At 38.5% G+C, this 72,089-nt stretch overlaps 4 protein-coding genes across 6 annotated transcripts in view; all 4 read right to left on the bottom strand.

Moving 5' to 3' along the window:
• Positions 1-26,927: 26,927 nt before the first annotated feature.
• On the bottom strand, positions 26,928-28,969 carry LOC121986696 (lysine histidine transporter-like 8). Its single transcript, XM_042540647.1, has 5 exons — positions 28,955-28,969; positions 28,073-28,186; positions 27,759-27,956; positions 27,474-27,605; positions 26,928-27,382 (listed from the first exon to the last, which is right to left on the bottom strand). The coding sequence occupies exons 1-5, from the start codon at positions 28,967-28,969 to the stop codon at positions 27,047-27,049; spliced, it is 795 nt and encodes a 264-aa protein (XP_042396581.1). The 3' UTR covers positions 26,928-27,046.
• A 32,808-nt stretch (positions 28,970-61,777) lies between these two features.
• Positions 61,778-62,839, bottom strand: LOC121986695 (vegetative cell wall protein gp1-like). The gene has a single exon (XM_042540646.1). It carries the CDS (start codon positions 62,837-62,839, stop codon positions 61,778-61,780), a length of 1,062 nt encoding a protein of 353 aa, XP_042396580.1.
• LOC121984477 (ethylene-responsive transcription factor LEP-like) lies at positions 61,815-65,211 on the bottom strand. The gene has a single exon (XM_042537413.1). The coding sequence runs from the start codon at positions 64,737-64,739 to the stop codon at positions 63,885-63,887; it is 855 nt and encodes a 284-aa protein (XP_042393347.1). The 5' UTR covers positions 64,740-65,211; the 3' UTR covers positions 61,815-63,884.
• Positions 65,212-70,891: 5,680 nt separating this feature from the next.
• Positions 70,892-72,089, bottom strand: part of LOC121984476 — a 3,935-nt gene continuing 2,737 nt past the window's right edge. For 2 of the 3 annotated variants that reach the window (XR_006112915.1, XM_042537412.1), the window contains one exon: positions 71,466-72,089. This exon is cut by the window's right edge. Coding sequence is in view for 1 of the 3 variants with exons in the window: in XM_042537411.1 (XP_042393345.1) it covers positions 71,121-71,543 (423 nt within the window). In the remaining 2 variants the exon portion in view is untranslated. The other variant, XM_042537411.1, reaches the window with a different exon arrangement.

Here is a 72,089-nt window from a genome sequence, read left to right as displayed (position 1 = left end):
TCCATCAGTCTGTGGATGGAAAGCTGTGCTGAACTTGAGTTTGGTGCCTAGTGCATTCTGAACGCACTCCCAAAAGTGTGGGGTGAAGCGCCCATCTCTATCAGAAATGATAGATTTAGGGACTCCATGAAGTCTGACTACCTCTTTAACATATAGCTGGGCCAACTGCTCTATGGAGTGGGACACCTTGATGGCTAGGAAGTGAGCAGACTTGGTCAATCGTGTTGGTGCAACCTTAGGTCAAGGTTGACCTGGTTGACCTGACTCGAGTTGACCTGACTCGAGTTGTATTTTGATGTTTGACTTAGGAAGATTGTCGGTGCAACCTTAGGTCAAGGTTGACCTAGTTGAGTTGTATGTTGATGTTTGACACTCGTGGAAGAGTTGTATTCTTGATATGGGACAAGAATAGATGTTTGGGAGATTATTGGGGCAACCGTAGGTCAAGGTTGACCTGGTTGACCTGATTCGGGAAAAAGTCCAAGTATGGAGACTTGGCAACGGAAAAGTCCAAGCAGGGAGCTTGGCACTAGAAAAGTCCAAGTATGGAGACTTGGCACTGGAAAAGTCCAAGCAGGGAGCTTGGCAGAAAAGTCCAAGTATGGAGACTTGCACTGAAAAGTCCAAGTATGGAGACTTGGCATTGGAAAAGTCCAAGTATGGAGACTTGCACGGAAAAGTCCTAACGGGATGTTAGGCGTGTGGAAGGTCCCAGTGAGTGAAGCACGAGGGAAAGTCCTAACTGGATGTTAGGCGGTTGGAAAGTCCCGTGAGTGAAGCCGGGCAAGGAGAAAGTCCTAATCGGGATGTTAGGCAGTGAAAACCCTAGTGAGTGAAGTTAGGTGAAAGTCCGGTGAGTGAAGCTGGGCAGGAAAATCCGGATGGATCAAGGGTGATCGGACATCCGGTGATGGGAAGTCCAAGTAGGTCATAGGAGTGACCGGATACTTGCACGAAGAGGAAAGTCCAAGTGGGTCAAAGGGATTGACCGGACACTTGGTGGGGAGTCTTAGCAGGTCAAGGGAGTGACCGGATGCTAAGCATGATGTACCAATAGGTCAAGGTTGACCGGATATTGGTTTGAAAGGTTTGGGACTTGGTTTGGGCAAAAACCAAGCTCTGGATCGGCCTGTAGACCTCAAAACTCGATCGCGAAGCCCGACCGATCGATAACAAACGAAAGCGCAGAGAAAGAGTTGACGAAGGGCCATGGGACCGATCAAGCTGGCCTGATCGGTCTCCACGGCCGATCGAGACGCAATTAGAGAGGTGGGATCGGGACCGATCCAGATGGTGACTGATCGGTCCAGGCGGAGATCGAACGGGTAAAGTTGGGCACTTTTGGAGCAATCGATCGGTCTAGGGACCGATCAGCCCAATGGCGATCGGTCCCCGGCACGATCGAAGGAGTTCTGACCGATCGTGTGGAGCTCGATCGGTCCACGATCGACCGCTGAGTCACAAGCCCGCTCTTCGCCTCAGCTTTCTTTGCATGCGGGTGTTCGCAGGTTATAAAAGGAGATCAAGGCTTTGGTGCAACTACTTCTTCTTCCTTCTTTCTTCTCTTCTGCTGAAGATTTGTGGGCTGCGATAAGAGCTCTGTTGAGTTCCTCCCGAAAGCTTCGCGTGAGCTTCCCCGACTGGAACAGCTGCTGCTGTTAGGGTTTTTGAAGCTGCTGCTTCATCCGGACTCCAGTCGACGAGAAAGTAAGATTGGTAGAGTGCTTCTGTATTCTTATTGTATTTCTTGCTTATTCTTTGTACTTGTACTCCTGTTTGCTGTTGCAAACAAGTGTGGCGAGGTTTCTCCACCCAGAAGGAGTTTTTATTAGCCGATTTTCCGGGGACTCATCCACCGACGGATTGATTGGGTTCGTCCACCTTACGGACACGTCGAGGAGTAGGAGCATCATCTCCGAACCTCGTACATCGCTGTGTTAAGGTTTGATATTCTTCCTTTCGTTTCTAGTTTATTTTTCCGCTGCGCTAACGAATTGTAGGAGGAAACGAGTGATTTGGGGCGGCTATTCACACCCCCCCTCTCTAGCCGAGTACGAACGATCCTAACAAGTGGTATCAGAGCGAGGCCGCTCTTCGACGGATCAACACCCGGGGGAGCATGGGCTAGAGATGTATCTCTATGGAGAAGATGTCACGATTCAACCCTTCTACGAGTCTCACGACAACTTCACATATTGGAAGGTAAGGATGATGTATTTTCTTAGAACTAATATGTTACATTGGTTTTGTGTACAAGAAGGGTTTTCCCCTCCGATGGATGAGGAAGGAAAACCTATCAAGAAGAAGGAGTGGACGAAAGAGCAAATCCGACAATCCGAAATCAATGACGAGGTAACAAAAATTATTGAATTTGCTTTGCCTAATAATGTTTTGTGCAAGATAGATAGGTACAACAACGCCAAGGAATTGTGGAACAATTTGGCAAAATTCCATGAAAAGGAGCCTAGTGAGCCAAGTAGCTCACATCATGAAGGAAGCGAATTGGAAGTTGAGGGCTACTCAACATCCAAGGAAGAAGAGGAGGAGAGCTCTTGTTCAAGATCGAAGCAAGAAGAGGCATCTACCTCCAGAAGGGATGAAGAAGAAAGCTCATCTCCATCCACAAACCTAGGTAACTCAAACACTTTAATTTCGAGCAAATTACATATATTATGCTTTGAGTGTAGGGAGTATGGACATTACAAGAGCAAATGTCCAAAGAGAGTTAGGAAGACTCCACCGGCGCCTAAGGTCAAGGAAGCCGGAGGCCCGATACGCAAAGGCAAGGAGCACGTGGTGTGCTTCCAATGCAAGCGAAGGGGACATTATAGGAGCCAATGTCCAAGGGGGAGGCAACCTCACAAGGACAAGAAACCAAGCACATCAATAGGGGGGGCTAAGGCAAACCCTAAGGTAATCTCTAAGGTTCATTATTGCAATTCTAATAAAACTCATGCTAGTAGTTTTGTTGCAATTGTTAATAATGATAAGCATGTTAACTTTAGGAACCAATACATGTGCTTAGGAGCTAAACATGTTAGCCTATGTAAGGATAACACTAGAAATACCAACCCTAGGATTAACGCTTCTAAAGTTAAGGAAAACCTAGGTAGAAATCCCAAGAAGACTAGACACATGCCTAGGAATATCTCAAGAGAAAATGACAAATTAACACTTGAGGTATTAGAGAGGGAAAATCAAGTCTTGAGGTCAAGACTTGATAATTTAGAAAAGGCTCTTAAAAACATGGAGAAGTCATCTCTAGGGTTTAAGAGTCAAAAACCCAAGTCCAAGGACAAGAAAGGTTTGGGTCACAAACCTAAGTCCCAAGTGGTCAAGCCCACTTATCATAGTGTTCCATTCGATTATGGAACAAAACCTAGGGCTAGGAAGACCACCACCAAGGTCACAAGGGGAGTCACCCCTAGAGTTGATCTTGATGAGTCCCAAATGACCAAGGCTTCAAAGCCTAAGAGGGTCATTAGGAGGGTTGCTAGGGAAGTCATCCCTAGTGAATATTTAGTGAACCCAATGAGCTCACATAGATATTGGGTTCCTAGGAGCATCTTCTCTATCCCATAGATGGGTTAAAGAGTGTCAACTCCAATTAGAAGGGTAGTTAACCCAACTTTGAGGAAATTGATACTCAAGGAGCATTTTCAAGGTTTTGATAACCTTTGAAAATGAAAAAGAATTATTATTTACTCCTTGAAGAGTAAATTGTGCCATATTTGAAAAATATCGATTTTAATCTTATTTGGCACAATTTAAGAAAACCTAGAGAAATACCATAATTGGGATTTTGGTTTTCTCTTAGGGATATATGGGCAATCTAGGGTTAGATTTTAAGTTAGCTAAGGCTAAGGATACTTAGATAGGGAATTTAGGTATTTTATTTGTGCTAACTTGCCATGATTGGTTGCCATATGCCATGCCATGACATCATATTTAGTTTATTATCATTTGAAATGTCATGATAATGCTTAGGCTAGTTTATATGTCATGCTTTATTTAAGTTTTCAAACTTTATGCCATGACATCATGACATTGGCACATGTTTTTACTTATGATATCATTATATGCCATGTCATCATCTCTTGCATTATAATCAATGAAATTGATTTAAGGACAAACATATAATTTGATATTGAGATCAAATTGGTGTTTAGAAAATGCATGAGAACTTAGCCTAAGTTGACCTTAACCCATATCTCACATCAAATTGACTTGAATGTGGTTTGATACACCTTAGATGTGTGTGAGATATTAGGATCATGAGTTAGGATCAATGTGCATTGTCCTTGTGCCTAGATGACCCTAATTAAAGAAATTAAAGATCATAGGGAAAGCTTGTGTACAAGTCATGTACATCTAGCCCTAAGATTATGGTCCCAAATTCAAATGGTTTTAAAAGCATTTTAAAATTGATTTGAAAAACCTTGATGAAGCTTTCCTAGTGATAGCATTCATCATTGAACATTGTGATACAAAGTTGAGTTAAACTTGAACTATTTCAAAGTTTTTGAACTTTGTATCAAGATTGAAAAATGGAAGTTATTTTCATAGAAAACTATTTTTCCATGATAGTATATGTTATGAGGAATGTATCCTCAAAATTTCACAATTTTTGAATTTTCTGGAATTTTCTAGTTTCTGATCTGGAAGGAAATTTCAATGCTCATACTGAGTCTCCGATGCAGGATCTGGGAGGATCCGTCGAGATGAGCATCGATTCAGGAACCGATCCGGTGAGCATGGACCGGTCGCGACGATCGATCGCGAAGCTTGGTAGCGATGACGGTGAAGGCTTGACGACGGTGGGGTCGATCGTCAGGGGCCGATTCTCTTCGATGCTCGCTGCCGATCCAGCTTGCGAACCGGTTGGTTTGAAATTTCAACCGAAGTTGGGTTTTGTGGATTTCTAAAGGTTTGGAACTCACAAAGACATTGTTGGTGCAAAGAGGGAGTTGACCTTTAGGGGAGTTTTACCTAATTGTCAGGGAGTTTTACTCCTTAAGACTTTTGAGGATTAGTGATATGGGATTATCACTAAGTTGATTGTTTAGTTTAGTATCAGGAAAAAGAGTTTCAATGAAAGGTATGGGACTTTCATTGGAAGAAACTCTTGACCTTGATACCCTCCTTTTCTTTTTATGTATGTCAAGGGAGAGTGTTCATTGGAGAATTATTGGAGAAACCCAAGAAGTCGTTAACCTAAGCTAGGGAAGAATGTCAAGGAATGTTCGAGGAAGAACATTGGAATTCTTTTGATGTGTGTCAGAGAATTATTGGAGAACCCAAGTTAGGGTTGGTCTAACCTAAGGGGAGAATGTCTAGAGAATGTTCAAGGAGAAGGACATTGGAAGAAGATGATTGGAAAACCTAAGTTAGGTTATCGGTTAACCTAACTTGATTATGGGTTTTGTCAAACATCGAGATTGTGACTTTACCGACCGTGTCCTACGACTCGAGACACTCGCAGCTTAGCGACCTTGTTGTCGACCTGGCTTAAGTCCTTGTAGCTGAGTTGCATGTTGATGTTTGACACTCGGAAGAGTTGTATTCTTGATATGGACAAGAATAGATGTTTGGGAGATTATTGGAGACCGTAGGTCAAGGTTGACTGGTTGACTGATTCGGAAAAAGTCCAAGTATGGAGACTTGAAACGGAACAGGGAGCTTGGCACTAGAAAAGTCCAAGTATGGAGACTTGTCAAGCTGGGCACCGGGAAAAGTCCAAGTATGGAGACTTGGCATGGAAAAGTCCAAGTATGGAGACTTGGCACGGAAAAGTCCTAACGGGATGTTAGGCAAGGTGGAAAGTCCTGAGTGAAGCAAAAAAGTCCTAATCGATGTTAGGCGGAAAACCTAGTGAGTGAAGCTAGGTGAAAGTCCCGGTGAGTGAAGGGAAAATCCGGATGGATCAAGGGTGATCGGACATCCGGTGATGGGAAGTCCAAGTAGGTCAGATACTTGGCACGAAGAGGAAAGTCCAAGTGGGTCAAAGGATTGACCGGACACTTGGTGGGGAGTCTTAGCAGGTCAAGGGAGTGACCGGATGCTAAGCATGATGTACCAATAGGTCAAGGTTGACCGGATATTGGTTTGAAAGGTTTGGGACTTGGTTTGGGCAAAAACCAAGCTCTAGATCGGTCTGCAGACCGATCCAGCGATACGTTTGTGTATCCGATCGATCGGTGACCGATCGGCCCGATCCAGCTATGGCCTGATCGGTCCACAGACCGATCAGGAAACGAACAGAAAGTTGGGCACTTTCTGTGGAGCAATCTGATCGGTCTAGGGACCGATCAGCCCAGGGCCTGATCGGTCCCCAGACCGATCAGAAGGGTCCTGGACCGATCAGGGTGGAGCCTGATCGGTCCACGATTCGACCGTTGAGTCACAACGGGTCGCTCCGTCTTCTCCGCTGGCTTCTGTCTTCGCTGTGCAGGTTCGCAGGTTATAAAAGGAGATCAAGGCTTTGGTGCAACTACTTCTTCTTCCTTCTTTCTTCTCTTCTGCTGAAGATTTGTGGGCTACGATAAGAGCTCTGTTGAGTTCCTCCTGTTAGGGTTTTTGAAGCTGCTGCTTCATCCGGACTCCAGTCGACGAGAAAGCAAGATTGGTAGAGTGCTTGTGTATTCTTATTGTATTTCTTGCTTATTCTTTGTACTTGTACTCCTGTTTGCTGTTGCAAACAAGTGTGGCGAGGTTTCTCCACCCAGAAGGAGTTTTTATTAGCCGGTTTTCCGGGGACTCATCCACCGACGGATTGATTGGGTTCGTCCACCTTACGGACACGCCGAGGAGTAGGAGCATCATCTCCGAACCTCGTACATCGCTGTGTTAAGGTTTGATATTCTTCCTTTCGTTTCTAGTTTATTTTTCCGCTGTACTAACGAATTGTAGGAAGAAACGAGTGATTTGGGGCGGCTATTCACACCCCCCCTCTCTAGCCGAGTACGAACGATCCTAACAAATCGGTCTACTATTACCCATATCGCATCATATCCATTGGTGGTTCTTGGAAGACCTGTTATAAAGTCCATGGATATGTCTTCCCATTTCCATTCTGGTATTGGAAGAGGCTAAAGAACTCCTCCTGGTCTCTGGTGTTCTGCTTTGACTCTCTGGCATGTCAAGCAGGTATTGACATACTTAGGTACATCTCTTTTGAGTCCTGACCACCAAAACCTCTGTTTCACATCTTGGTACATCTTGGAAGAACCAGGATGCATGGAGTATGGTGTGCTGTGAGCTTCTTCTAAGATCTTCTTCCTCAGTTCTTCATCATTGGGCACGCAAATGCGTCTCCCCTGATAAAGAATCCCGCTGTCTGTTACTCGAAACTCTGCTTTATCTTCTTTCTGTAACCCTTACTTGATTTTCTGCTTTGCTTTCTCTGTACCTCCTCAAGCAATGTGGACTCTAAGGTCAATGCAGAGAGTTGCCCTACAATAATTTCAAGTCCAAAATCCGACAACTCCTTCTGCAGTGGCAGGGCTAATGATGACAAAGACATCAGGGATGCACTGGATTTTCTGCTGAGTGCATCTGCCACTTTGTTAGCTTTGCCTGGGTGGTAGAGGATTTCACAGTCGTAATCTTTGACCAACTCCAGCCACCTGCGCTGTCTCATGTTTAAGTCCTTCTGAGTGAAGAAGTACTTAAGACTCTGATGATCTGTGAAGATTCTACACTGAACTCCATACAAATAATGTCGCCAGAGTTTAAGTGCAAAAACCACAGCTGCCAGCTCAAGATCATGAGTAGGGTAGTTCTTCTCATAATCTTTGAGTTGTCTGGAAGCATAAGCTATGACTTTTCCTTCTTGCATGAGTACAGCTCCTAAGCCCATCTTGGAAGCATCACTGTAGATGTCGAAACTCTTGTCGCTCTGTGGAACAGTCAGAATGGGAGCACTGATCAATCTCTTCTTTAGCTCTTGGAAACTCTGCTCACATTTATCTGACCATTCGAATCTCTTGTTCTTTCTGGTGAGGGCTGTTAGTGGAGAGGCTATCCGGCTAAACCAAGGAAGCTTCTGATCTCCCTGGCGTTCTTGGGCCTGCTCCAGTTGTTGACTGCTTCTATTTTGGCTGGATCCACTTGGATGTCTTCTTTAGAAATTATGTGACCTAGAAATGCCACTTGATCTAACCAGAACTCGCACTTTGAGAATTTAGCATAAAGTTATTTCTACTCAAGTGCGTGTCATGCTCCTCTGGGGTCCTTGAATAGACCAGAATGTCGTCGATGAATACAATGACAAATTTGTCAAGATATTCTCTGAACACTCTGTTCATTAAGTCTATGAAGGCCGCAGGTGCATTAGTCACTCCAAAAGGCATGACTACAAACTCGTAGTGCTCATATCTGGTCCTGAACGCTCGTTCTGTTGATGGTACCCAGAGCGTAGATCTATCTTTGAGAACACTGTTGCTCCTCTTTACTGATCAAATAAGTCATCGATCCTGGGAAGGGGATACTTATCCTTAACTACTACTTTGCTCAGCGTTCTGAAATCTATGCACATTAGCACGGATCCGTCTTTCTTCTTAACGAACAACTCTGGAGCTCCCCGGGGTGAATGACTAGGGCGAACGACTAGGGCGAATGAAACCTTTGTCAAGTAACTCCTTCAGCTCTGCTGAAGACATGCGATACGGAGCTTTTGAAATTGGACCAGTTCCAGGAACCAATTCAATCTCAAATCCACTCATTTATTGGGAGGTAGTCCAGGTAGATCTGCTGGGAATACCTCGGGATATTCACAGACCACCCGAACCCCCTCTTTCTTACCTTCTTTCTGTTCTTCTACACTTACTTGACTGGGGTTCCGGGCTCCCTACTGTCTTGTCTTCTATCTTGGCTGGCTTGAACTCTATAAACTCCTCATAGTGCTTGTTGGTGATCCATTGACGGAAGACTTCTTCGTAAAACTCTGTCTCGAAGTCAACCCAGCTCATCTGGTTGACTGCTCTCTTACTCTTAACTCGCTCCCACCACCTACAAGCATCTCCAGATAGGCAAAAAGAGGCACACTTACCCTTCTCGACTTCTGGTCAGTCAAGAAGCTCCATAGTGCTCTCTAGTGTTTTAAACCAGGCCTGGGCATCTCAGGGCTCAGTCGTGCCTGAGAAGCTCCCTGGTTTCAGCTTCAGCCACTGTATAAGATAAGCTTCTGGTCTCTGGGGTGCTGTGACGGCTCCCTGGGTAGCTGGTGGAGTCTCAATCACCACTGGAGCCTCTGCAGTGATAGCTGGAGGAGGGGGAGGAGCTGCTGGCTGGTTTGCCATCAGATTGGCAATCACTTGCTGCTGTTCTGCTACTTGTCTCTGGAGTTAGGCAACAACTTCAGAGAGATTGGGGCTCAGTTGATCTAAGCTCTTCATTCTCCTGATCTTGGTTCTCAGTACGAACAGTACGGGGACATCCTTTTTCTTAACATCTAATTATGCAAAGAAAAAGACTTGGTATCCTCTCTCTAACCCTTCTAATCATACATAAATATGAATAAAGAAAAGGGAAACTAAATCTTCTATCTTACTTTAGTACTCAAAAAAAAAACAAGAACTTTATATTGCAGTTAATAATAAGGAAAGCAGAATAAAGAAAGAATTTAAATACTTTCTTACTTGGAGACGACAGTGCTTGGTGATGTGTGTGTGTCGGAAAATGGAACACCGCTCACCAACCAGCAGTAACGACCACCCTTCTTACTACTACTACTAAAGATGACCGTTACTTAACTACTAACTCTACTTAACCGGTATGATTAAATATCACATGGAAACCCTACCGAAAAATTTCGGCAGAGTCTCCCCTGACTATATACGCAGCCTCAGACGGTTGGAACATATTTTCCACAACCACACAGTAATAAAAATCACAATAAAAACAAAGAAACTACTCTAGCAATAGCAATGACTACAACACTCCACAAATAATAAAAGAGACTAGCTAGACATGCGGAAATAAACTCAACTACAATCCCAAATGTAATACAACATTAACAGAGGACTAAAAGAAAGTCTAGACAATTTTGCCAGCTACTTCTGGATCTCTCCACAGTCATCACCACCACCATCCTGTCGCCTTCCTTTCATATCTTAGCTTTTCCTTTATCTGCGGTAGGAGGAAAAAAAAACAAAAGATCTATAAGCGAAAACGCTTAGTAAGTACTAATCTATCTCACAAAAACATCAAAGTGCATAAAAAAAAATGCAACAATACTAAAACTGAAATGCTAAAAGCAAAGCTGCATGTACTCATGGTATACAGAAATAAAACTGAATACTAAATATGCTCACTAACTGACAGGAAAGTAATGAAACAACTACTGTAAGCTTAGAATTAAAGAACTAAACTTTTATTGATTTTAAGCATAAAACTTGTTTCATTTTCTTATATCTTTATACCAGAAATTAATCTTTTAATTTCTCTTTTACCTTCTTCTTCTTTTCTTCTTGCTTTACTTATACTAGAAATTAATCTTTTAATTTCTCTTTCACTTTCTTCTTCTTGTTCTTCTTTTCCTTTCTTTTCTTCTTTGGGCCCAGGCTTAGTACCATCTTTGTTTTGCGCGCTCTCTAATAGTGACTGGGGTAGCGAGCCTCCAGCCCTATGAGGATAAAGACCTCGGTCTTACCAGGGCCAAGACCTCGGAATTGGTCACCTGGATTTGTTTAACGACAACCTCGGAAGTCGGGTACTAGCCTCTTTAATTTACTTGTTATCTCTTTTTAACTAGACTTTAGTCTTTTTCTTTACTCATGCTTCTTATAATCCTTTATTAGAGCCTATTAGAATCCTGTAGATATTTCTAACAAGTATAGGATTACAACTAATCAAGCATGCTATATAAAAATAACACAAGGGAAGCAGATCTGAACTCACTAAGCATGTTATAAAATAAAGTAAAAGAAAGCTAATTTGAATTTCCTAAACATGCTGTAATAAAAGCAAAAGAAGCAAATCTGAACTTACTAATCATGCTATAAAATAGAGCAAAAGAAAGCTAATTCAAACTTGCTAATCATGCTGTAAAATAGAGCAAAAGAAAGCTAATTCAAACTTGCTAATCGTGCTGTAAAATAGAGCAAAAGAAAGCTAATTCAAACTTGCTAATCATGCTGTAAAATAGAGCAAAAGAGAGCTAATTTGAACTTACTAAACATGCTGTAAAATAAACAACTGAATGCTACTTTAAACTTCCTAAACATGCTATAAATAAAGCAAAAGAATACAACTTCAGGCTTCTTTAACGTGCTATAAAATAGGCAACAGAATGCTACTTCAAACTTTCTAAACATGCTATAAATAAAGCAAAAGAATACAACTTCAGGCTTCTTTAACGTGCTATAAAATAGGCAACAGAATGCTACTTCAAACTTTCTAAACATGCTATAAATAAAGCAAAAGAATGCAACTTCAGGCTCCTTTAATATGCTGTCCAAAACTAATCCCTAAACAACCTTAACTCTGTACAATATGATCTTAAAGCAAGGAGATTCAAGCATAAAACACAACTCAAAGAATTCAACATCAAGCCAAAAGAATGTATCCTTAGATGAACTCACGGCAGCAACATGAGGTAACCATAACAATCTGTACGGTATGATCCAAAACAGGCAGACAAAGAACCAACTGGACTCAACGCGCATGGCAAAATCCCTAGCAACAATTAAGGATAGAATGCATAACACAACAACCCTAGCATACAATTCTACATGCTTAACTTAAATCATTCATCTTCTTCAATTAATCAAGAAAACTAAAGAAATCAAAATCTTTCAACGTGCTTTGAATTCAAAATGAACAAAGAACACAATTTCTTGACCTTAACATGCTGCTCATGAAAAGGAAAGGGCACCTTGTGCAGCCCAAATACTAAGTCTAGGGTTCATGCTGCTAGGCCCCGGAAGCAAGAAAATCAAACGAAAACAACCCAAAACAACTCCTACCGTAGGTGAGTAGTACCACCCCTTGTTCTTGCACTTAACCGAGGAGAGGAGGTTCTAGGGTTGGATAGATGGATGCCTGATCTCTCCTCGACAAGAGGATCACCACAGTGAAGAATCCCTTGGACACCCTCACCGCCACGGAGATGATGCCCTGCCCTAGTCTCCGCATCGGCGCTTGTGAAGAGGAGGAGGGATGCGAGGTTAGTTGGGAGAAGGAAATAACCCATCTTATCTTATAATACTTAGGGCATTTGTTATTAACTACAACTTATATACATCTCGCCCGACTTGATTAACAAACGAAGTAAGCTTGGTTGGTGCCGCGTCTAGTTAGGTCGGGTTCGGCCGGAGGTCTTGGATTCGAGTCTCACCTTCAACGATTTTTGGTCAAAACTTTTTCCTTTTTGTAAACCTACTAAACGACCTCCAAAAATTACGTAAAAATACTCTAAAAATTCCTAAAAATCTCTAGAATATTTTAAAAGTATTTCCAAATATTTTTATGGACTTTTAGAACTTGAAATGGGGAAAATTGGGTCGTTACAGATAATGTGTGCAGAAATTGAGGGATTAAGGGAAACTTCCGAGATATGTTTTCTTCCTGTTATTTCTGCCGTAGCATTCTATAGCATTCTTAGAGAATTCTATATGAGATTCGCTTACTTCTTTTTAATGTGGCAGTAGCTTACTTTAAGAATTGATTGCTGGAAGTTTAAGAGTAATTCCCAAGAGTTCGGTTGAAGTTTTAGAGCTGTGCTTGCTTACTTCATGTAGAATAAATTATGAACGGATTTGGAAGTTGGTAACCCGTTTCTTTTGAGGTGTTTTGTTGGTTGCAGCAGAATTCGGATTTGATGCTTCATCTTTGGTTGCTAATGCTCTCCAAATTATGCTAGCATAAATTAGATAATTTGTAGCAAAATCAACAGCCTATATGTAGCATTCTAATTTTAGTTTCCCTTGGCCACCTTAGGCGCATGAGCAGATTTTTATGAAGTTTATTGTACAGATTTCATGTGCAGATGTCATTTACCCTTTAGCTGAACGTAAGCATCCCAGTATTTAGTTCCTTGCAGTTTTGTAATCTTCCTGCACTACCGTAAGCATGAATAGCATTTTCCCTTGCTACTCAAAGGGCAAGAACAACCTTTTATTTAGTTAGAATGGGTTTAGCATTTTCCTTGCTACTCAAAAAGGCAAGAACAACCTTTATTTAAAGTATGTAGTGTTAGTTTCTTGGTTTTCTTGATCATGAACAGCTATTAAGCTTATCTTGTAGTTTGATTGGCTTTGCTTTATTTTTATGGCATGCTCAGTTAGTTGCAATTCTCTACTTGTTAGATATACTTACAGTGTTCTAGTAAGCTCTATTAGGGGATTATGAGAAGTTATTGTTAGGATCCTTCGTACTCGGCTAGAGAGGGGGGGTGTGAATAGCCGCCCCAAATCGCTCGTTTCTTCCTACAATTCGTTAGCGCAGCGGAAAATACAAATAGAAACGAAAGGAAGAATACCAAACCTTAACACAAGGATGTAACGAGGTTCGGAGATGAAACTCCTACTCCTCGGCGTGTCCGTAAGGTGGACGAAGCCTATCAATCCGTCGGTGGATGAGTCCCCGGAAAACCGGCTAATACCATATACTCCTTGTGGGTGGAGAAACTCACACAATATTCAACACAAGAAAGGAATACAACAAGAAATACAAGAAGACAAGAACAATGAATGTAAAAACATGTGTTTTGCCTTTGTCGACCCGATTGTTGAAGCAAGAAATGTAATTCACAAAGCAGATATCCCAATGAGAAGTCAAGTTTACAAGAAGTCAAGCACTGCACAAAGAACTCAGAAAGGTAATATAGTTTAGGAAGAAGACCGCAAGAAGCAGCACCGCCCTTATACCGCGAAGACAATACAAACTAGCCGCTGCGTCGAACGGTTAGAACCGACCGGTCTCCGCACCATCGCCTGGCGTACGGCTGTGCCATACCTCGACGTCCCCTGCACCGATCGTGTCGCTGATCGAAGCCCCCGGATCGGGTCTGCGGACCGATCAGTAACATCCTCGATCGGTTCGTTGCACCAATCGTGTGGAAGAAGCCTATGCTGCGCTCGCCCCCGATCGTCCACGCACCTATCGTGGAACTCTCCGACGGCCCACGGACCGAACAGTCACGCCATCGAGTCTTCCTTCCCGATCGGCCCCAGACCCCATCGATAACTATCGCAGCATATCGAGTCGTCAACGACGGGTCACCGCATCGATCGGCGAGCTATGGGTCATCGATCACCGTACTCGGATCCAAACTGTACCCTAAACCCAAGGCTTCCACACCAACATCCGGGTCAACCTTGACCCTGTTGGTACATCATGCCTAGCATCGCCACTCGACCGCTGACTCAGGGCATCCGGGTCAACCCTTTGACCCACTTAGATTTTCAACACCGTAAGTCCGATCATCCCATTCGGATTTTCCCTTGCCCGGTTTCACTCCACCAGACTTTCCAACCGCTAACATCCAGATTTCCACCGCCTAACATCCCGCCTAGGATTCTCACCGTTGCCACCATCGCACCTTTCACACATCGACATCCCGCCAGATTCTTCACCGCCTGCTTCACTCACCTGTCATTCCAACCGCCTAACATCCCTGCTTTTTCCTCTTACAAGCTCCTGCTAAGCCTTCCCAGATTTCAAGTTCTGATACTTGACTTTTCAAGCCAAGCTCTCGCGGACTTTTCCAAGCCAAGTTCCATACTTGATTCTTTCTAGTGCCAAGCTCCCTTGCTGATTCTTTCATTGCCAAGTCTCCATACTTGGACTTTTTCTCGAATCAGGTCAACCAGTCAACCTTGACCGGTTGCACCAATAATCTCCCAAACATCTATTCTTGTCCCATATCAAGAATACAACTCTTCCACGAGTGTCAAACATCAAAATACAACTCAACTAGGTCAACCTTGACCTAAGGTTGCACCAACAATCTTCCTAAGTCAAACATCAAAATATAACTCTCGTCTCGAGTCAAGTCAGTCAATGGTCAGTGCCACCCTACCATTATGATTATGAGTAGAGAAAAGACCAAGATCTAGTTAGAAAAGATAACAAGTAATTTAAAGTAAGAGGCTAGTACCCGACTTCCAAGGTTGTCGTTAAACAAATCCAGGTGACCAATTACAAGGTCTTGGCCCTGGTAAGACCAAGGTCTTTACCCTCATAGGACTGGAGGCTCGCTACCTCAGTCTCTATTAGAGAGCGCGCATTTGGTACTATGCTTGGGCCCAAGAAAGAGAAGAAGAAAGTTAAATATTAACTTCAAGTATAAGGCTATAAGTAAATGAAACAAGTATCACCTATGTCTAGAACTAGCAAAGTTTAGCTCTTATAATTCTAAGCATACAATATTGGTTTTCATTTGCTTTCCTTGTGAGTTTATTGAGCATGATTAGCTTTATTTCCAGTATGTAGATTTATTCTTGTATATCATGAGTATGCAGATTATTTTAGTGCTTTGCTATTAGATGAGCATGTGTAACTTTTCTTTTTAGCATTTCAGTTTTAGCATCCTTTGTATCTTATGCACTTTCGAGTTTTTGTGAGATAGTTTAGTACTTACTAAGCGTTTCGCTTATAGATTTATTTTCCTCTTACTGCAGATAAAGGAAAAGCTAAAGTATAAAGAGGAAGGCGACAAGGAGGATGTGTGATGGATGGTGTGTGATGTTGAACTATGGAAGCCTCGGGACTTGGCTAAGAAGTTGTTTAGAGTCCTTCTTTAATATTATTAGAGAAGTTGAGATTATTAAAGAGTTGTTTCCTTTTTCTTATGTTGCTAATTGAGTCTATTCCGCATTGTTAGTTTGGTTGTTTCCCACTGTTGGAGCTTTATTCATTTGCTATTGCTAAAATAGTTTTTTTTTAAGTTGTTGTGTCTTATTACTACGTGGTTGTGAAGTATATATACCAGCCGCATGTGGTTGATGGTTTATTTTGCATGTATTGATGATTATTGTCACCGGTACAGGGGAGACTCTGCCGAAATTTTTCGGTAGGAACTTCTCTGGGGTCGTGATAAATTTAAGTGTTGCTAATAATATCATAAGTAACACTAGTAAGTAGAGTAATAGTTAAGTAACGACCACCTTTAGAGAGTAGCTAGGAAAGTGGGTCGTTACATATAAGGCTTCATATGGTTCTCAACATATATAAATATGTCTGTGAAGTATTTACTGCAGCTCGAGTGCAAGTTTCTTTTGACTTGAGGTATTTAAGTCACCCTGGTCATGGAGACTTATACTTTGACATCTTAAGTAAAGCATCTCCTTGGAGATGTGAACCTGAGATAATTGAGTATAAGTTGAAATGCCGAATGTGTTTGGATAGTCCACAGATGATTCATCACTCCTTGAGATGAGACATATACCCTATGATCATTTGTTAGGATTATTATTTAAAGTCTTTGCAAAGTATCATATGTTAAGAATATGAGACTCTTAGATATATATAGAAGTAATTTGATTTCATAGGACGAGGAACTATTACTTAGGCTAGGTATAACGTAGTCAGTTTAGTGGGGATGAACACATAGACCATGCCTTGAACTAAGTGGATATAAAACGAGTGAAAGGAACAAGACACAATTGACTGTAGCTGCTGAAGAATTCAGAACTAGTTCTGGAATCAACTATGAATTTTCGATTATTTAGAGATCATGATGTACTACTAGGTGTAACTCATAAACAATTCATAATTAAATAGTTAATCATGGACGACCTTAATAAGCAGGGAACTTATTGAGTCACACGTACTATGAGAATTTTAAGAATTTGATTTTCAAATTAAGAAATAAGATGTTTGGTTGGATCAATCAAAAGCCAAATATGAAAGATATTTTGTCGGAACAGAAGCACGGATAAGTCACATCTCATATGGAAGAGTTTGACCTTATTTGATTTAGTAATGAACCAAATTGGTTTGGTTTAAACTAAGTTGGTTTGTTTGTGAACCAAACTAAGAGGCTATTTGGTCAAATTTTGGTTAAGAAATTTGTGCAGAGTTTGGACTTTTTAATCCAACTCATCAAGAGAACCTATATATTGATATAGAAAGAAGAAAATTAATAACCCAATTTCATTATTCATTGGTTTAGGTTTTTAGAAAACCTAGCCTCTCTCTCTCTCCTCTTTTTGTCGCCGCCCACCTCAAGCCAAGAGGAAAAAATTCTTCTTCCTCAAGTTTTCATTTCTTCTTCCTTCTCTTGGATCACATCACCTCCACACTTAGCTAGTACCAATTGGAGGCGAACCTCCACTACAAAAAAACTACTATTTAGGGACGAAATTTGGGATGAATTTGATAAAAAAAATTCATCGCAAAATATTTTGCGACGAATTTTGGGATGAAATTATATTCGTCCTAAAAATGGCGTTGCAAAATGTTGGCGACGAATACATAATTTTCGTTGGAAATTTTTGCGATAAATTTAAATTTTCGTCGCAGAATTCGTTGCAAATCTGCAACGAACATTTATTAGTTGCAAATTTCATAATTTTATATCTGCGACAAACATATATTTTTGTCCCAAATTTGCAATGAAATTTTTTTGTGGCAAAAAATGTTGCATAATTACAAATAACTGGAGGTAAAAAAATCCTATTTTTGTCGAAAATTTGCGACAAAAACATATTTCCGTTGCAAATCTGCAACAAATCCATATTCGTTGCAAATTTGCAACGAATCCAGATTCATCGCAAATCTGCAATGAATTTGGGTTCGTCTCAAATTTGCGACGAATCTGGATTCGTCCCAAAAATGTCACTTTAACCACGTCGAGTATGGAAAAAACTTTACAAATTTGCGATGAATTTTGGGACGAATCTAGATTTGTCCGAAAAGTTGTTCCTAATTTTCGACGAAAAACTTAATTTTGTCCCAAATCTGCGACGAATCTTGATTCATCGCAAAAGTTGTTTCAATAATTTGCGACGAAAAACTAATTTTTGTCCCAAATCTACGATGAAGTTTGGGACAAATTCATATTTGTCGTAAATTTGCAACGAATCATTTGTCACAAATTTACGATAAATTTACGACAAAAATAGATTTGTCGCAAAATTTATCCCAAAAACAAAAAAAAATCCAAAATCTTTCTTGATTTTTCTATTATCCTGTTTACATATTACACTTATAACATCTTCAACAAATTATATCCAATACATCCATATCCAACATCCAAACAAATCATCCCAAAACTAAACCCAAAAGGTCACAATTGACTGGAGATTGGGCAAGGAAGCCCTAGACTTGGGTTAAGCAAGTTAGGATTAGGCAATCGATTAGCTGATTGATTGAGTGCATCTCTACGCGACGCGCCCGTGGTGAATCGATCGGATGATCGATTCACCTTAAAGTCAATCGATTAGGCAATTGAATGAAGGGGGATTTTGCGAAGCATAGTGTTCTCTCAATTGGAAAAGTGCTCAAACAATTGGGAGATGTTTGCAAAGTGAACAGTGGACTTCTAAATCGATCAGGTGATTGATTGGAGCCGAGTAATCGATTGGGCAATTAATTGAGAGGAGTTTTCGGGAGAGCACAAAGGCATTCTTGATCGATTGGGTAATTGATCAAGAAACTCTTAATCGATCAGGTAATCAATTAGGAGATGTGAAAAAAGTTGTTGCGAGGTTTGGACGGTTGAATGCGCTCGGATCTAACGTGACAATCAATTAGAGGTAAGATCAATCGATTCCACGGGATATAAAGGTGACGATGAAGATTCAAACGTATCTCTCCTTTTCCGATTCTTTCCGTCGGTCTTTGAAGGTTCTTGGAGCAAAGTGCTGCTGTATTTCCAAGCATCAAGAGACGATCCACAACAACAAGAGATCATGAGCAAAGGTCCTTAATTGTTGTATCTATTTCCTCGTTCTTGTTGTATTTCTTATTGTATCTCGTATTCGCTTGTGTATTTGCTTATAAGAGGCTTCTCCGTCTCTTAGAAGGAGGATTTCATAGTGTACTGTGAGCAATGAGAGTGGACCTTTGGATTAGTCACCTCAATTGAGCTAGATACCAAGTAAAATCAAGGGTGTTTGCATTTGCTTTGAGTTTCCGCTACAACAAATTATCAATGAAGCGATTGGAGCTAATCACTCCCCCTTCCATCTAGCTCGCCAGAGTGTCTTGACACCCTCCCCATACCTACAATGTGACTACTGGATATAGTGTAAGTATGACGATAAGACAAGTTAGTTGCAGTAAGATAATGCTTCATTAAATGTGGAGTGTGGGGGACGATGAGGGGCATCATAAAATGGGTCATTCTTTGCTGGTAAAGGTACTCACGCACACATACTGAGGCCTTCTTCTACCTTTTTATATTTAGAGCTACCGTTTTGCCACCACCATTTTCTGACTTAATCGTTGGAGTAGCTACACCGGAGATCCTCTCCCTAGTCTGCTTACTGACGATTTCACTCCTCCTTTTGCTATTTTTCATAGGCGATTCCCGAAGTTATTTAGCTAGGCGATTCCCGAGTTCTTCAACTAGGTCAACTTCCACATCATATCACCACCAATCCGCTCTCCATTCCTTCCTAGCGGGATCAACAACGATCAAGATGACATAAAGGTGAATACGCTCGCCCCCAGCATCGCTGTCAACCTGTCTCAGGGTCAACATAACGATCAAGGTTCAGTTTGTCATCGCCATGATAAATGAAATAAAATCAATGTCGCTTTTGGTTCTGGAGACAAAATATAGGTGTACAAACTAATTAGGTTTCCATCATTTTAGTGTTCTACTGCATGTATGAAAAGCCTAGGAAGTGTGATGAGTCTCTCAATTTCACAAGCTGAATAAGAAATCAACTGCGTGTGAGAAAAACAACCCTTAGCAATAAAAAATAATTATGTTATCACTAATTTCTAATGTCATGACCTTTTCAGAATTGGGCATTGCAATAAGATATATTTGATTCTAGACTTGTGGCATAACATCAAATTTTTATTATTATTTGAATATGCATTTCTTTTAGATTGCCATGATTATAAATATCTATCCACTAGTAGAATTTTGGCTTTTTTACTTCATATATTCACCGAAGTCATAGATAGATAATTATCGAAGTAGACGCACGTGAAGTAATAGGGTACTATTTTACTTCATCCTATTACCGAAGTCGTATCCAGGAAAAAAGTGAAGTCTTTGATCGGTTCAAGGAGGCAAAATCGGTTCAAAGTTGGACCGATGCTGAAGTAAAAAAACATCTTTTACTTCGTTTGTTTTGTAAAGTGTCGAAGTAAAAAATGATATATAACTGCATGATTTAAATGGATTGCCGAAGTAAAATAATATCTTTTACTTCATCGGTTGTGTAATGTGCTGAAGTAATAGATGATATGTAACGTCACGGTTTATATTGATTGGCGAAGTAAATATAATCTATAACTTCACCATATTTTTTATTAATCGAAGTAGTTGATATTATGTTACTTCATAATTTATATTTATTAACAAAGTAATTGATTGTCAAGACTTTATTGTTTTGTATTATACTGAAATAATTGATAAGATACAACTTCACAATTATTAAACTGTGGTGAAGTAATGTAACGACCACCCTTCTTACTACTACTACTACTCTCTAAGAGTGACCGTTACTTATCTACTAACTCTACTTAACCGGTTTATTAAAAATCTCTAGGAAAACCCTACCGAAAAATTTCGGCAGAATCTCCCCTTTAGCGGCTGGAACATATAATCACTCAACCACGCAGTATAATAACTCAATAAGAAGAATGAAACTACTCTAACAATAGTAAACAGATAATACTCCAACAATAAAACATAACAAAGTGCGGAATAGACTCAATTACAATCTCAACTTCATCATAGCATTAAGGAGAAAAGAAAAGGAAACTCTAATCAGGTAAGTTTTAACAACTCCATAGCAAACTCTTGATCTCTCCATAGTCCAGCCATCACACACCTTCATCACCACCACCTTGTCGCCTTCCTTTCATACCTTAGCTTTTCCTTTATCTGCAGTAGGAGGAAATGCAGTCTATAAGCATAAAGCTTAGTGAGCGCTATCTACTCACAAAAACTCGATATGCATGTATACAAATAAAAACATGCTAAAACTGAATGCTAACATGTAAAGCTACTCATGCTCATAAATAGCAAAGAAATCAACTAACAGAAAAGCTAACATGTATAACTACTCATGCTCATAAATAGCAAAGACAGCATACTAACTGATCTACTAAACATGTATAGCTAATCATGCTCATAAACTAATAAAGAAAGCAAACTAACTGAAATGCTAACATATAAAGCTAAACATGCTCATCAACTAGCAAATAAATAACATGTAAGAAACTAAACATGTAAAAGCTGCTAGTATAAAAGAAAGCTAAACTTGCTGGTCTTTAAAACAAAGTGAAACTTACTTCATTTACTCTAAATTTATTCTTTTATTTCACTTGTTTAAAATTTATACTTTAATACTTGAAAATAATAATCAACTTCTCTTGGGCCCGGCATTGTACCACTTTGCGCGCATTCTTAATAAGAATCGAGGTAGCTAATCCGATACTTCTAGGCCTTGTGCCTAGGGGCAACTTGGAGCCCATCCCTTGGACCTTGTGTCCGGTACATGCCCTTTAAAAGTAAAATACTTATTATCTTATTTACTTCTTCTTTAAATGCTTTAGCATTTTAATAAGCACCTCGTGTGCCAAAATCCCTAAAGTCTTGACTTTGGGATCTACTTAAGGCCTTGGCCTTTTCCTTTCCTTTCTTTATCTTTCTTATACTTTTCTTTATCTTTCTTATACTTTTCTTAAACCCAAAATACTGTTAGGGTATCTTTCGTATGCATCTATAAATGAAACTAACTATGTAACACATAATCATGCATAGAATACAAAAGAAATCTATACATACAATACTTATCAAAAATCTGCACTAATGCTTAACAAAAATCTGCATACTAGCTTGATAAAAATCTGCATAATAGCTTAACAGAAATCTGCATACTAGCTTAACAAAATCTGCACTTGCTTAACAGAAATTCTGCAAAGAAACTTAACAAAAGAAAACATATTCTGGCTAGTACAGATTTTCATCGTCTCTCAAACTTCCTTTCCATAATATGACTAATACACAGCTTATCTGGAATTCACTCAATAAAGATATTATAACTCATATTCCATTTAAAATTCTAGAATCAGCTAAGCACAGATGTTATCCATATACTTGAATGGAAGTAGCATAGCTAAACCTCAAGCTCAGATTCAACATAAGCAATTTATCTAAATCTCATGCTCAGATTTAATGTAAGCAAATTATTTAAACCTCATGCTCAGATTTAACATAAGCAAATTATCTAAACCTCATGTTCAGATTAAAGAACCTCAAATCTGTATATTCTAAAGACTTAATCAAACTTCACTATAATCTTTTAAAACTGCACTATGAGGAGATCTAAACTTCCAAATTGATTTCAATTATCTCAGTTTCCCCACTCATCTAATATCAAAAATCTGCACTATACTAGACTTAACAAAAATCAGCATATTAAACTTATAAAATCTGCACTTGTGATTTTAATCAAATCTGCATTATACACTGAACTAAATCTGCATTATACACTTAACAAAAATCTACTCTAAGATCTCAACCGAATCAAGCACAGAAACCTTGAGTTACTTCAAGAACATCACAGAATAAAATCAAATCTCATATCTAGCAACAGGATACTAATTCTTGCTACTACATAATTTAAAGCAAGGAAAACAAAAACGCATGCTTCTAAAACTTCAACAAAACAGAACCCTAACCAAAAAGGGAACAACATGGCAAGGCTACACGGAAAATCCACAATCGTGGCAAGAAACCAAACCAATCGAAAATCAATCGAAGGGAACTACTCCTACTACAGGTGAGAAGCAACTCACCGACGATTCTTGGACTTACAACCGAAGGAGAGGAAGGTCTAGGGTTTCGGCCGAAGCTTCTCCTTCGGATCCGCGTGCTCTCCACGACAAGAGGATCACGGTTGGGTGAAGACCGGCCGGAAAGAGCCCTTTTTCCGGCGCCGGAGTCGAAGCCCTAACACGGCTCTGTTTTGCCCGAGCAGAAGAGGCGTGCGGCGTCGCGTGTGAGGAGAAGAGGAGAGGGATCGCGAAGTTAGGTCACGGGAGAAAATAAAACTCCCTTTATAACTAGGATATTCGGCTACTAACTATACCTTAAATATAATCCATTCTTTCCTTAATTAACAACAGCTGCTGGCACAGTTGGTTGGCTGCGTTTTGCTTAAGGCGCAGCTCACGGGTTCGAGTCTCGGCTGCAACCATTTTTCTTCCTATTTATTCCCTAATCATTAACTACTGCTTAACTAGAATATTTCTCCTTCTTTAATAAGAAACGCCCGCTAGCACAGTTGGTTGGCTGGGTTTTAACCGAGTTCAGGGTCTCGGCTTCAATCCCTCAGCCGCGCATTTTTTCCCAATTTTTTACATTCCAACTACTGCATATATATATTTCGCTCCATATATGGTTAACAAAACCGTGTAGCTCAGCTGGTTGGGCCGGTTTTGCTTGGGTCAGTCCGACCCGAGATCGTGGGTTCGAATCTCACCTTCAACATTTTTTTTTAAACTTCTTTCTTTTTGTAACCCTACTAAACGACCTCCAAAAATTATGTAAAAATTCCTAAAAATCTCTAGAATATTTTAAAAGTATTTCCAAATATTTTTATAGACTTTTAGAACTTGAAATAGGGAAAATTGGGTCGTTACAAGTAAATGTTACCTTTGACTTCGACATAATTTTAATGTGACGAAGTAAAAATATATTTTTCACTTCATCAAAATTAAACAATATATATATATAACAAAATGACAAATATCATAACAATCCATAAATTTATCCATCAATCCACAAGTATATATATATCCATAACTCTACAAGCATAACTAAAAAATACATCCACAAACCAAAAGTCTATCCATAGTATGTCCAAAAATCCATAATGTAAAATAAAATATTTATCCTAACCTAGACGACCCATTTAGGCACCTAGATACGAGTAGATGAATTCACTCCATTCACTTCTGACTTCATCATATTGAGATTGGTTGTAATATTGATTCTTGATTGTTCCTGCAAACTATTATGTAAAAAAAAAAAAATACAAAAATGCATTAGATTTATAAAATCTACAAAAATGCATTAGATTTATAAAATCATTACATTCATTATATATCATAAAGAAGAAACTCACCATCTTCTCCAACTGTGGATTTTCACATTCAACTATCTCTTTCATGTACCTCATCACACAATATCCACATTCAACAGAACCACTTTATTTTAGATTACCCTATAATGTAATAAAAAAAGTAATGCAACAATTATAATTCAAATAATAAGAACTATCCATTCATGTGTTAATATATATGTACAATACATACCGTTAATTGTTTTATGTTTTATGGAACATCAGGTCAGGACTTTATATTAATTAGCACCATGGTTCTAGCAATAGAGCCAATGTATGATTGTAAAGCCCTTCCATTTGCATTGTATGTTGGCCTTCCCATGTTATCATAATCAATCTTTACTTTTTTGCCCCATCTTGCAGCTGCAGTTAGTTTACCCATCAATGTAGGTCCTCTCTTCTTCTTTTGTACATCTACAAGACCTTCTTCTTCATTAGTGAGTCCATGTTGCTCTGCATCAATACCTTCATGCAGCTTATCTTCATTTAATCCTTGTAGCTCTTCAACTGTAGGTTTTTTCCCCTCCTTTTTACGACCCATTATGCTTTTTCTTGTAATAGAACATAAATGAAACCAATATTAAAATCTACACAATAACATGGATAATTAAAATATCGCAGACATAAACATAACATCACTACAACAAAAACCCTCATAGACATCGATTTTCCACCGGTGTCTATTACATTTTCGACCGATGTCTATGAAGGCGATGTAAAAAGTCTGCCATTTTAGACATCGGTTTAAAACCGGTGTAGTATCACTTAACGACACCGGTGTTCGAATCGATTATTAACCGGTGTAGTATCACTTAACGACATCATTTCATCAACGGTGTAAAACCGATGTAATATTATATGTTAATAACACCAGTTTTGGCAGCGGTGGAAAACCGATGTAATATCAATATTTTTTAACAGTACAAATTTGATTTCCGAAACAATAACAAAAAAAATACACAAATATTCACAAATTACACAAATATTCTTCATTCAACAATATCTATAAAATACATAAATATTCACAAATTACATAAATATTCTTCTTACAACAGTATCCATAAAATACACAAACATTCTTTTTACATCAAAAGCTAATAGATATCAGAATCAAGGTAGAACATTCTTTTAACAACACATCAAGGTAGAACCACACTTCAAATGTAATCTAGCATGCATTCAGCCCACTAGAACCACACTTCATCAATTTCAACTCTCGAGTACTTGAGATTTGTTAACTGTAAAAACACATAAATAATATATTAGTAAACCAAGACTAAAAATTATAGTTGAAAAAGCAGTAAGAGCACCAGGTAACAAGATGACTAATTGGAATGCTTAAAAAGAGAAACATTTATCAATTATCTCAACGTATATCCAATATTAAGGGAAATTAAGAGTAGAACGTTTTTCTATAGAGAGAACACAACGCAGGCTCTATATGCTCCTACTACATCTTATTTGAAATGTTAAGTTGCTCCAAGGTTCTTGTAGTGCTCCAAACATGGATTCTTAGCAAACTCTTCAATCACCTGATAATTGAAAAGAATCAAACAATTTGTTACCTTCGGTTAGTGATCATGTTGATAGTTTTTCAAGTAGCACAAGTAAACAAGGCATGCTTATTTCAATGCTTGCAATAAGGATCTTCAGTGTTTCACAAGGTATCAGAAAGTTGAATTTGTAGTTACAAATGAAGTAAAAGAATCATATTCTGCTGTCAAAAGATAACTAGGTCCATGCTCTTAGAGAGAACCATTCAAAACAAAATGAAAGGTTTCAACCATAAAAAAATTTTAAAAAAAATGTTAGCCATGCCAAGATTGAGATCACTCATCTATCTATCATTTCAACCTAATAAATTAGTTACTTTGGTTTTGCAAAGTCTCCCAATTGTGTAGGAACCTCAGTAGCTTTTATCCCAAGTTCAGAGAAGAAGAATAATAATGAGGAAAATCAATTTCTATATTTACAACACTATTTTGATGTTAAATGTTGTTAACATGTTTGTTTAACATTGTTGTCTCCTTGTTTAGGAGCATTCTTCATAGCCCGCATGAATTTTTAAACAAAAATCATGTCTAGTACTGTTTTCCATTTTTCTTATTGATGGAATTGAAACCAAATCCATCGCTAAGAATTAATTTGTCTCTGGAGCACAAAAAATTATGAATTTTCATAACCTCAATCAAAGCATTAGTTTGCTTTTTGTTCTAGCATCTAAAGCAAAAGAAAGTACATAAAGGATAGAGGATAAGGAATAACCATGACAAGAAACCAGGAAAATATATAATAACAGTAGTCCTTCAAAGACAATGAAAATAAAGTAACTAACTTAAATATGAAGGTGATGCGTAAGTTCAAAAATCTTAATAAAATACTTTGAGTGAGGCCATATTGATAACAGGTAGTCGAAGATTGTAAACCTCAAATTTCATTCCCATGCTCTGATGAATCAAGGTATAGCAAGATTTTAAGATTTACGAACTACTAAACAAAAATATCATGAGGAAGAATCTATAGAAGTACCTGGACAACATGGGAGAATTCATTAAGAAGTACCTTAAGGCATTTCTAAAAAAACACATAAAGCTTATAAATTATCAGAACGTTTGTTCAAGTTAGACACACTAGCCTCATTAAATTTGCAAATGCACAACACTTGTACATACAGTGAGAAAGGAACTGCAAATTCTATGGGTACATGATTAGAGTGTTAGTCCTTCATTGGCAATAATAGATAAAAGCTCATACACTGATAACCGAAGCTAACAAAATTAAAGATTTTAGTAAAAATTAGAAAAATTAACATATACACTGACCGGGAGAGTGAGGCCACCCAAGATGCCAGCAAGACTAGACAGGAAAGGAAGTGCTACTCCAATGAAGAACGAGATGAAGCCATAAAATACTCGGAAGCCAGATCGAACCCAAATCGAGTAGGGTCGATTTGTTCGGCTTGTATAACCTACTTCAAAGCTGTCAAAAACAGGCATGGAATATATCTGAAAACTGCTGAGGCAGTTAAACACAACCAAGAGGAATGTTGTTGCTAGAAGCCCTCTTGGGATATCATGGTTGTGATATATATAAAGGGCATTTAGTATTCCTCCTTGAGGCATCTAGAAAACATATAAAGGTGTAAGAGGCAAATCATAATTCAAAAAAATATTTTAACAAGATGCAATATTCATTATCGACTGGCATACTTACTAGGTTACCATAAGCCCAGAAGCCTCCAATGGCAATAGGGAATAAACACATTGCTATTAGAAGATAGGCGACCTTGGCTCCCCTCCACATTGGAACATGTGCAGGGTGTTTGAAAATTGATGGCATTGTTGCCTGGAAACCAAGATATAACAATTTCTATAAGGCAGTAAAGAATCTGTACCTTTCAATCCCACCACACTTTTACTAAAAAACTAGAAGCAATGTGACTGAAGCAACAAGAGCTCCATCTGTTCAAATGATTACTTGAGATCAGGAACTAAATACCTGGATTTCTAAAGCAAGATTGTGTCCCCTGAATGCAAATGCTATTATTCCAAAAGCATTCAAGATCAAAAAAGCAGTGGAACAAAAGGAAGATGAGGGCAGTGGCTGATAAGAGATGGAAGGGGGTCTTTCTTGGCTAACAGACAGTACCAGGAAAACGAACTCTAGTATGCTATGCATTTGAGCAGTCACTCGAAGCTAACAAAATTAAAGAGGTCCGGCACTGGAAATTCAAGCTTTCACCATTCTTAATTTGACAATATTATTAGTTTAAGAAAAGCGTTAGATAAATCTGTCAGAGTTGACTTTCATACCTTCTTTTCCCTGGCCAGGTAGACATGGCCGAACTTTCCTCTTCCAAGGGGCTTCCCGATATCAAAATCATTCAGCGTCCATCGTTTCTCCACTTCTAAAGCCTTCAAAGGACACTATTAGGAAGAATCTATAGAAGTACCTTAAGGCATTTCTTTGACTAGATGACCCAATTTTCTGAATAAAAAATTAAAAACATCAGAGATCTAGTAAATAAATAAGAAAAACAATTAGGTTGTATAATTTTACTGAAAAACATTCACAAGAAGATATGAAGTGCAACAAATGTGTAAAGATCTTATGTGAGTTATCTTGTAGGTCATCCGAAAGTTTTTCTTTCTTTAATTAATAAAACATGATTGTGATTTAATAAATTGAGCTTTTAAATATTAGTCTATATGAATGCTTTTGAATTTAATTACATATTGATATTTTTTCCATCTTCTATTTCATATTTCTTTACTGTTTCAAAATTAAAATTGAGAATATAAAAAAAAATGATAATCAGAATAAAACAGATGCAATATGTAAAAAAAAGAAAGGGATTTTTAATTAAGCCTTAATAGCATCGGTATCTCCTTTATATCTTTTCTTTTTTTATTTATCTTTCTTGTTTTATCTAACGCCTTGGATCATGAACAACACCCAACCCTATTTATCACCACCATGAATCAATGCAGCAAAATAAAGATACAGTTTAAGATGATCCTGAAAGACGGATATATTCGAGATGGTGAATCAGAGATTTGAAAAGAAAAAAACATGAATCAGAGTTTATGGGTCTAACAACAAGTTACAAACATGTGGACTAATTCGATCAGTTAAACCATTGACCCACTTATTTTGCCAGTTCAATGTCTTTGGTTTTCAAGGCTTTGCTGCACTGCGGCAATCTCCATGGCCACAGTTTTTTCTTTATTCTCATGAAGAAATTATGATTCTTTTGAAAGAGAAAAGTTGATTCTGTATCCAATGACGAGTCAACCAAAATACTAAGTACAAAACGTCAATGTTAGATATAATCTTAGTCTTTGTAACATGTATATCTATGTTTTTACAATAGACAAACTATAAAAAGATTAATGGAATTGAGCAGTTTCATATAGTTTTATCCACCAATATTCTTAATTTCTAGATGAAAAAAAGTTGGCTTTAGATTTCATATTTATTGAAGTAATAAAAGAGAGAAACATTTGCACTGTTGTATGGACAAAGACCAAGCTATGAACAGCATATACTATAATTTGAAGCTAGGGAAGTCAATTGTTAGTTACAGTTCTAGAGCCAATCATTTGATGATTGTATAGACTCATGTATATCATATTCTTGTATATTAATAAAGACATTTGTTTGGTTATTATACTTATTTGTATTAGTGCCAAATAGACTAAGTATAATAGCGTCCTTGAGTAGAAGGTTCATACCTATATCAATCGATTAGTTGAATCGATAGTGAGATGATATAGGGAACACTACTCTAAATTATTCCTAGTCGAGTATTAGCATTCAGGGACAATGTTAATACAATAAGACTAGCATGTAGGTCAGCTCGATGACTTGATCTCACAAGTCATGGATATAGAGATATCAAGATGACACATGGGTATGCATTAGAGAATGTATACTGAATGACCCGCCATGAGAAAGTATCATGGATCGTTATATGAGTGTCATATACTTTCTCATGTGGCTATTAGTATGACTATTAGTCCTTAGACCTGAAGTCACCATGGATCCTACATAAGGAGTTATGTACTTTAGTTTCGTCAAATGTCACCCATAACTGGAAGGCGATTACTGGGTATATAATGAATTATGTAGAGGGATGTGAGTGATGTAGATGGGATCTATCCCTCCCATATGACGGGAGCGACATCGGTATTCTTGATAGAGTGAGACCACTAAGTGCATGGCCATGCCCAAATGAGTCAACATTAGATGTTGAGCTCATTTGATCGAGTGAGTCTACTTGGAGTTCAAGATTTAGATTGATTAGAGGATGACACGGTCTATGCCTCACATTGATCAATCTAGATGTCTAGGATAGAAGGACACTTGTCATTATTTTGTGAGTAGTCACAATTGGTAGTCACAAGGTGATGTCGGATCTCGACATTCTTGTAACTTGGGTAGTAATGATGTGTTGCTAGATACCGCTCATTACTTATGCTCCTAAATGGGTTTAGGGCATTGCCAACGTTACAAGAACCTATAGGGTCACACACTTAGGACAATTAGGTGGAGATTAGGTTCATTTGATGAACCAAGATGATTAGATTCATTTGATGAATCAAAGTGGATTAAGAGTAATCCTAATTGGGCTAACTTGAGTTCGACTCAAATTGATTCATGTGTTAAATGAGTCTAATTTAGATTTTGACTCATTGAATCAATTCAATTTAATGAATTAGATTCATTATATTAAGTTGGCTCGAATCAAATGGTTGGATTAGATCCACCATGGTAGAGATTGAGTCAAGTTTGACTTGACTTGAGAAGGAAGACCAAAGGTCAATTTTGACTTGACCTTTTGCCACCTCATTGGTGAGTTGGCATTAGGTGGACCAATAATGATGTTCCACATCATCATGGGTGCCACCTCATGGAAGTTACAAAGCCACTCTCTTAATGGTTTCATATTAATTGCAATTAATGCAATTAATTGGTAATGGTTTCATATTAATTGCAATTAATGCAATTAATTGGTTAGTTTTGGCCGGCCACTTGGTTTTTTTGTGTGAATTTCATTTTTCCCATTCAAGTGGTGTAACTTCTTCTTCTTCCTTGTGTTCTTCCTCTCAAGCTCTCCCTCTCCCTCTCCTCCTCCCTTGGCCGAACCACATAGGTGCTAGCACACCTTGGTTTTTGGTCATCTCCATCTAGTGTGTCCGTGTGGATACTTCTAGAGGACCGGCGCTTGACGGTCTTGAGATCCGGCATCATTTGGACGAGCGGGAACGCGAAGGGCATCGCTACAAGGGTAAACATTTTTCTCGTAGATCTAAGTAGTAGATCAGTTTTTGAACTCGTACAAGAAATAGTTTTTCGAATTTTGTATACGAATCTTTGCACGGATCTACGGCTTTGGGTCCTTCGGGGTTTCAGCGACGCGCACGTGCAAAGACTTGTACGAGTTAGTTTTTGGTTTTGGAAAACAAAACTTCTGTGATTTTCTGTAAAATTCAATTTTATGTTTTATGGGTAATTTTTCCTTATAAGTGAAGCACAAGTGTCTCGGCACTTGTAGGCAAACGGCTTCGTTTCGACCCAAAATCTTTTGGGACAGCGGACTCGGTGCCTTTAGATCGCAACGGAGCAACTCACGATGGTTAGATCGTGGGTGAGGGGCTGCCCTAAACCCCGCAAAGGTTTGCTCATGATCGCACCAAATCGCTAAAATGAACCCGTGGGAAGATTTTTCGAAATGGTAATGTCTCGCCCAAATCGTTTTGGGACAGCGGGTTTAGGCACTGTTGGATCGCAGGAACCCTCGCGATGGTTAGATCGCAGTAGGGGCGCTGCCCCTGGCCCCGCAGGGGGATTCCGCTGGGAAATTTTACTTGTAAAATTGTAAAAATTATTTTAAAATTACAGAAAATAAGAAAATATATAATTTTGAATTATATATTAATTTTGTGATAGTCATGGCCCAAAACCCAATATGATTGGTTGTGTTGTAATTCATAATACTGACTGCGTGCCGTGATGTGTTTTCGCGTGTTGTATTTATTTTATTATTCGCGACCTGCGCGTCGTGCCTCTCTTTTATTCTTGTTGTAAATTAGATTTAGACTCGAATGTAACTCGAGTTTCAAATTGTAATGTACAAATTGGAGCGATGGAGGGTCCACACGAGACGGAGTTCACACAAGGTGGTCAAAGGAGGAGCTTGGAGAAGTCATGACCCTAGGTTGACCATTCGATCTTCTCATTGGCTTGAGAAGATCGTAGGCCATGACTAAATCACAAATAGATTAATTAATTAATTATTATGTATCTGATGTATGTTTAATAGTTAATTAATTAATTAGTGCCTTAACGATTAGATCTAAGTCGTGCACATGATGCACCCTTGCGATTAGATTAGATCTAAGTCGTGCACAAGATGCATCCTTCTCGATTAGATTAGATCTAGATCGAACCAACTCTAAATTCCTAACCGTGCCGTGATACCTATCACTACCTCGATCACATGTATTGTTGACTCTGCCACATATTATCTTGGTAGGGTACGGAGGGACAATCTTGGTCCCGCCTATCAACGCATGGGTGAATACAAACTCAATTAGATTGAGTATTCCTAGTTACTCGGTTGGATCGAGTCAACTATAGGCATTATTCTAACGGTTGGAAAAGATAGGTCAAAATCACATCTATATTAACTCTCGGGCGTATTAGCCAAAGCTAACTCGAGTTTTAATATAAATGCGGATATTGATTCTATAAACAAGAGTTGCATAGAGATGTAATTGGTAATCGTTACCTACCGATCATACTAAGCCTTGGGCGTATTAGCCAAAGCTAACTCAAGGGTTAGTATGATGTGGATCTTGTCCCACAAGAATTATAGAATTATGGGAGCATCATTTAATTAAAGGCCTAATTAAATGATTTTAAAAGAATATGATATTTATTTCTGCATATTTTCTGTTGTAGAATATCCATGACGTCGAATCGAACATTTTCTCCTGCGATTAAGAAGGACAAGCTCATGAACAAATTTCACAGGCGATGCAGAACACGAGAATAGTTCTCACTCGGGGCCGCCATTAGGCTCCTCCGCCAATGCCTCATGGTGACAAAGATGCTTACAAGAAGCATCAAGATGACATTAGATGTGCCATGTCTAATGCTCGCGACCATGAACTCGAGCTCGTAAGCAACATGAGTTGATGGGTGCTTACGATATGGTTGCACATCTTTGTCAACTATATCAAGGACAAGGAAGAGGAACTTCACAGGATACCGGAAGATCTTGACAAGAAATAAGATTTCTACTTCAGGTATAAATGTTATAGAAGTCAACCTCTCTATTTCTTGCCGTGGGTATTAGATCGGATGTGCTTCGCACATTTGTACTAGTGTACAAGCACTAAGAAATAGCAGAGGACAAAAGGCGAGATAGACCTACGAGTAGGCAATGGAGCACTTGTCAGAGGGACTTATTTTCTATCTCTGCCCTCTGGGCTTATACTAGAGTTAGACGATTGTTGTTATGTGCCTGCATTGACTAAGAACATTATATCAGTTTCTTGTTTGGACAAGAAAGGATTCTCGTTTATAATAAAGAACAAATGTTGTTCCGTCTTTTTAAACGATATGTTCTATTGTAGTGCACCTCTGATAAACGGACTCTACATTCTAGACCTAGAGAGCCCTGTCTATAACATAAATACCAAGAGGATCAAGTCGAATGACTTGAACCAAACTTACCTCTGGCACTGTCGCTTAGGTCATATAAATGACAAGCGTTTATCCCAGCTCCATAAGGATGGTTTGCTGGACTCATTTGATTTAGAATCATATGAGATATGCGAGTCATGCCTACGAGGCAAGATGACCAAGACCCCCTTTAGTGGGCATAGCGAGAGAGCAACTGATTTGTTAGGACTCATACATAGTGATGTATGTGGCCCTTTCAATGTTGCTGCTAGAGGCGGTTATAGATACTTCATCACATTTACTGATGATTTTAGTAGATACGGTTATGTGTACTTGATGACACATAAGTCTGAATCCTTTGAAAAGTTCAAAGAATTCAAGAATGAAGTAGAGAACCGAGTGGCAAGAGATACTTGATCCGATCGAGGTGGAGAATACTTAAGCCATGAGTTTCGTGACTATTTAGCCGAGTGTGGGATTCTATCCCAACTCACTCCTCCTGGAACACCACAGTGGAATGGTGCATCCGAAAGGAGGAATCGTACCCTATTAGATATGGTACGATCTATGATGAGTCACACGGATCTTCCGACATATCTATGGGGATATGCTCTAGACACGGCAGCTTTCATTCTCAACCGAGGTCCATCCAAGGCCGTGATAAAGACACCATATAGGATATGGGTGGGAGATGCCCGGTGTCTTTCATGAGGATTTGGGGTTGTGAGGCTTACGATCAAGTCTCGTACAAATTAGGACCTAAATCCGACAAGTGCTATTTCATCGATATCCCAAGGAAACTAAGGGATATTACTTCTACATTCGCAAGTCAGTGCAAAGACCGGGGTCTTTCTAGAAAGGACTTTGTTTCTAGAAAGACTAGTGGGGCCGATCTTGAAGAAGTTCAAGATGCGAACAATAGCACTGATGCCTCGATGGAAGTTGATGGAACCACAAAGTGTTGTGGATGATGTTGTTCCACAAAGAGTTGAGGAACAACAACCGTTCAAGTAGACATACATCTTCGCAGTCGATAAGATGCGTCGACAGAGATACTCATTTCTCTTACCATGATGACATTGTGCTCATAGAGGATGAGCCTACCACCTATCAAGAAGTCGTGATGAGACCAGATTGAGAAATGGCTGAAGCCATGAGATAGATAGAATCCATGTACACCAACCAAGTATGGACTTTGGTTGATCCACGAAGGGGTAAACCCATTGGGTGCAAGTGGGTTTTAAGAGAAAGACATGGATGGACTTATCTAGGTAAGGGTCGCAGCTAAAGGTTTTAAGCGATTCATGGTATTGACTATGATGAAACTTTTCTCTCCGATGGCGATGTTTAAGTCCATTCGGATCATGCTTGCTATGACCTACCATGACTATGAGATATGGCGGATGGATGTCAAAACCGCGTTTTGAATGGAAACCTACCGGATGTGTACATGACACACAACAGAGGGTTTTGTAGATCCAGCATACTAGCAGTGTCAGTAGCGCAGTCCATTTATGGACTAAAGCAAGCTTCTCGAGCTGGAATCTTCGATTTGATGATGCGATCAAACAGTTTGGTTTCATCAAGAATGAAGATGAGCCTTGTGTCTACAAGAAGGTTGTAGGGGACATAGTTGTCTTCCTCATTATATGTGGATGACATACTACTCATTGGGAATCCTATGCTTGACCTACAAGACAGCTGAGGTTGCTTCTCAATGAAGGACTTAGGTGAGGCATCCGCGTTCTAGGGATACGGATCTATAGAGATAGATCTGAGAGCTAACTCGGCCTACATATATTGACAAAGTACTCCTCCTTGGTTTGCGAACTCCAGAAAGGAATGCTGATGTCACGTGTGTGAGTCTCAGGACGTCCCTCTTCTAGAGGAGAGACCGCATGGATCGATCCCTATGCCCATAGCCAGACCATCGTCGTATCGACCGCGTACCGACTGATGTCTTGTATGCTTTGATGAGCACGGTGCGTAGATCGATGAAGTCACTAGATAGCGGTCAAGAATATTCTTAGGTGCCACGAAGGACTAAAGAATATTTCTTGATATAACAATGATTGCCTTGTAAGGTGTTGATGCTGATTCAGCCACGACCGGGATGATTACCGATCGGTTAGGGTTCATATTTTGCATTAATGGTGGTCCGTTGGAAGAGTTGACGGGGATCCAGTAAGGTTGATTCTTGTCCAATCGAGGAAAGGAGGCAAGGGAAGCTTTGGATCATGTCATCACTTAACTTGGGGTGGTTCCTAACATGACTTGAAGCCGAGCTCTTTGTGACAACAATGGAGCTATATCACCGAGAAGGAACCTCGCTCACCGGACCAAGCACATACGCACGGCCCATCTCATTCAAGAGATTATCGATAGAGAGAGATTTCTACCTACAAAGGCTAACATCGAGATCCCTTGACGAAGGAGGAAGCAGTGATCACTGGCCTATTGGGCTATCTTGATGGCACTAGTGACTGCTAGGGAGATTGTTAGTTAGAGAGAGCCAATCATTTGATGATTGTATGGACTCATGTATATTTTGATATATTAATAAAGGCTTTATTTGGTCCGTTTAATAATTTATTTCAAGAGAAAGGTTCATTATATATCAATCGAGTTGAATCGATAGTGAGATGATATAGGAACACTACTCTAAATTATTCCTAGTCGAGTATTAGCATTCTGGGACAATGTTAATACAATAAGACTAGCATGTAGGTCAGCTCGATGACTTGATCTCACAAGTCATGGATATAGAGATATCAAGCTGACACATGGGTATGCATTAGAGAATGTATACTGAATGACCCGCCATGAGAAAGTATCATGGATCGTTATATGAGTGTCATATACTTTCTCATGTGGCTATTAGTATGACTATTAGTCCTTAGACCTGAAGTCACCATGGATCCCTACATAAGGAGTTATGTACTTTAGTTTCGTCAAATGTCACCCGTAACTGGGTGGACTATAAAGGCGATTACTGGGTATATAACGAATTATGTAGAGGGATGTGAGTGATGTAGATGGAATCTATCCCTCCCATATGACGGGAGCGACATCGGTATTCTTGATAGAGTGAGACCACTAAGTGCATGGTCATGCCCAAATGAGTCAACATTAGATGTTGAGCTCATTTGATCGAGTGAGTCTACTTGGAGTTCAAGATTTAGATTGATTAGAGGATGACACGGTCTATGTCTCACATTGATCAATCTAGATGTCTAGGATAGAAGGACACTTGTCATTATTTTGTGAGTAGTCACAATTGGTAGTCACAAGGTGATGTCGGATCTCGACATTCTTGTAACTTGGGTAGTAATGATGTGTTGCTAGATACCGCTCATTACTTATGCTCCTAAATGGGTTTAGGGCATTGCCAACGTTACAAGAACCTATAGGGTCACACACTTAGGACAATTAGGTGGAGATTAGGTTCATTTGATGAACCAAGAGGATTAGATTCATTTGATGAATCAAAGTGGATTAAGAGTAATCCTAATTGGGCTAACTTGAGCTCGACTCAAGTTGATTCATGTGTTAAATGAGTCTAATTTAGATTTTGACTCATTGAATCAATTCAATTTAATGAATTAGATTCATTATATTAAGTTGGCTCGAATTAAATGGTTGGATTAGATCCACCATGGTAGAGATTGAGTCAAGTTTGACTTGACTTGAGAAGGAAGACCAAAGGTCAATTTTGACTTGACCTTTTGCCACCTCATTGGTGAGTTGGCATTAGGTGGACCAATAATGATGTTCCACATCATCATGGGTGCCACCTCATGGAAGTTACAAAGCCACTCTCTTAATGGTTTCATATTAATTGCAATTAATGCAATTAATTGGTAATGGTTTCATATTAATTGCAATTAATGCAATTAATTGGTTAGTTTTTGAAAGTGGCCGGCCACTTGGTTTTTGGGTGTGAATTTCATTTTTCCATTCAAGTGGTGGAACTTCTTCTTGTTCCTTGTGTTCTTCCTCTCAAGCTCTCCCTCTCCCTCTCCTCCTCCCTTGGCCGAACCACATAGGTGCTAGCACACCTTGATTTTTGGTCATCTCCATCTAGTGTGTCCGTGTGGATACTTCTAGAGGACCGGCGCTTGACGGTCTTGAGATCCGGCATCATTTGGACGAGCGGGAACGCGAAGGGCATCGCTACAAGGGTAAACATTTTTCTTGTAGATCTAAGTAGTAGATCAGTTTTTGAACTCGTACAAGAAATAGTTTTTCGAATTTTGTATACGAATCTTTGCACGGATCTACGGCTTTGGGTCCTTCGGGGTTTCCGCGACGCGAAAAAGCGGTTTTCGCGGCTCGAAGAACCCAACATCAATAACTCACATTGCTTTACAAGCCCCAGGAACATGGTACTTAAAGTGCATCCTGGCCAACCAGTATCGTGCATGAGTATTCATGTTGTCAATCTCAAGAGCCAATTCAAAGTTCTCCTTTGCACCCTATTGGCAACAAGAACATACCACTGAAATGAACCTATCTCAGTTGTTCAGGTGTTCTCTTCAATTTTTTTTTTTTAAAAAAATCTGCTTTCTATTGAAAATTCAATAGGAAATAAGAGGAAAGCGAGTGTATGCTCGTGAAGGATACAAGAAAAACATTCGATTAGAGAGAAAAAAGATTATTCAGTTAGTTTGTGAGTCCATACTCTGAGTTGCGGGATGAGGCAAGTGTCATTCTGATCGGCATAGTCGATAACCCTATCTACTTCCTGTAGAGCACTCCACCCTTTTGCCACTAGTTCCATTACCTTTTTGTTACGACTATGAATCCCTCTCTGTAGGGCGAAATAGCAAATCAACATATGCAGCGCGTTAAAACAAAGGCAAAGTGAAGGAAGAAATGACCTTGTGCATAAAAGAGGGCAGTGGCTTCCACACTTGTTTGGCAACTCTAGAGCATTGTTGCTGAATCATTTTTCAGATACCTCGGTTGCACAACCTGCCAATTTTGTCACTGCGAAACACCTAAAATCAACCCTCAAACTGTTAATGTCCAAACTCTGATCGGGTACACCACGTGAGGAGAGGAATCGAGTGAAGGGATCGGGAATCACGTCACCTGCTAGAGAGGATTCGGACTTCCACAGTCGATCAAAAACCATTTATCAGAGATATTCGAGATGGTGAATTAGTCGCAAAGAACAGAGAGCTCGTAGGCCTTCTTCAGCAGCCCGGCCTTCCTCTTGGAGAAGGTCACCTGCCTATTGATCTTGTTCTCTATTCTCCTCACCTCAACCCTCCCCCGCCCCATCCTTAACCTTTAGCAATCAGACAATTAAGAAGAATGAAAAGAGGAAACGAGAGGTTTTGAAGATGACCGTGTACCCAGCGAGCGAAGAGGCCGAGAAGGAGAAAATGAAGCATGGAGAGCCCTTTATGCCTGCAATCACTACAAGAAAAATGTCATTCAACAACACTTAAACGACAACGGTTTTATACTAAACCGTTGTCTTTTTGCCTTTTAACAACGGTTTTAACAAAAACTGTTGTCTTTTAGTAATTTTTTTGGCCTATGACAACGATTTTTAAAAACTGTTGTCTATTTATGTTTGTTGGGGATAAAACAACGGTTTTTAAAGGGTACAACAATAGTTTTTAAAAGCTGTTGTCTAATTGCTTTTTAGGATTTAGATTAATTACGCCGTTTTTAAAACGTGTTGTTAAATGCAATTGTTTTTTCTTTCGCCCTTTCTTTGTATTATGTTTTGCCTTTTTTGTCTCTTTCCAAAACCCTACTCTTCGGCGATTCGCCCACTTCGCGCCCTGCCTCCCCACTCCTCCTCACCACGCCTTCTTCGCCGCCTCCCTCCTCACCCTCTTGCCTCCTCCCTCCACCCCCTCTTGCCTGCTGCCTCGCCTTCTTCGGCCCCGCCTCTCCTCATTTCGGCCCGCCACTCCTTACTCAGCCATCCTCGCCTCCTCCTCCTCAAGCCTCGACCTTCTCATCCTCCTCCTCCTCCTACTCCTCGTCTTCCCTTTTGATTCTCCGGCTGGGTTTGATTCGCTTTTGAAGCATCCAGAATCGGCTTGTTCCTCCTCTCAACTCGTATGATCCGCACAGGCGTCTCTTCCGTCTTCTGCAGATCGAATTCCGATTTTTTTTACGACCGAATCATGGGATGCGAAGATATATGGCGACTGGCACCGAGAAAGGAAGCATCTCGGTAGAATTCCATGGGCTTTCATTTGCTCGGATTCTCTTTATGTTACATGGGTTTTCTTTTGGAGTTGAACTCCAAAGACAAAGCTTGGCATGCTGAGGACTTTCTCAGATTTCAGGTTTTTCTTGGGAGGTTTGCTTTGTGTTTATAATGGCATTTTCTGCATGGGAAAAGCTTGAAGAGGGGAGGTTTTATGCTTGCTGGTGTGTTGATTTTGTTGGGGTTGGGTTTTCGGCAGAATTCTGTGCAACTCCAGTGTGCGTCTGAATGGGTGCTTGTGTGCTATAATCAGTTCTTTGATTTTAGTATTTATGGAGGTTGTTGAAGGTGGAGCTTGGAGGTGTTACGATGTTTCCAAATGATGGGGATTTCAATGTTGTTTCCCAAATGATGGAGAGATTTGAGAGTTCAAAGCTGATCTCAAATTTGAGCTTGGCATGCTGTGCTTTTTATCAACTTTCAGAGCTGGTGATTTTTTTGGAGCTTGTGACTGGGTTTGAAGAGCTGAAGCTTTTGTGGAAGGGTGGTCCTTGTTAGAGTCAGCGTAGAAGAAATTGGTGGCGTAAAAGGACATTTTGGACCGATAAATGCTATGGCTTTCAACCCTGATTGGAGAAGGTTTGAATTCCTACTCAGCTTTAACGGAATAATCAATTCTCATTGGCCTTCTGAATGATCTAAAATTCAAAATAAAAATTTTCCACTGAAGTTTAAATTGATTTCTCAATTTTTTGATTGGTGTGTCTGTATTTCATTTATCCTAGCCCGCTGTATGTATTCTTGTATTTTTTTTTTCATATTTTGTTTTATTCACGAAATAGTACTCTAAACACTTGATTTTCGATGTATAGTTGATGAAATTGGGTTTATTGTATTCTTAGTGGCTATAGAAAACGAGTAATCTTTCAGTAATTAATTACAAAATTTGCATATTGTATTGCTGTTCTCTTTTTCCCCCCTTTGGCTAGCACCTTTGATTATTGACCCAATGGTAACAGCATTCTGGTCATTGATTGGGATCGATTGAGATATACGTTTTTGTTTCTGATTGAGCATCTAACCATGGACCAGTGCATTTGATAACCAAAGCACAAATGATTTTGTTAGTCTTTTTAATTGAAATATATAGGAAAAGTGGTGGTACATGTATAATTACATTCGGTTGGGATATTTTTTCCTTATAAATATTGATCATGTCTTAAGGTTAAAGAGATAGTACGCTGACTCTAATAGATGATTTATTGACTGGTGGAAGATTTCTTAAACTTAGAATGAAATTTTCTTAAACTTGTTAGATCCGATGGAAGGATCTCCGGTAGGCTCAGTGGAAGGAATTTGATCACAAATGTCGTTGCAGTTGAGTGTTGTTTCATTCTTACTCGTCCTTGTAAATCGATACAATATGTCTCGTTATTTACTTACATTTCTGTCTCTTCTCTTGCATGGGTTAGATGAAGGTCGATACTCCTACAAGTTCCACCGACTCTAAACCTGGGTAAGTTTCTTCTCTTATGAAGTGCTGTTTCTTGACAATTGATTTTTTTGGAAATTGCAAAGGATTTCTCATGTTGAGTTGTTATTTTCTAAATTCATTTGTGGATTGGAAGAGACGTAGGACAGGGAGTTGTTACTCATTATAATCTTGGCCCAATCTGGAACATTGTGTTTATAATAGCATCCACTGTCTAGTGTTTCCATGTCCCTTTTCCTTGTTGAAACTTTTATCCAGCAGGGCACTAGTATTTTCTAACTCATATAAACATTTATTTGTTGAAGCTTCTGCTATTGTCAGAATTCTTGTTGATCAAAATCAGTGGTATTTTGGTGCAAGTTACTCCAAGTATTTGTTGTCAGATTTATAAAGTGTTCTTATAATGTTGAAAGAAAAATTTATAATGTGGACGTAGGAAGTTTCAGAATATTTACTGAACTAGGGTGGAATCTGGAATTTAATTAAATGCATCATCATGTAGAGATGCTGATAAAGTGGACATGATTAGTCAGATCAGTAGAGCTTCTGGTGTGTACAATCGTTGTATGTCATATCTTAATTTGCCAACTTTATACTTATAAAATGTAAGATGGAGTATGCGCCAAAGGATGATATGTTTGCTTGTTTGTTGCTTTAGGCTTGTGAAGGACATAAAGATACTGTTGCTTTACATTTGATTTCATCATGCCAAAAGTTTTTATTGTATGAACATGGAACATTAAAGTCCTTGAATGGCTAAGCATGCCAATGAATATTAAATTCTACAACAATTTTTGCAGTGTGATTGGTCCAATTGTTTTTGGACACAACAAAAACAACTAATGATCAACTAATGCTCTTCACTCTTCAGTCCTTACTAAAATGATTAAGATATTCTAAAGTTAGATTTCAGCCTGATGAAGAATATTCTTTGTGACTGTACAATAGTGCAAGCAGAGCAATTAAATGTGCTAGTTGTTGTAAGATTTTTACTGAAAATGTGTGATAATACATATAGTTTGTCAGGAGTAGGTTTATTTGCTAAAATCACTCATTTTACAATTTAACAACATTTAGGAAGTGCATTTCTCGGTGCTCTAGCATTATGTTTAGGCAAACTTATGGAATTAATTTCTATTTTTTTATCTAACAGAAGTGTTAAGTAATTATCTTTACAACCTTTTATTCTTGGACTTTTGTTTACAAAGCCGGTTAGCAATAAAGCTTATCAAGTGTTTAATTCTTTTAGTATTTATTTCTTGATTGACCATAAGTTATGATGTAGGTTATTGAGGATATGTCTATACAAGTCAATGTACCTGCTCTAGCAATGGAAGAGGTAAAAATATCTTTTGGAGTTGTCTTTTAGTTTATGGTAAAAACAGTTTCGAGTCACTGAAATACAATGGTTTTGCAGGTTGCTCCATTGGCCGTCTCAGATGCGGCTATGCTTGCCCCTGAGGAGATTTTTCATGGAAAAGGAAACATCAAAGAAGAGGCAGAGTTAACAAAAGAAGAGAGGAAAAGGAGACGGGCCAACCAGAAAAGAAGATTTCGAAGATTGAAAGGTATCCTTTATTCGCTTATATTTATGGTTCTGCTTATTTTCATGCTTGTCTACAATCTGTGCATAATGGTCAAAAAAATTAGTGGCGAACTTGTGACAGACATGATCCACCACTTAGAATTACATAGTTCTTGTGCACAGGATTGTATAATTTCATTCTGCTCTTTTTAGGTATCCTCAAGAGTATTGGGAAGAATGCCGACAACCTAAAAAAATGAAAAGACTTTAACAAATTAAGGAGCACTAGGAGCTACAATCCCTCCTCTTCACCGACATCTAAGTAGAAAATCTTGTGTTATATTGTTCTACCTTTGTTTTAATAGTGTTATCATTTTTTTGGTTGCTTATGAAATTTTGTTGGTTGCTTATGAAATTTCTTCAGAATGTTATAAATATTATTTTTGAATGTTAGAAAATTGTATATTAAATTTTATTTTAGAATTTAGTATTTTGAATGATTTATAATATTGGAAAATTGTGTATTAATTTTTTTTTTATTTTTTTTCTAAAAAAGACAACGGTTTTTCACCGTTGTCGTAGATAGTTTAAAACTGTTGTTGAAGACCCTGTTATTAAAGAACCGTTGTAAAAAATGTTGTCTTTGCCTTCAAAGACAACGGTTAAAAACTGTTGTCTTTGGCCACCCCTTTTAACAACACGGCCTTTAACAACAGTTCAAAATGGCCTACGATAACGGTGAAAAACCGTTGTTGTTTGACTTTTTTCTTGTAGTGAATTTTAGGGTTTTAGCAGGCAGACATACTTTGTTATTCTCGTACTGCACTCAATCTCTCTGCTTCAGAAGAAGGAGACCCCTTTACACAAGATCAGAGATCTCGGTATTGTTCTCTCTTCCTTCGGATTCCCTCACGTTGCCGACCAACCGTGCCATGGTGGTCGTGGGCGTCCTCTCGCTGTTCAGATCTTGTCGGCCCTTACCTTAGCCGGGAAGAGCGAAGAGAGGAAGGAGGACGAGGAAGAGAGGATCGGACGAGGAGGCAGAATGGAACGATTTATGCTGCGATTTTGCTTAGGACCGAAGCATGTGGTTTTGATCCTAATCGGGAGAGGAAGGGGCGTCGATCCAGGAAGGGAAAGAGGGAGATGAGGCTGAGAGAGATGGTCGGAGGTTTAGGTTTAGGTTTAGGCTGAGAGAAGGGGCGCGATATTGGTTTAGGTTTGGAGGGAACTTTGTGAAGTGTTGTAAATTTTGGCTGGTGGAAAAATTAAATTATTTTTTTTTTTGGTTCATTAACACCGGATTTTAAAAATCGCTGTTAAAACCGGTGTCTATTAACAAAAAAAAATGCGCTCATAGACATCGGCTAAAAAACCGATGTCTATGAGCGAAAATCTGCGCTCATAGACACCGATTTTTGAAAAAACCGGTGTAAAATACTCAAAGACATCGGTTTTTGCTTAAAACTGTTGTTGTTCCACCGATGTCTATGAGGATTTTTCTTGTAGTGCATAAATAATAACAATAACATAAACATAAATATGACATAAATAATAACAATAAGACAAATATATATGACATGCATATGATGTTACTTTACTATACAACTTACTAACTCTTTCAAAGAAGATGAAATAAAAAAATTATAGAATTTTAATGAACTGCATTATCAGAGAAACCAAAAATGAAGCCCAATCAAAATGAGAACATGCATGTGTTAATTCCCATACACAATAATGAATGAAAATTTACATACATATATATAGCATGCATGTGTTAATTCCAATATACAATAATGAATGAAAATTTACAGACATATATATAAATAGGAAAAGCCATGCATATTGAAGGTAGATATTTAGTGGAAGAAAATCATGAATCATGTGACAAAACCTAGCAACAACCGCAGTAAAAACCAACAATATCCTATACAAGCTAATAATAAACTTATGAGAAGACATAGAAGTGAATTGCCATGATATGAAATTAAGATATTAGGAACTTCAACAAGCATATCTCTTTGCCATTGACTACCTATTATTTGAACAAAATTGTAATCAACAAAAGGAATCAATTTTTTTTTTTAAAAAATCACCGTCTAGTTTTACTGGAATTGATTTACTGCAAAATTTATCAATTAGCATAAATTTGAAAATAACTTTATGCCAAAAAGGTTTATCTTTCATCTAGCACTTATGAAGGACTCTATGTTTATCCTTAATTTAGTTCATTATTAAGAAAGTCAAGATTATGATGTGAATTGTAGGATCTTGACCTGACCTAATTAGTTCATTATTATCCTCAATTTGTTTATCCTCGATGCCTTGAACATCTTTTTAATCCCTTTGTTAAATCTTCCATACTGAAAAAGGTATATCAACCATACTTGAATAGATATATCAACAATCAAATTCCTAAATAATCCCTCAAAATTTCAACGATCACTGATTTCTTGAGAATAGAAGACGATGAACTAGAAATCAGTCAAAGTAAGACCTTAGAAAGCAGATTTCTATAAGCATCAAACTAGATCCAAGAGAGGGCGGTAGAAGACTAACCCTATAAAATGTAAGACTGAAGACGCAAAAATGGTGGACGGAGACGCACGGCTGGAGACGCAAAAAACAGAGGATGTAGGAGCCTAAAGCTGGAGACGCGGGCTGGAGATGCGGAGAACGGAGATGCAAAGCTTGAGACGTGGAGGATGGAGATGCAAGCTGGAGATGAAAAAACGGAGGCATGGTTGGAGACGTGGAGGAAGAAGATGCAAGCTCGATCGAGATGGAAAATTGGCAAGGGGCGATAGAAGGCTGGAGACGCACGTACGAGTAGTTTCTAGGGCTTGGAATTACTTTTTGGCGTGGTTATTTATTAACAAGATTATAATTTTAATTAAGACTTGTAAAAATTAGAAGTGAGATGGGAAATTAGAAGTCTAATTAATTCTTATCTGACTACAACAAAAACATTAAAAGACAACGGTTAAAAATCGTTGTCGTAGGCCCTTTAAAACTGTTGTAATTGGTAGTGTTGTTAAATGTGCGGTAAAAGACAACAGTTTAAAACCGTTGTCTTTGACCACATTAGACAATAGTCATGCAACGAATTTAAAGTATTGTCTTTTAATACCAAAGACAACAGTTCTGCAATAGTATAAAACCGTTGTAATTACCAGTTTTGTAATAATTTTGATCGCAGATATGCTTTTGACAACAAATACACTGTTGTCTTTCTTCAAAATTTAGTTTAAAACCATTGTCTTTACATACTTTTCACAACGGTTAAACAATCGTTGTCTATATTGATTAGAAAATGCATCGTGAATAGATAAAACAATTTTTTTGCACACAAACTGGTACAACATATATACATTCACAAAAGCCATTTTCAGCATATATACATTCAGTTGTCTTTAATACATCTCTTGTCTCAACCAAAAACTGGTACAACCTATATGTACATTCACCTAAGTTAAGTTTATAAACTTTTACAATTACTACAAGCTATCCAAACATGACCACAAGTAGTATCCAATCATGACAACCACAAAAGCTGAGACCACAAAATTAAGTTTATCAGACCACAACCATGAAAATTAACTTGTCCTTTTCTGAATAGATCAAGTCAGGATTATGCAACAATCTTCACGTACTGGTCCTTTTTCTACATACAGAATTTCATAGACTTAGCTTGCAAACCCAGCTTTCTCCCTTTTCTGAAAATAAAATATAGTTAAAGTCATAGAGAAAGTAGAAACATGCATGTATAAACTGATAAACATTACAAACTGATAATTGAAACAGATAATCTAATAAACCACTACAAACTAAAGTGATAATTGAAACAAATAAGCCCCAAAAGTAGAAACCCAAATTATAAACTTCTTGCAGCTTTGCATCTTTTGCACAGTAAAAATCAAATTGTGAAGTACATAAATCTGGACCTTCTTGTTAGGATCTTAGATGGCTAGAGGGGGGGGGGGGGTGAATAGCCTCTTAAAAACTTAAACACAAATTTCTACAAAGAAACTTGTTAGCACAGCGGAATTAGGAAACTAAAACAAAGAAGAAATAAGCACACTAACACACGAATTTACGAGGTTCGGGGATAACTTGCCCCTACTCCTCGGCGTGTCCGTAAGGTGGACGACCCCTTGATCTTCAGTAGATCGCACCCCGGATAAATTCCGGCTAAAGATCCTCCTTCTCGGTGGAGTAACCTCTCCACAAAGTCTCAAGAAATATATATGTTAAAGCACAAGACTTACAGAGCTCGGTGGCAAAGAAGAATGAACTAAAGCTTACAACCACGCGAGGATCAGTGGAAACAGAGAACTCACAGACAGCAATTTCTCACCCGAGAGCTCAAGAACTTAGCACACCACAATGATCAACAGAACGTTTTTCACTTTCTTGCTTTCTTGTTCTTTCCTCTCGCTTTTTACTGCTTCTTAAGCCCCTGTTCTCCGCTGTCACGGATCGTGGTCAAACTGCACAGAATCATCGCTGCAGCCAATCCCTCTTCCTCCTTACCTGGTTCTCTGAACTCACACCAATGAAATCACAGTCTTCACTGGTGTCTTCTAAGCTCGAACCAATCACCAGGAGTCAAGCGGATCGCAGCCAGATCACACCAGTAGCCGTTGATGCTTCAAATGCACCATGCACCGCGAATCACAGCAGAAAGGCCATTTGTCGTATTCCTCTTATGGACTTAATTTGAAATTAGGCTTGGAATGATACCTGTGTTCCTGCAAACTCAAAAGCTAACAGCACAGAGGGTTATATCACACGAATCAGGCAAATCAAATGCAGTGGAGGAATCGCAGAAACAACAACAACTCTGATTGTGTGTGGATCGATCACCAGACCGATCCATGGACCGATCAGGGCATATCCTGATCGGTCCGTAGCTTGTCTGATCGGTCGTGGAGACCGATCAGACTGCAGGTGGATCGGTCTCCACGACCGATCCCCTCCTTCTTCTCTTCGCTATACCCTCTCCTGATCGGTCCAAAGACCGATCAGATTACACTCAGTGTGCTACTGAGTGTTTCCTGATCGATCAGATTACACTCAGTGTGCTACTGAGTGTTTCCTGATCGGTCACCAGACCGATCCATGGAAACTCAGTTTCACTGGATCGGTCTGCCGACCGATCCACTGTCTTATGTATCACTGGATCGGTCTGCCGACCGATCCAATGTACCATGGAATGTCCACTTAGGTCCCTCTCTGACCTAATTCGGTCCAGAGAACGAGCTGCCGAGCCCTCTCCGACTTCGTCTGGTCCAGAGAACGAGCTACCGAGCCCTCTCTGACCTAGTCCGGAGAATGAGCTACCGAGCCCTCTCCGACTTCGTCAGGTCCAGAGAACGAGCTACCGAGCCCTCTCTGACCTAGTCCGGAGAACGAGCTACCGAGCCCTCTCCGACTTCGTCCGGTCCAGAGAACGAGCTACCGAGCCCTCTCTGACCTAGTCCGGAGAACGAGCTACCGAGCCCTCTCCGACTTCGTCAGGTCCAGAGAACGAGCTACCGAGCCCTCTCCGACCTAGTCCGGAGAACGAGCTACCGAGCCCTCTCCGATTCCGCGTGCCAAGTTTCCAACTTGGACTTTTCCCTTCCACTTGATCAACCTTGATCAGTAATCAAACCGAGTTTAATTAACATCTGATACAAACTTAAATCCGTGTCAACATCAAAACAACAACCAGGTTAGACTGTATCAACACTTCTAAAATGTTGAAGTAAAAGAATAGCCAAATAAGCACGAGAAATGTTGTCGCTTCACATTTTCATGACTAGTCAAGCAAGTGAGCATGAAAAAGTTGATGAATATATAAACTTGACATTATATCTTAAACCATGTATTATGTCAAAACAGCTAGAATAGCTAACAACAGCAACAGAAAGAAGGAATCATAGAGGAAGTCATGTACCTTATGTCTCAACCTTCTCTAGAGTATTGTGTTTTGATGAACTGTGAACAAAGACATAGATTAGATTAGTAAAAAACAATCAAAAGATGATAAGTGCAAAATGATAAAGACAAATATTTGAGAAGATTGAGAATTGAATGTCAAATATTACTATTGATCGAAGTGAATCTCTCTCGATAGTTTCCACTTCTTCAATAATATCTCTCATATATCTCATCACATAAAAACCACACTGTTTCGAATCTGGTTGGCGAGGACCCTATGTTAAAAACAAATTGTAAATGTTTTATATACATGTTTAATTATTTATAATTTAATCATAAGTAGGCATACATACCTTTATTACTTCCCATGTAACATGTTTTTCCCTTTTTTTTCCTTGTTTGAATTAAACAATCTTATGCTCCTTTATACATCAATAAGAATGGACATATGAGTTTTATTGATTAAAAAAATGCTTAATAAGATTAAAATATGTACTCACATATCCACTACGTATTTCCAGTCCTCATCACAAATGCGATGACTAAGCGAATCCAACAAATAAACTGTCTCCTTATATGGATCAATCACTGTGAGAATCCAATAATAACTATACACAAATCACATAATTATTGCATGCATATTTCTCGAAACAATAAATTAAAACTGATATTATAAGTCTTACTTACCCAACATTATGTTACACCAAAACTAGTTGATTTCTTGATGCTTGACTCAGCTTATCTGCCAAGGCATTCATTGAGATAAATTGAGCACAACTTAAAACATTCATTGAATTTCACTATAGGCAACAAAGCCAATGAATAATATTGTCACTTCATAAATCAAGTTTCAAGAAAATTCCAGATAGAAGAGACCATTTTAGGAATATATTCTACCATTTTCTGTGTTTCTTGAGATAAATGGCTAACACAGGTAACACCCAAGGAAAGAGCAGATAAATCAGAAAGACCATAATATCTTAGCTAAAAAAACCACCACATGTTGGATTAACGTCACTATTAGCAGCCTCCCTTAAAAAAGATAATGCAATAATATTAAAAATTGTCTCAAGACAAGCATAAAAAAAATGACAAGAGGCTTACAAATTAGAAAAGAGTTTGTAGCAACAACGTTCACAGATTTGAAAACATTTCCATTTTAAAGACATACTAAAATAGTTCAAAGCCGCTGCCAATATTATGCAGTCAACCATACCAAGGAAATTTACGAAAAGCTAACTAGTTGTAGATTCTAAATTATATTCAAATGCTTAAGTATAACTATTAAGAAGTATTAGTATTAATAGAATTATGGTGTAACAAGTTCAGTCCTGCATTGATATTTCAGTTTAGGATTGTATCCAACATTCTATGCATATCCATGTTAATATTTCAGTTTAGGATTATTGTGACATTTTTTGTACTCAGTGTGAGATACTTTCCAGTGCTTCATCAATTTTGTCTCAATTTTCAATGTAATTTGAGGGTTTGTTTTGTTATTGCATCAGTTAAGAATAAATAAGTTTATATATATAACCACAAAAGAATGTTGCTTAAAGTTGCAATTTCATATTTCATTGCTGCAGATAACACAATGGCCAAAAACTATAATACTTGATTGAAGTTCTAGACAACAACAGTCACACCTGAGATGACTTTAAATAAAAGATATATTTAGAGAACATAAAACAAAACAGTTGTTTCAAATATGGCAACTAAAGCAAACAAATACCAAGGAAAAATGAATTATGTGGCAGAAGCTTACATTTGCTCTAATTTTCCATTGTTTACAAAATATCCATTATGTTTTGTTGACATTTTGTTTACTTAAAAGTATTCATCCTGCAAAAAACAACATATTCAATATAATCTTTCAATGTTAAACCAGCAAAAAGAAGAAAACATAATTAAAGGCATCATTAATCAAATGCAAGATGGAAGACAATCTTTGATGCACCTTCTGATCCAGAACTTAAAAGGAACAAGCAATGCATACAAAGACAACTTGGCTGCCAGACGGTAGGTAGGTGCTAGCTCAATTTCTGCTCAGGATATATGCTGCCAGTCAGGGCCTCCTAATAAATGGAAAGACAAACATGACTATAATTTTTTCTGAATCAGTGTTCATACTATTAGTTCAAGCGAACAAACAGAAAGCACAAATGGATATACTTGAGCACAGAGAAGCTGTTAGTCATCCAAGAGGGTCTTCAACATTTATGAAGTGAAACTACAAACCATGTATCAATCATATATTTGTTAAGTCAGCACAATATTTGTGTTCGGTAGGTATTTGGACAAAAACTAACAAAAGAACAATATAATTTGATGATGATGATTGCTTCTCAGTTCTCTTATCTATTGATCTTTTTTACATTATTTCTAAAAAGGTGCCCAATTTCCATTAGGGTTCTTGAATCATTAGCTTAGGATTGATAATAAATAAATAAACACTGCTTAAAGCTAATCTTTTTATGCTGTACTCACCTCCCAACTCATAATTCTTCCCTTTCTCTTGCAGCTCATAGACCAGATCCACAATTCTTTTTTGCTCGGCAGTGCTGAATACTCCAGTATGCAGTTCGAGGACATTGAGGATATTATCGATCTTGTCATTGACCCTCTCCAGGCATATGAAATCCTTCTTCCTGACAACATTCCTAAAGTGTATTTCTTCCCTCTGCTCCCTTGACAATCCAGTCTCCTTCTTCGCAATCTCCCTTTTAACTCTTGCTGCTCCCTCAATCGAAGTTCTCCTTGACTCCTCCGTCTTTTCCTCCTGCGCCGCAGCCTCCTTGAGATTGTCTTCTTGAGCCATGTCGACCCAAGACATCCGGATTTGAGCGGACTCCGGCGAAGACGTCAGATCCGGGTCCTACCCAGTTGGTTGGGCATCGGGAAAGGGGGCAGGAAAGCTAGCAGAGGCATAAGACGCCTGATCCTCCGTGGAAGTGGACCCGGAGGCATCCGCGTCGGCTTCGGCAGCAAACCCTAAAGAAGAGCACCACCCCAGCGAACTAAGTAATCTAGCATTCTTCCAAAGGGAAAGGGATCAACAAATCAAGAACCGAGAAAGGAAAGGCGATACTTGGGCGAAGGGAGTCGATGCAGCTTCAGACAGTGGTGGAGCGTGAGGAAGGGAAGCCAATTGGTGAGGAACTCGGTTGCGATCTCCAAGTCTTTTGGATCGAACTGTTGGAGGAATAAATCGTCGTCCTCCATGAGCAGCTGTCTTCTTCGTTCAACAAGACGAACAGGTTATGAATCGACGGAGGAGTGCCACCTTTGGCGAAGAAGCAGTAGTGGAAGGTCAAAGGGCCTCGTCGAGCTCAGAAACCAGCTCACTAGGGAGAGAGGAGAGCACATAGTAGTGGATGGCGTGAAGAAATCGAGAATGCGAAGGGGAAAATAAGGCGCCGAAAAAATTTGCGGAGGGAGGGAAAGTAAAATTGTGAGAGGGAAAATGACGGAATAAATAAAGTCAAAGACAATGGTTTTATCAAAACTGTTGTCGTATTCCCTTAAAAAAAGCGCTTAAAGACAACGGTTTTAGATAACCGTTGTAAAATGTGTTGTTGATTTAAAAAAAAATTACTCAACGACAACGGTTTTCACAAAACTATTATCTTTTGTATTTTATGGGAGCTCAAAGACAACGGTTTTTTCTAAAATCGTTGTCTTTTACCAAATTTACAATAGTTTCATCTAAAACCGTTGTCTTTGTGGTGTTGTCGTTTAACATTTTTGTTGTAGTGTCGGTTCATCTTTTTACTTCACACAAAAAAATTATATATATATTTGAAACTTTTTTTACTTTATCAAAATTAATATACCGAAGTAAAATATTATTAAAATTAATAGTGAAGCCCTTGTTTTTAAAATTCTATAGTAAAAAATAATATTTTACTTCGCTAGTATTATTAACGAAGTTGATTGTTATATATTACTTTATAATTAACAATCGTCGAAATAAAGAGTGCCAAAGTAAAAAGCTAAAATTCTACTAGTGATCCTATCACTTTATTTACAAACTAATTTAATCATATGCATGCCTCCTCTATTGGACTTTCTCGAACAATATTTAGTATACATAGCTGTTCCTCTATCTATCGACTATTCAAATTCATCCACTATAATCCTACCATTTTCATAGTAGGAGATATTTACATTTGAATTAAATTTGATCGAAATATTTATTATTTGTATATTATTTTAATTTGTTCAATAATTAATATTTTTTTACAAATCGTCGTGTACGTTCATCATCCTAGCCATCTAGAATAGCCATTTAACGGGTGCACAAGCAAAGATGGATGCTATGCTAGAGAATTGCTGCACAAGAAGCATAGAAATTGTTGGATATTGAAACCTTAATGGACCAATATCGGTTTTGTGGAAAAATCGGAATGACATCAATAGATAGAAGTCATAATTGACTTCAAAATTGAAATCTACGTTTCGCGTAGATAGATTTAGACTATTAATTTGTTCAAAACCGATTAAAGGTGAATGAGAAATTAATTGTTTAAAGTTGGCTCAAATAAACATTAATTACTCATTAATGATATATAAGGAAATGCATGGGAGAATAGTCCCACATCGAAAATTTTTGATGTGCATTCTTTTTGCTTATTAATGATGCTGTGTTAATGGAGTTAACTCAGAAAAAGACCAGGTGCTCTCTTCTCAGGGGTGAGCAGGTGCTCGCACCTGTGAGCCCACCACCCGCCACATACGCAATGGGCGCTTTGTAGGCGCACTTTGAGCATTGAGGAGCTTAAATTTATGCTCCAGATGACCTGGCAGTGCCTATGTGGCATCCACGTGGGCAAGAAGAGATGACTGGACTGTTGATTGGGGCAAACGGATGGCTACCGTTGATCAAAGAGGTGTGATGGATCGCCGGTGATGCGATCTGGAGCGTTGGAACACGAAGAGTCACGATCTGACCACTTGGGATGAGACTTGATCTGAAGCGTTAGATTGAATGGATTAGTAAATTCAGATCCGATGGCTGATGACAATAGGCGAGATCTGAGGGTCACAACTCTTCAGATCTGATGGATGAGATTAAAGTGGGATATGTGAAGGGTTATAACTCTTCAGAATGGACGATCCAGATCGATCCAGCCCAAAGAACACATCCACTCACGCAAAAGGCATTCAACCTCTTCATTTGGTATAAATAGAACCCTCCAGATGCTGGAAAATTGATTCGAATCATCGAATTCATTTATTCTACTATCTCTTGAGCATTCATCTCATCTTGTGCATAAAGAGTCCAAATAGCCTACGAGAAGGTTCGCTGGTCTCGGAATTCGGAGTGCTACGATTCCGAGACATTCGTCGTTGTATCTTGGGAACGAATTGCTGCTATCTGTTAGCACCGTAGCGGAGCAATATCGTTTACGGAGATAGTGTCGAACACTAGCCTCGACGATCAATATCAGTTTGCGCACTCCGGGAGATACCGAGACCAACAGTCGTAAACGATATTGTGCAAACTGATATGGCTACTTCCAACGACATTTCGACGGTCGTTCCGACCACCATTCCGCCAACATCGATTCTGCATGGAGAAAGGCCGGAGAAATTGACCGGAGCCGACTTCAAAAGATGGCAGCAAAAGATGCTGTTTTATCTAACGACGCTAAACCTTGTACGGTTTTTGCAGGAAAACCCGCCAGCCGCTTCAGAAGGTAGTAAGGCTGCCTACGATGCATGGTCACACGGAGATTTCCTGTGCCGCAACTATATTCTCAACGCCTTGGACAACACGCTGTATAACGTGTATTGTTTATTGGAGACGACGAAATCTTTATGGGAATCACTTGAGAAGAAATACAAGACCGAAAATGCCGGATTGAAGAAATTCATCGTCGGCCGGTTTCTGGATTTCAAGATGATGGACTCTAAATGCGTCTCAGCTCAAGTCCAAGATATGCAATTAATACTGCATGATCTGGACGCCGAAGGTATGAAGCTGAACGAGTCATTCGCAGTAGCTGCAGTAATTGAGAAGCTCCCTCCGTCATGGAAGGACTTCAAGAATTACCTCAAGCACAAGTAAAAGGAGATGAGACTGGAAGACCTGATCCTGAGGCTACGAATAGAGGAGGATAATCGAGAATTATCTGACTCTAGAGGAACCAAGCGGACTATTGACGAAATGTCCAACCTGGTCGAGCCAAACGTCAAAAAGCCAAAGCAGTTCAAGAAGAAGGCTCAAGTAAAGAAGTTCAAGGGCTCTTGCTACAACTGTGGAAAGTTAGGACACATGTCCAAGGACTGCAGACGCCCGAAGAAGCCGACCAAGGGGCCAAAAGATGCTGCAAACCACGTCACAACCTCTCTTGAGGACTTGGATCTCACTGCGGTTGTGTTTGAATCCAATACAGTGGAGGATAACCCGAAGCAGTGGTGGATCGATACTGGAGCAACTCGTCATATCTGTTCAGATAAAGCGATGTTCTCCAAGTATACTCCGATAAATGGAAGGAAGCTCTATATGGGCAATTCCACGACATCTCCGATCGTCGGACTCAGAAAAGTTGTTCTAAAGATGATGTCTGGAAAGGAGCTAACTCTGATTGATGTGCTCCATGTTCCCGACATCAAAAAGAACCTAGTTTCTGGATCGGCACTTGTTAAGGTCGGGTTTAGACTAGTGTTCCAGTCCAACAACTTTGTCCTTACAAAGAATGGTGTCTTCGTAGGAAAGGAGTACTTAGAACAAAGTCTATTCAAAATGGTTGTAATGACTGTACTCCGAAAATTTGATGGTAATAAAATAATTGCTTCCAGCTATGTGGTTGAGTGTTTTAATTTGTGGCATGATCGACTCGGACATGTGCATAATAATACTCTGAAACGTCTCGTCAAACTAAATTTATTATCGAACGTCAATCTTGACGAAACACACAAATGTGAAGTGTGTGTGGAAGCTAAAATGATGAAACTACCTTTCCATTCGGTAGAAAGGTCAACAACTCCTCTAGAATTAATACATAGTGATCTATGTGATTTGAAATTTGTGCAAACTAGAGGAGGTAAAAAGTATTTCATTACTTTGTAAAAAGTATTTCATTACTTTGTAAAAAGTATTTCATTACTTTTATCGATGACTGCACGAGATTCTATTATGTCTTTCTTCTAAGAAGTAAAGACGAAGCCTTAGAGGCGTTCAGAACCTATAAAACAGAAGTTGAAAATCAACTTGACAAACGAATTAAAATAATTTGTAGCGATAGAGGTGGAGAATATGGTGCACCGTTTGATGAATTTTGTTCAGATTCTGGCATTATTCATCAAACAATGGCGCCTTACTCACCTTAATCGAATGGTGTTGCTGAACGTAAAAATCGGACACTAAAAGAGATGATGAATGCCTTGTTGATAAATTCAGGCTTACCTCAAAACTTATGGGGGGAAGCAATATTATCGGCAAATCACATTCTCAACAAGATCTCTCATAAGAAAAGTGATAAAACTCCATACGAACTATGGAAAGGCCACGAGCCATCATACAAATACCTGAAAGTGTGGGGGTGCTTGGCAAAGGTCGAAGTACCTAAACCAAAGCAAGTAAAGATCGGACCTAAAATGTTCGATGCAGTATTTGTCGGATATGCCCATAATAGTAGTGCATATCGTTTCCTAGTTCACAAATCAGACATTCCTGATATTCATGTGGGAACAACAATAGAATCTCGGAATGCGATATTCTTTGAAAACGAATTCCCAAATAAGAAGGGAAACGTTGAAAATGATAACAACGGAAGTTCAAACAAAAATGACGTTATCGAACTTAGCTGTTATAAAAAGACTATTGACGATCAAAGCGAAGGGCCACGTCATAGCAAATGGGCTAGAGCTGAGAAATCGTTCGGGCCAGATTTCATGACTTTCATGTCAGAAATGGACCCAAAAACATTAAGTGAAGCTCTCTCTAGTCCCGATGCTCTAATGTGGAAAGAAGCTGTCAATAGTGAAATCGAATCCATTATGAATAATCATATTTGGGAATTAGTAGACCTTCCTTCTGGTAATAAACCATTAGGTTGTAAGTGGATACTAAAATGCAAGTATAAAGCTGATGGATCAATTGACAAGTATAAGGCCAGACTTGTAGCCAAGGGGTACAAGCAAGAGGAAGACCTTGATTATTTCGATACCTACTCACCGGTGACAATGATTACGTCCATACGAGTGCTAATATCCATTGCAGGACTATATGACCTTGAAATACATCAAATGAATGTTAAGACTGCTTTCTTAAATGGTGAGTTAGAAGAAGAAATTTATATGAAGCAACCCGAGGGGTTCGTGGCTCCAGGAATGAGAAAAAGGTATGTCGACTTGTTAAGTCATTGTACGGACTTATGCAAGCGCCTAAACAATGACACGAAAAATTTGACAAAGTAATGCTGTCAAACGAATTCAGAATAAATGAATGTGACAAATGCATTTATGTCAAAGACACACCTAAAGGTTATGTAATCGTCTGTTTATACGTAGACGACATGCTGATAATGAGCAGTAATCATAATATAATCATGACTACAAAGAAATTGTTGACCAAAAATTTTGATATGAAAGATATGAGTCAAGCAGATATTATATTGGAAATTAAAATTCTCAGGACATCAGAAGGGATAGTTCTGACACAATCCCATTATGTAGAGTCAATATTGAAAAGATTCAATGCGTACGATCTCTCTACAGTAAAAACACCTATGGATCTAAGTCAACACTTAGCGAAAGACCATGGTGAGACCTTATCGCAGTTGGAATATTCTCGGATAATAGGCAGTTTGATGTATCTCACAAACTGCACACGTCCGGATATTGCCTGTGCGGTCAACAAGCTGAGTCGTTTTACGAGTAATCCAAATGACACCCATTGGAAAGCATTGATGCGAGTTCTTAGATATTTGAAATATACTATGAACTATGGATTACATTATGGAAAATATCCCGCTGTGCTGGAGGGATATTGTGATGCTAATTGGATATCAGATACAACAGACTCCAAATCCACTAGTGGATATGTTTTCACGATCGGTGGGGGAGTAGTATCTTGGAAATCCACTAAGCAGACGTGCATTGCTCGATCAACTATGGAATACGAGTTTATAGCTCTAGACAAAGTAGCTGAGGAAGCTGAATGGCTGCGGAATTTCTTAGAAGATATTCCGAGCTGGACGAAACCTGTGCCTGCCGTACTGATCCACTGTGATAGTCAATCGGCGATTGGAAGGACACAGAGTAATATGTACAATGGGAAGTCACGACATATACGTCGTAGACATAATACCATTAGGCAGTTGATCTCGAATGGAGTGATTGCAATCGACTATGTTAAGTCCAAAGATAATTTGACAGATCCTCTTACGAAAGGGTTGAGTCGAGATCAAGTATACTGCTCATCAAGAGGAATGAGATTAAAAATCTACAACTAAAAACGACTGTAGCGGTAACCCAACCTTGTTGACTGGAGATCCCAAGATCTTGGTTCAAAGGGACAACGAAGTTACAGAAGTTGTGTTATAGCACATGAGATATTTTATCTCTATCTCAATCCTAGGATGAATTTGTGCTGTCCTACCTCATGTAGTGAGGTTAAGCTTATGCTTTTAGTAACTTCTATACCTTATAAGCTAGAGTATGGTAGGATACTCCTGATAGAAATGTCATCTATATGAGTGTGAAGATAGGCCGCTTCAATGAAATACTCATGAATCCAAGATGGTGTCCATGGCTGAAACGGAACCAACCATGAGAACCTAAAGTAGGTGAGATAGGTCTCTGTGTGGGTGTTATTATCTTAGTATACACCAACAGCTGAGCAGTTCAAGACATCACGTTCACTGCGCAGCCTAGTATACTCGATAGCATTCCACTACGGAAGGTTCAAAGCCACAAGCTACCTCTCCCGATGCAGTGACTTATCGATTGGACTCTTGTAAAGTGTCAGCATGCATACACGCATTGCATTAATTTCCATTCATGTGAGGCATTGTTGGATATTGGAACCTTAATGGACCAATATCGATTTTGTGGAAAAATCGGAATGCCATCAATAGATAGAAGTCATAATTGACTTCAAAATTGAAATTTACGTTTCACGTATATAGATTTAGACTATTAATTTGCTCAAAATCGATTAAAGGTGAATGAGAAATTAATTGTTTAAAGTTGACCCAAATAAACATTAATTGCTCATTAATGATATATAAGGAAATGCATGGGAGAATAGTCCCACATCGAAAATTTTCGATGTGCATTCTTTGCTTATTAATGATGCTGTGTAATGGAGTTAACTCAGAAAAAGACTAGGTGCTCTCTTCTCAGGAGCGAGCAGGTGCTCGCACCTGTGAGCCCGCCACCCGCCACCCGCCACGTGCGCAATGGGCGCTTTGTAGGCACACTTTGCACTTAGTACCGTAGCGAAGCAATATCATTTATGGAGATAATGTCAAATACTAACCTCGACAATCAATATCAACACACTCCAAGAAATATCGGGACCAACAGAAATCTCAATTGAAGAAATACAAAAAATATTATAGCAGTTCCTCATGCTCCAATCGTCAGAGCCGACTCCAACCCACGAATAAGAAGATGGTTAAATATTTTTTTTTAATACCCTACTTAAATATTTTATTATAGCACTCTTTTATTAGTTATTTTGACATTTACTTTTGTGTGTAAGTTTTGGATAATTTATAATTTATTACTCTGTAAATTCACTTTTTTTTATCATATATTTAATTATTTTTGTGAAGTTTATCGATTATTATTTTATACACATGACAGATAAATTGATAAAAATAATTTAATATTTAAAAAAATAGCAGCAAAAGTATTGGCCTATATATAATGACTGGTAATTTTTTAAATAAATTATCAGCTAAATATATATCTTGGTTAGTAAATTTTTTAAAGGATTATTAGCCAAATATATATTTGGTCAGTATTTTTAAAAAGAAAATTATTGAACATTTTACTTTAAAAAATTATGGATCAAATATATATTTAATTAGTACATTTAAGAAGATTTATCAGCCTAAATGACCGATAATATTATTTACAAATATCGAGTAATAAAATGGTCGGGGAATAAAATTTAACATCTAAAGATTACCAGCAAGTCCCGGCAAAATTATTTTGGATGATAATTCATATTTATTCGCCATGTTTATTACCAACTATTTTTATTCGCTGATAATCCCCATATTTTCCCTAGTGAATATATATACACATGTAAAAGAGTAAATTTATATGAGAGACAATTATGATCTTCTTTTAGTTTACTTTATAACAATAATAATACAATTATTATCTTCTTTTAGTTTACTTTATAGTAATAAAAATGGAACAATCAGTTATTTTCAAACTTGTTAAAATATGAGTGTCAAAAGTATATATATATATATATATATATATATATATATATATATATATATATATATATATATATATATATATATATAATACTATCATATTGAGGGGTCTTATCCCTAAAAGGATCAAACTAAAAAAAAATATATATATTAGAATGTTAAAATGGTATATCCCTATAAATAATATGAAAAAAAATAATGTATAGTTCATTTAGATATTTTAGTTGTCTAAATATAAATGTTAGTTAATGATTATAAAATGTTAAAAATTATAATTGTAAAAGATAATGGATTATAGTGTAATAATTTATCATCTCTGTAAATATATAATAAATTTCATATATTTAAATAATTTCAAGTTCAACCATTATTAATTATTTTTTAAAGAAACTTGAAATTTAGAAAACTAATTTCAATAATAATAGTTCAAATTCTATTAATGAAATTGGTTTTTCTAAATTAATTGTGAAATTCAATAAAAAAAACAGATCTATATTTAAATTTATAGTCTAAATAAAAAATAATAGGGTGTTTTTTTTATTATTGTTAAAAGGTATCACATTTTTAAAAAATATCAAAAAGATATCCATCCTATATATTTTTCATTCTAAAAACATACTTATTTTATTATCCAAATTATCCCTCTTACTAATCAATTCCAATGCATGAATATATATTGATTCGCAGTTAGGTAAACACTTAGATCAACAACATATTATAACAGTTATGCTTCATAATCGCTACAATATATAGCGGTTACGATTTATAATTGTTATAACATGTGCACAAGTTTGATCTTATCTAACTCAAGCTACGACAATGTTGATCAACAACATGTTTTAATAACAATTAACTGTAATAACATATCCACAAATGATCAATTTAATATTGATCAATATCATGTTATAGCAGAATCATAATTAGTATAATGTTATAGTAACTACTGTTAATAGTTGCAACAATATATTATAACGGTTAGAGTTTGGTTTTTATTAAAGGCGTACTTAAATTAATTCTCAACATGTTATTCCTGTCTATTTTAATTTTAAATTAAAATAAAAAATTTGATTTTCTTATTTAAATCGAACCAAATTGAATCAAGAAAAAAAAACTTAAACCAAAATAATTTTAAATTTTTAGTTTTGTTTCATTTTTTTCTCTTGTAATTAGTTAATAAAAAATATTTTATTTAAAATTCTTTTAATTTATTTTTTATTAATGTATTTTTAATAATTTTTATTAAAGTTCTGAAATAAAAAAAAATAGAAGTTTAATGTCGTAATTTTTTAATATTTTAAAGTCACCGCTTTTATATGAAATTATTTAATAAAATAATTAAAATTTTTTTATTGGTTCCATTCGGATCAATTTGATTGATTTAAATGAGAAAAATTAATTTTTTTTATTTTAATTTAAAATTGAAATAGATAAGATCAAACTATGGATTTTTTTTTTGTTGAGAAATTCAAAAGATTGGATACGTCTTTGGTAAATTATTATTGCTATTATTTTTATAAAAAATTATTTAATATCGAAGGTGATTTTACTTTATTTTATTACTAGATGAAATTTAAATATTTTGTTTATTTACTCATATAGAAAATTTCTATGTATAAGAAGATTTATCTATTTGAAGCAAATTATATCCATTTAGAAGCATGCATAGTTTTAGCCATTATCACTTGAATCAGGCTAAATTTATTAGCGAACGTAATTGTTGATAGAGGACGTTCGATCGCGTTTATTCCTGGGTAATCGATGGAGCATGTAGTTGGTAGAGGAAGATCACTCCGCGTTTGGATCTCAGTGGAGAGATGGTTGATCATTTTTGCCCGATCGCTTCCTGGTGAGCTTGATGTGCACGCCGGGGCTTCCTTGGTCGCACGAAGCATTGAGCATCAATGAATTGTTGACGCTTTGCACATTGCTGTTTACCAGCGAGATCATCGGCTTCTGCTGTTGCTTGTTCTTGTTGTCGTTGCTGTTCGATTCCTTTGCCGGCTTGCCTTCCTTGTGTGCTCCGTTGTTCAGGTCCTTGAACCAAGTGTCGCCGACCGTGGGACGAACCTGCTGCTTTCTGATCTGATGCTGAAGGCCGTAGGAAGGGGAGAGATCAAGGAACGCCCCCATGTTTTGCCCTGCGATGGTAATCGCTCTCGTCTCCCCCTGATCTTTGCTTTTGGTTGTCGATCTGTTCTCGTTCGCGGTCGCTGAATTTTTTCCTTCTGCTTTGGTGGGAAAAAAGGGGATTTTCTTGTCGGAATTCTTGTTTGAGCTGTTTTGCTCGATGGTTTGCTTTGGTTGTGATTCGGCGATCGGATCGGGCTCTGGATGCGGTATCAGAGACGCAGAAGAGGAATTGATCACTTTGGGAGATTGCGGAGGAGGTGGGGATCGGGTTGTCGCTGTTACAGGTATCGGCGACGGCAGGCGTTGCAGCATTGGGGTCGCCGTCGGCGCTGATCTCGGAACCTCAGGCGGGGAAAAGTTTGCGGCGTCGGCCCGAGACGGAGGGGATGGGTTTGCTACCGGGGCCGCTGTCACAGGCCTCGGTGACGCCACGCGTTGCAGCATTGGAGTCGTCGCTGGTTTCGGGACCTCAGGCGGTGAAGGGGCCGCAGCGTTCGTTGTTTGTGTAGGCTGTAGTGTCTCCTGTGGCTGGGTTGGCACCGGCGACGGAGGTGGTGGCGGTGGTGCTTGGGCAGGCAACAAAGATGTTCGACCAAATGCCAGTGAGGCTTGGCGAACTGGTGACGCCGGGGGAGGTTGCGCCGGCTGAGGTTGTGCCGGCGGAGCTGGCGGGTCGATAAGGGCTTGCGAAGCTAGTCGGAGGAACCACGGGCGTCCAACCGGTTGGTTCGCCATGGCCACGCGCCTAGTTCTTTTCTTCGAGGCACTTGAGAAGATTATGGAATGGTGAAGATTTGAGCAGTTCCGACGCCCTATTTGTAGCGAAGGTGGTGGGGAGGAGACGCTCGAGCTGGATTTCTGCAGAGGACGTCTTCAGGAACCTTTCTACCTATGCCAAAGGCAAAGGCAAAGCCAAAGGCAAAAGGCAAAGGATCTGATACCCGACAGAGATGTTGACAGCCTCTCTCATGGCAAGATTGGTATCAAATCTTAGTTAATTTCATCAAGAGGCAACCTTTCTGTTCAATTATGCAACGTTACAGACACATTTAGACAAAAACTCAACTCTGCCAGGATTCGAGAGTTGCCTTCCATCTCACTCTGCATTGCTTAAGCTCGATGGGCGACATTGGAATCTGAAAGCGACGCTCTTCTTCAGCCCGTTGCCCAACCCACCGTTCTTTTCTCCATCGCCAAAAAGGATCCTATTCGAATTCTCTTCTACAGCCGTGGTGCTCTTCTTCTTTAACCAGAGACTCGGAGTTGATGTGAACAATGGTCCAGCAAGTGACTGATACTATCTATAATCGACCACCAAGGTCAAGGCCAAGGCCAAGGCCAAGGCCAAGCCCAGCAGCACAAGGAAGCCCAAGGCTGCTGTATCTGCTTGAGACATTGAAGTGAACCACATGAGCAAAAAAGCCATTTCCCACAGGACTCGTCGAGAATGCTCGCTTTATCCGAAATATAATGTTCAATGCATTGCACAAGGGAAACCACCTCCCTTACATTTAGCCACAGAAGAAAGAGGGAGTCTCTCTAGGAACAGTGAATAGCAATACGTACAAAGCCCAACTTGAAGGAGGGAAGAAAGGAGTTTGTAAACTTGAAGGAGAAGAGACGCTTCTAAAATAGCCCAACTTGCCACCGGAGGGAGTGCAGAGCAGGAGCCGAACCAGGCCAAACACAAATGGAAAACGCCACGTCCACCGTCGGGCGCGCAACCCAAATTGAAGTGCAGATTGCAGATTGCAGATGGCGAGCTTTGTATGCCCACTCGTCAGTAGTAGTAAGAGGAGCTGCCGAGCTGGAAGCCGTCGGAGGCGACGTCATCCACCGCCGGCATTGGCCCAAACAGGGGGCTGTGCACGTATCCTTCGTCGAAGAAGATCCCGTGCGAGGTTGGGGAGCCGTATCCGCTGAACTCCCCGGCGTCGCACCACGTTTCTGATCCCCCGGTCCCTGTCTCTGTTAGCACATCCTCGGCGGCAACCGGAGCGCCACCTGACTCCCATGCTGATACCCCCGCTGGAAACGTCGGCGGAGACGGCGGACGTGTCGCATTGGTGTATTGGAAGCCCTCCTCTGGCTGCTGCTGGTAGTAGTAATGAGCTGCTCCGTCGTTATTGGACGCGTTGCTCGTGAAAGAAGTGTACCCGTCGTGATTTCCGTGAGCGGGGAAGGTAGTCGTGCGGTGGATGGACTCCGGAAGAGCGGGGGCCGGCGGCTCGGAGAAGAGGAAGGAGGATGGTGGAGGTTGGAGGTCCGGCGAGAGGAAAGGGGTGACGGAGGAGCCCGGCGGAAGGTCGGGGTAGGCGAAGTTGGTCCTGGCGCGTGCGCCCCGCAGGGTGCGGGCGGCGCGATCGTACGCCACGGCCGCTTCCTCTGCCGTGTCGAAGGTGCCCAACCAGTGCCGTTCCTTTGTCGCCGGGTCGCGTATCTCTGCCGCGTACCGTCCCCAGGGCCGACGGCGCACGCCAAGGTACCTGAAGCCGCCCCCCGCCTCGGCGCCATTGCCATTGACTTCGTTGCTACTGCTGTTGTCATGTTCCTTTTGCTGCCTGCGTTTGCTTTTCTTGTCCTGATTGAGATCAGAACTTGCGGCAGAAGACGAGAAGAAGAAGGAAAAACCCATTGGAGAGTGAGAATTAGGGGAATAATATGGTGATGAATAATGATGTTGAGATGATGGTGTTCGTTTGGTGGTGGAAGAGTATGTATGGTATTGGTTTATATACTAGTAGAGGTAGTGGTGACTGGTGGGAGAAATATATCGATAGACATTTTATATAAGAAGGTTGGCCCATGTTTAATTTGATCAATAGTGGTCAATCTAATGATTCAGAGTGGAGATCAGAAAGAAATATAATGATATCGAGTGGTGGGATAACACTTTGTGGATCAAAGTTTTAGTAACATGCAATCTTTTAATGGTTTATTGAGGTTTATCTCATTTCAAGTGAATATTTTGACTTGAGAGGGGAACATGTAAAGAATTGGTTTGCAGAACCAAGAAGTTTATTATTGACTGAGTTGAAATTAAGTAACGCTTGTAGCCTTTTGCAGAGAAGACAAGTAGGTGTGATATCAAAAATCCAACCTAGTGAGAACCACTTGCAGGCATGACAATAGGTGTGATACTCACAGTTCCATTATGTGCTTTTCAGATTTACTGCATGCGTAAACTTTCTAAATAGATCTAGTTGATCAAATTGATTTAAGAATAAATGCCTTTAATACATACAATATCTAAAAACACTTAGTTGTTCTTGCCTTCTTCCATATAAAAATTACATTCATGGACTCCCATACATGTGACATTTGTTTAATCAATTACTTTAAAGCATCCATATAATTACTCTTGTTTTAACTTAGCTCTTGAATGCTCTTAGGCTACCGTCAACTACGCACCTAGGCTATGAAAAAGACAGTCATTTTTGGCATAATCAAAGATGCGAATCGAGCAGCTCTTGAGAAGTGAGTGGCAATTGAACCGTGGTAGCATAGTGTACCTACTCTTCTGGACCCACCATGAAGAGTGATTGTGAATCAGTATTGAGAATAAGAATTAGCTCCAATCACTCTGAAAGTGAGATGAGCCTAAAACTGTTCTTTTTATTAGCTTTCTTGCTTTTAGTATGGGGCAGTAACTGATACTGTTATTCTTCACAAAATTATTATGGAACTGCCTTATAGTTCAAATTAATAGTCCTTGTAATTCACTTGAAAAGCTTGTTGGAAGTCATACGCTTCCATCCAAAACTCTGTTACTTGCAAAGGTATGTGAAGGTACATCATGAACCGATATGATTTTTGAACTTGATTCTTGAATTGCTGAAAGCCTGACTATACAATTTTCTTCTGAGTACAATCTGACATTGTGAGTTTAGCTCTGTTAACTGTCATAGAGCATGTTCCTTTTCAAGTCAAGTATCTTAGTTGGGGAGTTATTTGACCATTTGTAGTAAGTTTAGACTAGAATGTCACATGCTCATAGATTATATTTGATGTATATAATCCAGTATGCTATCTGAAAAATATTATCTCAGAAAGCTGACATAGAAAATCTACTGCAGTCATGTCTGAGGTCGGCATTAATTAAGAAGCCATGAGCGTGGTCCTTGTTTAGTTTCTTTAAATCTGTTGATTATTCTCTCATGGTATGGAGTTGCTAATCATGAGGGTGATCACATGATTATGTGGTTCACCATAAATGATTAGCATGTTCTATCACTCCCTTTAGATGCCAATGCTTTTGTATATTACAATATGCAATTGCCTCTACTTAGCATGGACTCATGAACAGAAAAAGTGTTCTTATAAGTTGATTGTTAGATCGGATGCTAATCAATCATATGTTCAGTGTACCTCACAGAAAATTATGATTACTTTACTTTTATCTTTCATTATTATTTTATCCTTCATCTATATATTCATTTCTTTTTGAAAAGATTGTTAATAAGAAAATGATACTTAATCTGTCAACAAAATATCGAAACATTGATTTATCTAGACATGTACATCTTTTGAATATTATGAATGAGAGAATATATTTGGATTTCATATAATGTAGCAAATGGGGATAATTAATGTCTTTGGTATTATTTAATTTGAATATTAGTTGATATGCATATGACCTTTGGTGGTTATGGGAGTTGGGAGCAGAAGTGGTACAGGAGCGGCCTTATTTTATTCTCCAAAGCATAATGAGTTAAAGCAGTTCTTTAGATAATTAAAATTATTTATTACATATAGAACATACTTTCTTGATGATACACTGGAAGATTTGTGTCTTTCACCTCCAATGTAATATATGACATGATATCCTTCATGTTTCAATTGCTGCTTCATCAACTTACAGTATGATCTTGCAATGCAGACACGAAAGGCAGTTTAGAAGGCATACATGGAGCAAACTATTTCATCTTGACTTGATCTGATTGCAAACACTGCTAGTAACTACGAAAGGAGCATTTATGTCCAAAGAGCTTCTGGCACTTAAATCAAAAGATTAGGTACATTCAATTGCTTTTTAAGGGAATTCTAATTCTTATCATGTTTTGAATCGTGCATAGGTTTTTAAAGCCAAGCATGAATGGCTTATCATTGCTCATCCATGTGCTAGCAATTTAGCAAGATCAATGATAAACTCCACAATCCAAACACTTTTGAAAGCCAAACTTTTTTTAAAAAAATTGTTCCTAAACTGAAGAGTTCAATTTTGTGTATTTCTTTTATTGTTGCAGGCCCCATGGAAGCCTGAATGAGTCAAAAGATTTGTTGGGTTGCATGTGAAGAGCGAACTGTTGGCATATATTCTAAAGTAATCAGATATGACTCAGTCACTGAAACTTTAATCCTCATGATCCATCAATAAAGCAAAAAGCTCTTGTAAATACCTGCATAGTATCTTATAGCAAGAGCCTTTGTGATCTTGGATTCCAGGGTAAGTTACTAAAACAAATCCGTTCAGTGTTCTTCTGACAAGATAAATTTTGTTCTTTCCCCAACCAGAAGATGCCTCGACTCACAACTTGAGTTGCTTCCAAGAAAAACTTAACCATGGAAGCCAAGGCTCCTATTCCCTGACAGTTGACTTTGTTAGGTAACTCCAAAAATTCAATGAAACCAAACTGTTAAAAACTTGACTGGACTACAAAAGCCCAAAAATTGTGTGTGTTATATATATATATTTCCTTCGTGTCTGGTTGGTTTTTGTTTTTGTGTTGAGATTCCAGATTGTTTTTTGTTCAGAAAATAAAACCTCAAACTCGATTTTAATTTCTTTTTTTTTTATTGAGTCAGACAGTCAGTAGATGTATTTAATTTCCTCTGCATGTAAAATAAAATATTTAGCATGCAAATTTTATTATCACACTATGAAGATTAGGAAATTTCCTCTGCACCTGGTCTTGATACCTTCCTCATGGTCGGTTGGATTGCTAATATTGTGAAATCACATGGTACAATTTTTTTTTTAAAAAAAGAGATTAAGAAGTCTACCAGGAACGCCACAAAGTTTCTCCATTACTCCTGTTCTTCCATGAACCTAGAACAGACCAAAGGACCAAAAGAAGCTAACAAAATTCAGTATTTCAGATGAATCATATTATTTCAAATTGCAGATTCTGATGTTACAGGCAAATTCACTGTTTTTTCTCATATCTTCATTACAGATGAAGATGGGGATTCACAGCCAAGATTACTGCAACATCTTGAAGGTTAGTTTATCCACTTTTGTTTAAGAAAACTCCCTTCTTTTTTAAGTTTTTTTAGTGCTGATGCATTCATCTAAATGGAGTCAGAATTGACTGAGATGGGATGACTGTAGGTTTGTGCTTGCTTCCACAAGGCATGTGAAAGAATAAATAAACAATAAACCCTAAATTATTTGTCATCTAGTGTACTTGTGCTTTAAGGTAGAAAATGGAGATCTTAAGCGCGATTTTAGGATGCAAAAATATGTTTCTGCCTGAGTCTAGTAAAACATGTTTGTGCTAGGGAGTACAATGCTTTTAGGTTTAGGCATGTGAAAGTTAGATCTTAATATGCTAGTTTTCATGCAAATAATTGAAAGAGAAACCAATGTTTGGAGAAATTTAACAACATAAAAAAATTCTTAATAACTGGAAAAAGGGGAAGAAAGAAATTTAACAACATAAGATTTTCTGGCAGATTTCTGATGCATGGAGCTTGTGAAACTTGGTCCGTGAATAAAATTGATGTTTTGTTCTCATTTTTTATTGGGTTCATAGTAAGGAATTGCATATATAATATTAAAATTACTCTTTAAAAATATTTTCCTTGATTCACCCAACCGTTTTCATTCTACTAAAGAAAAATATTAATATCATTCCGTATATATATCATAGTTGATAATCAAACCATTAGTATTTAAAAGACTACATAAATATCTTATTGCTACACCATAGTTTGAGAGTCTTTTAATTCGTTTTTTTTAATTGGTACAGAATGTCTATTTTATGTTGATTAATCTAGAAATTGGGATTTGTAAAAATTTTCTATTGACTATTAAAATACATCGAGAAGTATTTACGACAGACAATCTATCAATCTAAAGTTTTTTAGGTCAACCTTCATAAGCTAAATACTTGAGAAATTGAACGCCCACCATTGCCCCTGATTCATTTCCTAGGTTGGTTGGTATGTCTAATCCATTTAATTAATTTGTCCTGCTTAGCCCATTTGTCTCATCCAATTCATTCATTGTATCTGTTTCCTTTGGCTCGTTTGGCGTGTTTGTCCTATTTAATTTTCTCGAATTCTCTATTTTTTTTAAAAAAAAATCCTATTCTATTTATACAGTCTAGTTCAATTAATTCTCTCAATTTGTCTAATTAGTTCGAATGACTTATTTATTTTGAAAAATATTATGGGAATTGTCTTTGTTCTATTTGTTTGTAGAAACATAATTTATTTATGAAAAATATTTTGTTGAAACAAATAGATTATTTCTATGTACATATTGAAATGTTTTAAACATTATTTTATATTTGATGTACATACAAATTTTTTTTTTTTCTTATAAGTTTGGATTTATCAAGCAGTTTGGCTTACCAAGCTTGGCCGATCTGATTGACTTAGACGAGTCCACTCAATTTCTTGGGCTACTCAATTTGACCAAATCAAGCAACTTGACTGGCTCTCTAAACTCTACTAACGAATCTAACTCAACAGAATTGACTAAACTGTTCATAGGTGATATTGTTCATCCTAAATGATTCGTATCATTGATCTGGTAAAATATAAATTAAAAAAATGAAATAGATTAATTATTAAGATATTTTATTTAGATACCTAACGAAATATTTTATATCAGTTAAAAATTGATCTTGAGGTCTAACCGCAAGACCTATTAGAATAGTCATTCATACAAATAACAATTGCATCCATCCGTGGAGCTATAGTGTGGTAAAAGGTGAAATCGCTCGCCCATAACGCCCCCGCCGCACCCGACCCAAGGCCATCACGAGGGAGGTAAATCACAGCATTCTGAGCGAGCATGTGGCAGGTGGGGTGAGTTGCACAGGGACCGGGGATTTATGCCCCGACTACTCTGAATTTCGACCCCGCGATCTTAAGTGGCAAGCATCCTATCACATACCAACTCGGATGACCTGTAGAGTCCATCCGTGGAACTATAGTGTTCATAGTCTGTCTTACTATGGAGATCTATCAGAATAGTCATCCATATAAATACCAATTGCACCCATTCGTGAGGATAAAGAAAGGCTTAATGAATAGAGTAGAACTTATGATCTCTTCTAGAAAAAGTGGTTTTCTTTGAATGATATTCATCCCAAAAGAAAATTTCTCTGGATAAGAAATATTTTTTATTGATAACAATTGTTTTGATCGTATGAAACAAACAAGCAAAGCCTGCGATCCAACAATATATAATTTGTTTGAATGCAGCTCCAACTTAATTTTCATCAAAATTTCACCCAAAATTTTGGAAGTTTGTAAAGGATATGAAAGATTACCGTAAAAGAACAATTTTATTAAAGTGTTCTGACAGTTCTTCTGACTACAAGAAATTAAAACAACTCACAAGAGGGGATTCGATAATGGGCTGAAGAGGAGAAAAGAAAGATTTCATCTGTCTCATTGCTCAAGATCTATTCAACTCATGATCTAAGGAAGACACTAGAAATCATTCGATGTGCAGAAGAATGACCTAGTAATCCACATAGCAGCCATAAAAGGGACAAACAAAGGCATACAAATCAATCTCTCTATCAAACAAAAGACATTGAAATGAAAAGCTAGATGCAAAATAGTGATACCATTCACCATAAATACACTAAGATGCCACAACATTCTAACAAAGAGAGTACATTAAGAAGATAGCTACTTGGGCACTTTATACATAAATATATAGAAACTCACCGCCATAATTCCAAAGAGATCGTAAGTGTATTAAACATATGATGGGCCGACTACTGAAGTTAGGTAGAGCAGTCCCTCGTAGGGATCGAGCTTTCCTCATTTGAACCTAGAAGCAAGGACTACGAGGCTGAACACACTCCTTTGCCCAGTGCCCTTCTTTGCCGCAACGGAAGCATCTTCCTGACTTAGATGTGCCTGCAACTCCTTGATGCAAATTAAGCCTTTTAACAGGAGAACATAACCCTAGCTCACCAGGTAGCCTTTTTGGTGAAACTGGTGTTTCTGTGTCATCTGGAACATCAATTGGCATGGGCTCCAATTCGCGGCCATTTGTTCCTGCTGCCCCGATTCTTAGATTCTGCACCTTGTTTGGAGACAAAAGGTTTTGCCGCATGTTCTGACCAATTTGACAAGCTGTTGGCTTCTCAGGCACTGACTTTATATTCTTTTCTAGATGGATATCTTTTGCAGATGGTGTAACAGGATTTGGAGTATCAATCCATTGTATAAAATTGCATGCTCCTTGACCCTGGTAAATATAAACCAGACTTTTCTTTTAGTCTGGCAAAGTGAGTTAAACACAGAAAAAGAACTTAAATTTCAAATGCAACACAATAATTTCTCTGGTCAGTGCATGGATAAAAGTTTAAAGTACAGATACACTAAATAATATTCTTAATATAATTTTCTTATGTTGAGAACTCAAAGAGAACAAATCAACACTAGGTGATATTCTAGATATAATTTTCTTATGTTGAGAACTCGAAGAGAACAAATCATATACAACACCTGGTAAAATTAAGTTCCCATTGTTTGTACAAATTGTTTAAATAGAGCCTTAGTTGTGTCTGCAATTTGAGATTTGACTGCATAAATCTATATTGCTAAAAATGTTCGATGCAATTAATTATGTATAAACTATCTTTAGTTTTTTTTTTCTTTGATCTCTTTGTCCCTTCCAATCCAATCAATTCAACTATTCTCTCTATAACATCTAGTAGGGGACATTGAACATTGCAGACCATTTCACCACATTATTATCCATCAGTCTCCTAAATTTAGTATTTCTTTTATT

The sequence above is a fragment of the Zingiber officinale genome, chromosome 5B (genome assembly GCF_018446385.1).
Source record: "Zingiber officinale cultivar Zhangliang chromosome 5B, Zo_v1.1, whole genome shotgun sequence".
NCBI classification, from domain to species: Eukaryota; Viridiplantae; Streptophyta; class Magnoliopsida; order Zingiberales; family Zingiberaceae; genus Zingiber; species Zingiber officinale.
This window is presented reverse-complemented; position numbering and strand designations above follow the sequence as displayed.

What these genes read in the sequence shown, in the direction of transcription:
- LOC121984477 (XM_042537413.1), bottom strand. Translation starts at nt 64,739, where the DNA reads ATGGGTTTTTCCTTCTTCTTCTCGTCTTCTGCCGCAAGTTCTGATCTC.
- LOC121986695 (XM_042540646.1), bottom strand. Translation starts at nt 62,839, where the DNA reads ATGGCGAACCAACCGGTTGGACGCCCGTGGTTCCTCCGACTAGCTTCG.
- LOC121986696 (XM_042540647.1), bottom strand. An exon ending in ATCTTGCTTTAGAAATCCAG is followed by an intron (nt 27,606 to 27,758) that starts GTATTTAGTTCC and finishes CTTGGTTTCCAG; the next exon opens with GCAACAATGCCATCAATTTT. An exon ending in TCTGGGCTTATGGTAACCTA is followed by an intron (nt 27,383 to 27,473) that starts GTAAGTATGCCA and finishes TATGTTTTCTAG; the next exon opens with ATGCCTCAAGGAGGAATACT.